Genomic DNA, 72,089 nt, shown 5'->3' with positions numbered 1-72,089 from the left:
ATCAATGAGAACTACCAGTTACAGTGCTTGAGGGTGATGGGTTTGGAAGTAGGAATCTGAAGCATAAGGTCTCAGTGAAATAATCTATTTAAATAATCTACAGAAATCTTCAGTTACAACAGGAACATTCACAAAAATTTTAGTCCAAATCTCCAGAGTTTTGAGGATTACCACTTGACTGATTTCTATAAAGCCTGAAATGGACTCATGAGAAACACTGTAAATAAGGCCATTTTTTGGTATTTTGCTTTTACAGTATTAGGTGAGATGATTCATTTCTCCCTATTTTACATTAAATAAACTGAAGAATATATTTTTGGCTTCCTTTACTTCTAAAAGAGTTTAAAAATTTTTAATAATAATCTCAGTCAACCCAATATTGGACCAAAGGATTTTGGACCAATCTGGGCCGTGAAAAAAATGTCCAGATTACAATTAATGCTATAACTTCTCAAGGTTCACTAATTATCTTCCTTATCAAATGCTCCTCCTATATTTGGTAAGAAAAAGTGCTAATCAGGGGTACCTGGGTGGCTCAGTGGGTTAAGTCTCTGCCTTCAGCTCAGGTCATAATCTCAGGGTCCTGGGATCAAGTCCTGCATCGGGCTCTCTGCTCGGCAGGAGCCTGCTTCCTTCTCTCTCTCCCTCTCTCTCTGCTTGCCTCTCTGCCTACTTGTGATCTCTCTCTGTTAAATAAATAAATAAAATATTTTTTAAAAAAGGAAAGAAAAAGCGCTAATCAGATTGGAAGTTATTAACTACAACATCACAATGAAATAAAATGACCTAACTTTAAAAATATATTACATAGCATATTTTAGTAATACCTGGAGAGTCATACATTTCAGAGAAAGAATAATTCTTATACTTTAAAAGGCCAATAATAGAACATTGGCATCTTCCAATAATATGATCAAATACTTCATTTTACCTTTCTCATGATACCACCCTCACTCTTATAGCCTGTCTAATAAAGGTTAACTCAGGTCTGGGGTACCTTCACATTCCAAAGAAAGGTCTAGCCTTTTACTGGCTCCTGGAAGAAAATATATAAGCCCCTGGAATATCTTGCCTTATTAAAATGTTTTGCCTAACTTCTGCAGAGAAGACATACAAATGGCTAACAGACAAATGAAAAAATGTTCGACATCGTTAGTCATCAGGGAGATTCAAATCAAAACCACACTGAGATACCACCTTACACCAGTTAGAATGGCAAAGATTAACAAGACAATAAGAAAGTGTTGGAGAGGATGTGGAGAGAGGAGAACCCTCTTACACTGTTGGTGAGAATGCAAGTTGGTGCCGCCACTTTGGAAAAGTGTGGAGATTCCTTAAATTAAAAATAGAGCTACATTATGACCCTGCAATTGCACTACAGGGTATTTACCCCAAAGATACAGATGTAGTGTTCAAAGCAGCAATGGCCACAGTTGCCAAACTGGAAAGAGCCAAGATGCCCTTCAACAGACTAATGGACAAATAAGATATGGATATGATATGAAGATACGATAAGAAGATATGGATAAAGAAGATAATACAACAGAGTATTATGCCTCCATCCAAAAGGATGAATACCCAACTTTTGTATCAACATGGGCTGGACTGAAGGAGATTATGCTGAGTGGAATAAGTCAAGCAGACAGAGTCAATTATCATATGGTTTCACTTACTTGTGGAGCATAAGGAATAATATGGAGGACACTAGAAGAAGGAAAGGAAAAATGAAATGGGGGAAATCAGAGGAGGAGACAAAGCATGAGAGACTGTGGACTCTGAGAAACAAACTGAGGGTTTTGGAGGGGAGGGTGGTGGGGGGATGGTAAGCCTGACGGTGGGTATTAAGGAGTGCACGTTTTGCACAGAGCACTGAGTATGGTACATAAATAATGAATCTTGGAACACTGAAAAAATAAAAATTAAATTAGTAAATTAAAAAAAATAATAAAGAAATAAAATGTTTTGTCTATGTTTTGGACTATCTCATAAACTGCCAGATTGTTTATGCTGATAATGTGATTTATGGTGTGGGTCTTAATCTACACTGAATCAATTTGACTTCTAAAGGGGCATCAGGGAAAAAAGGGGGGTGGCTCAGTCTGAGTAACTGAGAACAGCTACATGAGGTCTACATGTCTACCCATGGTTGTCTCTCACAGTAGAATTGCTAAACACCAAGGCTTGGGTGAGCTTTCCTGGTGGGGAATCTTCAGAAGATTCACACTGTGAATATTCTTGGCATCTAGATCCAAATGTATGAAAATATTAGACACACTCATAAAAGAATACTCAGGTGGTAGAGAAACAGACACACTTGCTTAAGCTGTGGAAGTCGGTAAATACAAAACCCATACCGTGATAATTGGGGATTTTTCAGAAGTGAATTCCTTTTCTCTTTGAGAAGCCCAAGAAGAACCGCTTGATAAAGGATTTAAAAAAGAAATCTGAGGAGTAAATAAAGAGATAAATCAACTGAAAAGAGACTGAGACAACTAAAAGCAATGAAAGCCGAGGGTTTCACAGTTCCTGATGCAGCTGGTAATGTGTTCACTATGAGATGACAAGGCTATATGGTATAGGGAAGAAAACTCTGAGCCCGTAAATCAAAGAGGCTTTTAGAACTTCTGTTAAGGAGATTACAAAATGAGGCTTCTTTCTGGTTTGGTAGCATAATGCTGTGGCTCACTTTTGAAATATATGTTATGCTTCCCTTATTCAATAAAAGTTTTAAAAATAAAAATATTTTCGAAAGAATATCAGAACCCGTAATCAGAAAACAAATTGCAAGTTTTTTGAAATAATTCACTTAAATAAATGGGAAACAAGTCAGAAGATGTAATGGAAGACAGACCAAGTTCGTATATCATTGAAACAAATAAAATACTATAGAATAAAATCAAGACATATATAATGTTATATGAAGAATTGTTCAAATATTGAGAGAGAAAAAAAGTTGTAAAAGAGGATTAGAAATTAAAATATCAATCTTTTGAGTTAATGTATACTTTTAATAGGATTCAAATGAATATGGCAAAAAGGATTTTTGGGAAGTAGAAAAACTTACCTTAAGGTATATATGTAAAAAGCAAAAGTAAGAATGCAATTCTGGGGGGAAATGTTTGTAAATGATGGGGGAAAGCGGACTCACTGTAATCATATGTTAAAACATCCCAACAATTTCTACACTGGTACTGACCCCTGAATATTTAAACATCAATAAGACAGTCTTGAAAGCTTAAAAATAGACTCATATTAATACTGAAAATCAACATATGGTGAATTTGGTGTTTTGCATTAATGAAATGATATGGATTTTTCAGTAAATGGTATTTGGACTATAGGGTAGCCATATGCAAAAAAGTTTGAGTTCCCTTATGCCTTTAACAAAATAAATTTCAGATGAATCAAGTTGAAACATGAAAAATTCAACTAAAATCCTAGGTAATATATTTGAGCTTTAAAAAATAATACTGTAGTGGCACCTGGGTGGCTCAGTCAGTTAAGCACCTGGCTCTTGATTTTGGCTCAGGTCATGATCTCAGCGTCGTGAGATCCAGTCCCGTGTTGGGCTCCAATCTGGGCTTGGAGCCTGCTTAAGATTCTCTCTTCCCTTCTCTCTGTCCCTCCCCTCCACTCACGTGCTCTCCCTCTCAAATTAAATAAATAAAAATTAATAAGTAAATATATTTAAAAAAATTTAAAAAGTACTATAATAAAGAGGTCCTTTCTATTTTTTCATATTTTTTTTGAGATTTACTTATTTATTTTACAGAGAGAGAGCTTGAGGCACCAGTGGGGGCAGGGGGGACAGAGGGAGAAGGAGAGAGAATCCTCAAACCAACTCCATACTGAGCACTGAGCACTGAGCCTGGCAAGGGGCTTGATTCCAAGACTCTGAGACCATGACCTGAGCCAGAACCAAAAGTCAGCCTCTTGACTGACATCCAGTTACCCCAAAGAGGTCCTTTTTAAATGTTACATGAAGGAAAGACATAAAATAAAAATTAATAAATTTACCTACATAAAAATAGTGAAATTATTTATTAAAAATATATAAGCAAAACAAAGACAACTGACAAGATGGAAGAAACTGCAATTTATAACAGATAAGGAGATCATTTCTTCACGCTCTAAGGACACCCTCATAAAACTAAGAAAAAGAACAATTGCATGAAAAACTGGGCTAAAATAGTAGAAGAAAATAAAGCTGCAGGGGTGATAAGGAGATGTGCAAATTAGAACTATAAGTTATCTGACTTCTAAAAGTAGCAAGATGGGGGGAATGGGGTAACTGGATGATGGACATTAAGGAAGGCGCGTGATGTAATGAGCACTGGGTGTTATATGCAACTGATGAATCACTGACTTTTACCTCTGAAACTAAGAATATACTATATGTTAATTAACTGAATTTAAATTAAAAAAAAAACATAAAATAAATAAAAGCAGCAAGAGATGACATGTTTGTTGGGACATCAGGTCAGCAAGGGTTTGGGGCTGCCACAATTATATATCAAAATTTTAAGTGCACAAAAACCTCTGACCCAGCAAGTTGACTTTAAGACTATCCTATAGATAACTTTGCCAGAGCGGAAAATGACAAACGTACTAGGATACGTTTTGCAGCATTGCGGTAATGGCAAAAGACTGAAACAACTCTGAAGTCCATCCATCAGGCACTGGTAATGTAAACCATGGGACAGATGTATAATGGACACTCTACAATCATTAAAATAAAAAAGAAAACACCATTTTAACTATCATGAGATAATCTCCAAGATGTATCATAAAGTTTAAAAAAATGATGCAGAAATTGCTCAATTTAAATTATCACATGGGAGGGAGACAAACCATAAGTGACTCTTAATCTCACAAAACAAACTGAGGGTTGCTGGGGGGACGGGGTTTGGGAGAAGGGGGTGGGATTATGGACATTGGGGAGGGTATGTGCTTTGGTGAGTGCTGTGAAGTGTGTAAACCTGGTGATTCACAGACCTGTACCCCTGGGGATAAAAATATATGTTTATAAAAAATAAAAAGTTAAATAAATAAATAAATAAATTATCACATGGATAACAGAGTAATAATTTCTTCCAGTTCCTACCTATTGTTATGAAGTTTTGTCTCCTTATTTGTTCACCAGGATAAAGTATCTTTTCTTTTGTCTCTGCAACTATATCAAATGTCCAGGTTCTGTCTAAACCATGGAGGCCACTACTATCTCTCATTCCGGGCAGCTTTTCCTTCTGAACTAACTTAAAACAAATAACTTCAATGAGCCCTGTTGAGCCCTCATGTGTGACAGTATGGGATGTAGTCAGTGCATATTAAATACTTCTCTAATAAATACATGACCAATACATGATCATCAGAATTACTCAGATAATATTACTTGAAAGAAATGACATAAATTTTTCAAAATGGAAACTCTTATTATATATGTGTACTTCTACGATAAAAATAACTCACATTCATTGATGATAAATTTATAAAGCACACAAGACTATAAAAATAACAAAAATAAACTTTAATCTTTTTGGTGACGTAGACTTACAAGTATTTTTTTTCTTTTTTTTTTCCAATTTATTTTATTTATTTCTTTTCAGTGTTTTTTTTAAATAGACTGCAACTGTATGTACCAAATTAAATTATTCTAAAATGAACTTTTCCAAATTCATTTGCACGCAGCAAATAACACGTTTATCTGGAAAGGGATCTGGAGGACGGGCAAGAAATTCAGTTTGCCAAGTTTGCAAAAACATTCAGTTGCTCCTAGAACTCTTTTGGGTTTCCTGACATGTAGACTTTTATTGGTTCCCAGAAAAAGCAGCCAATTTCTCAGCATTTGTCTGATTTCAAAGCAGCCTTGCCCTACTTTCACTTTCAGTCCCCTTTTATTAATAGAAAATAAAATGTTAGGTTCTGTCCTGAAGACAATACTAGAATTTTGCATCCATGAAGAAGGTAAGGGTAAACGTTAGACCTTATCCTTTACAAAATATGAAGCAGGCCAACAGAAAGTTAGGGAGGGTCAGAAGAGAAACAGGGAGAGTTGGTGAGTTCTCTGTTTCTCTCAGAGTTCCATAGAGTCCCCAACTCTACTGACATGCTGGTCACTTTCTCAGCCTATATTCCTGATAGCTTGGATAAGAATCTGAATTTTAGGTCAGGCATGAAATCGTTCATACTTACCACAAAAGTGTGGATTACATGTGTTTCCGGTGCCATAAAAGAGGCAACAGTGCTTTTCTTTTTCTTTTCTTCCGCCCTTCCTCACTCCCTCTACCCCCTTCTCCCTCTCTCTCTCTTTTCTCTTTTGTTTTTGAGGCAGAGCATTTACAATGAAATGTCCTAAGTAGCCTTTTTATTAGTGTGAGAACTTTAGCAGTAACTTTGAAGCCTTCAAATTAAAGCATAATGTAAAGACAGAAAAGTGCTCAGCTCAAAAGTATGTTGTAGGTGAAACACAAAATAAATCCATCCCTGTATTTACTATTTAGGTTAAAAATAGGGAATACTCCCAATACCCCAAAAACTTTCTTGTGATCCTTCCACTCAAGAACTCCTCCAGCCAGCTCAAAGATACCCACTCTCCTTACTTTTCACATCAGAGACTAAGTTTGTTCATTTGTGAATTTTATGTAAGTGGAATCAAACAATGTTTTTTGCTGTGTTGTTGGGTTTAACTGCAGTTTGATTATTTTCATTACTGTAAGACATTCTGTTGTAGAAGAGGCCAGTGTTTAGCTATTTTCTGTGGACAGACATTTGGGTTACATTCAGTTTGGAGTTACTACACATAGTGCTGCTATGATCATTCTATATATGTTCTTTATGCACGTGTACCCATGTATCTGCTGGACATACACTTAGAAGTGAAATGGCCAGGTCATAGGAACTTTTTGTCAGCTTCAGTAAATGGTTCCAGTTCTCTGAGTGCATTGTAAGTCATCCTGAATTTTACAATGGTTTCTGAAAAAGAAGCAGATTTTCAAGAAGAGAGTTCCAAGTCTGCAATAATTTGTATATATTTAATGATTCTACCTTTTCATGGTGGCAGATAAATTAAACAAATAGACTTTCTATTGGCTTGGAAGTAAGATACCTATGACAATGAGCAAAAAGGGTGGAATAAACTGTGCTGTAAATAGAAGTTTCTGATTCAACAGGCTCTGTGTACCGCTTCAAGAAGCAAGAGGAGGAAGATGGGGGGAAAGAAGAGAGGGGAAGAAGACAAGACAAAGGGAAGAAAAGAGATGGATTTTAAAACGAAAGAAAGAAAAGAAAGGATGCTGATCATGCAAAACTTTGGTGAAAAATACCAGATACACACCTTCAGCAAAAACTGGGCACCAGTGTAAAGATAAGAGCTCTCCTTAACCAAGGAGAAGGTGAAGGACTTGATGTCCTTCTTCAGGTTTGGTCACTGTTCCTACAGTTTGGAAAGGATATTTCCTGGGGAGCTGGGCCACACACTGACCTAACTCTGGTGTTCCAGTTGGGGCTGGAGCACTCCAAGTTACAGGGAGGAAGCCCACCTACACCCAGAACCCACAGTCCTGAGACCTTGGACCCTTCAAAGAGTGCTCAGGATAAGCCTATATTGGAGAATTCTGTGCACTTCTTCATGTGAGCCTTTTTCTTAGCTCAGGCTACCTCTACTGGGTGACTTTCATCAACACAGATGCTGATTTTGAAGCCCTTGGGGGGATAATGAGTGACAAGTAGTGCCAAAGTAAATTAACAAGTTTACTGCTTCCTAAAAAGAATGAGGCACCAACAAGTCAGCTGCAAGAGAAAGGGAGCAGGGGACAACAGTAGAAAAGACTGCTGCCCGGAGCAACTCCTCAGTCCCGTTTTCATTAGATACAGACAGTAATCAACAAAGCAGCCGAAGAAGGCTACACATTAATCATATGCCTTAGAGATAAACAAGAAGAAGGGCAAAATATTTCTGGTCAAGCAGTATAAAGCTTATAGTTGAGCAAGCACATTCAAAGGGCTCATCTAATTAGCCACAAGTGCTCTCCGGGGAAAGGGGAGATAACGGAAAAATAAAGCAGGTGGCGTTCTCCACCCCACCTCCCCGCCCCCCCAGCGAGCTGGGCATTCCCAGCTGCTCGGCTTCAAAGACATATATCGTCCTCTCCCCTAGAGGCCTGTTCCCAGTCTATGTTTTTTCTTAAGGCTGTATCTAAACATGCTTGGTAACTAGTATAATTTCTCATGGGTCATATTTTAAGTAACATTGTTATGAGGGACAGTGATGTAAGTTCAACCAGCAGAGTCTTGACTGATGTGATAAACCAAAATCACTCATTTTAAAAAAGGTTTTTTAAAATTTTAATTCCAGGGTAGTTAACATAGGGTGTTGCATTAGCTTCAGGTGAATAATATAGTGAGCCAACAATCCTGTCTATTATTCAGTGCTCATCAAGATAAGTGGATTCCCAATCCTCTTCACGCCTCTCACCCATCCCTCCACCACTGCCCCCTCTGGTAATTATCGGTTTGTTCTCTATAGTTACGAATCTTTTCTTAGTTTGTCTCTTTCTTAACTTTGCTTGCTTGTCTTGTTTCTTAAATTCTACATATAAGTAAGATTATATGGTATTTGTCTTTCTCACTGGCTTATTTCACTCAGTATTATACCTAGCTACATCCATGTCGTTGCAAATGGCAAGATTTCATTCTTTTTCATGGATGAGTAAAATTCCATTATAGATAGATCAATTGATCGATCTCCCATCTTCTTAATCCATTCATCTATCAATGGACATTTGGGCTGCTTCCATAATTTGGCTATTGTAAATAATGTTACTATAAACATAGGAGTGCATGTACCCCACTGAATTTTTGTTCTCATATATTTTGGGTAAATCCAGTAGTGTGATACTGGATCAGAGGGTAGTTCTATTTTTAGTTTTATGAGGAATATCCAAACTGTCTTTCGCAGTGGCTGGCCCAGTTTGCATTCCCACCAACAGTGCAAGTGGTTTCCTTTTTCTCCATATCCTTGCCAACACTTGTTGTTTCTTGTATTTTAAATTTTAGCCATTCTGACAGGTGTGAGGCGATATGTCATTGTAGTTTTGGTTTATATGTCCCTGATGATGAGTGATGTTGAGCATCTTCTCATGTTTGTGTTGGCCATCTGTGTGTCATCTTTAGAGAAATGACTGCTTATGTCTTCTGACCCCTCCTTTTTTTTTTTTTTTTTTTTTTTTTTTTTTTTTTTTTTTTTTTTTTTTTTTTTTTTTTTAAAGAGAGACAAAGAGAGAGAGAAAGAGCTAGGGTCTGCACAAGTGGGGAGGGGCAGAGGGAGAGAAGCGAAAATCTTTAGCAGGTTCTGTGTTCGTGCAGACCTGATGTGGGGCTCAATCTCACAATCCTGAGATCATGACCTGAGCTGAAACCAAGAGTCAGACATTTAACAGACTGAGTCACTTAGGTGCCCCTCTTCTGCCCATTTTCTAGCTGAATTATTTGCTTTTTTGGCATTGAGTTGTATCAGTTCTTTATACAATTTGGATGCTAGCCTTTTATCAGCTATGTCATTTGCAAATATATTCTCCCATTCAATAGGTTCTCTCTTAGTTTTGTTGGTTGTTTCCTTAGCTGTGCATCAGACTTTTATTTCGATGTAGTATCATTTTTATTTTGGCTTTTGTTTCCTTTGCCTCAGGAGGCATATCTAGAAAAATGTTACAGCCGATGTCAGAGAGACTCCTCCCTATGTGCTTTCTAGGACTTTCATGTTTTCAGGTCTCAAATTCAGATCCTTATTTCATTTTGAAACTCAGTTGATAAATTCAAATTGAGTTTATTTTTGTGTATCATATAAGAAAGTGATCCAGTGTGATTCCTTTCATGTAGCTGGACAGATTTCCCAAAACCGTTTGTGGAAGAGATCGTCTTTTTTCATTGTATTTTCTTGACTCCTTTGTCGAGGATTCATTAACCAAAAAACATGGGTTTATTTCTGGATTTTCTATTCTGTTCCATTGATCTTTGTGTTTTTTCTGTGCCAGCACCATATTGTTTTGATTACTGCACCTTTGTAGTATATCTCAAAATCTGGGATTGTGATACCTCTTCTTTTTATTTTTTTTTATTTTTTAAAGATTTTATTTATTTATTTGACAGAGAGAGATATCACAAGTATGCAGAGAGGCAGAGAGAGAGGGGAGGAAGCAGGCTCCCTGTGGAGCAGAGCCTGATGCGGGGCTCGATCTCAGGACCCTGAAGATCATGACCTGAGTCAAAGGCAGAGGCTTTAACCCACTGAGCCACCCAGGTGCCCCATACCTTTTGTTTTAAAAGATAGCTTTGGGGGCACCTGGGTGGCTCAGTTGGTTAAGTGTCTACCTTAGCTCAGGTCATGATCCACAGTCCTGGGATCGAACCCATACTGGGCTCCCTGCTTATCAGGAGGTCTGCTTTGCCCTCGCCCTCTGTCTACCACTTTCCCTGCTTGTGCTCTCTCTTTCTCTCTCTCTCTCAAATAAATTAAATAAATAAAATCTTTAAAACAATAAAGATAGCTTTGGATTTTTGAGGTCTTTTGGAGTTTTATACAAGTTTTAGGATTGTTTATTGCTAGGTCTGTGAAAAATCCTTTTGGTATTCTGATAGGGATTGCACTAAATGCGTAGGTTGCTTTGGGTAACATAGACATTTTAATGATATTTGTTATTCCAATCCATAAGCATGGAATTCTTTTCCATTTCTTTGTGTCAACTTCAATTTCTTTCATAAGGTATTGTTGCATTCAGTTTGCTAGTCTTAGGTTAAGGAGTTTTGAAGATATTGGCCTGTAGTTGCCTTTTTTTTTTTTTGGTAGTGTCTTTATTTCATTTTGGTATCAGGGTAATGCTGACAGCATAGGATAAACTGGGAAATTTCCCTTCCTTTTCTATTTTTCCAGAATAGTTTGAGAAGAATGGATATTAACTCCTCTTTAAATGTTTGACATAATCCACCTGTGAAGTCTTCTGATCCTGAACTTCTGTTTGTTGGGAGTTTTTTTAAATTATTGATTCAATTTCATTGTTGGTAACTGGTCTACTCAAATTTTCTATTTCTTGCTGATTTAGTTGTAGGATGTTATATGTTACTTAGCAGTAACCTTGGGAGGAAGTAAGCTTAGGGTTCTCCTACTCCACCATCTTCCCAGCAATCTATTAAAATTAATCTAAAATGAACTATCCTTGAAACATTTTGAACACATGTATTAAGGGGAAAATCCAGCAATGGAGATTAACATCAATCTGCTTGCATATATATTCACTGTCACCAACCAGATGTCACAGGTACTGGAAGGAGGCCAACCTAACTAACTGCTTTAATTTCACAGCCTGGAGCTTGAGATCAAGGGTGAAGATACTCATTCCAACTGGTCTCACTTGCAAGGCACCAAGTCTGTTTCCTGGGGAATAGGGTTACAGCAAGATGAGGAATGACCAAGAATCTGAGCTACACCCTGGATACCTGGTCACCGTCAATGAAATGCCCTAAAACGTATATGTTCAGTGAAGGGTAGAAGGAGGCAGAAGGCACAATTGGCTGAACCTAAAATAAAGGACATAAAATAGAGGGAACACCAGGACTTCTCAGGGAGTGGCACAAGAGGCCCTTTTCTCTTTTGTGAAGGTCATAAATACAAAATGCTAGGTCATAAATACAAAATCCACTACTCTGTTCTTAGAGGAAGCTGTTTTCTTCTTTCAAGTGTGTATTCTAAAAATATTAAATTCCCCTAAATTTTTGTTTCCAGTCTGCTCCTCAGGGCCTAGGCACAGTAACTGCTGAACCGACAACAGACTTTCAGTCACTCACAGTATCAATTCCTGTTCCTTTTTTCTATAGTTCTCCATGCCAGCAATACACACAGTGTTCATTCTATTGTTTTTGGCTTTCTGTCACAGGAGCTACTGCCTTTTTCCCCTATTTATGAATTCTAAAGCCTATAAATCTTGACTCTAAAGATATTTCTTTCCTTTATTGCCAGACTTCCTTAGCTGAGAAATTTCACTAAAAACATTCCTGACCTGAAACTGCTTAATGCCTGTGTTTGCAGGAAGCCCGCACAAATCTGAATGTCATCAGGTTTGTGCTCCTTCTTCTTATGTTTCATGATTCCTGTCTAGGATTGTCCGCTGAAGTCCCCACAACTGCAAACACTAGGTGCCAAACAACACTTCATTTCTAGGCAAGGTGCTCAAACAATTTTTCAGAGTTGGAAGCTCATTAATTCATGGAACATGAAAAAATATTATTCCAATTCAACTAAACTTACTATTTTTTAACCCGTATCAGTTTAGGACAAGCTTCTCATTCCGATTCCCTTACGAATGGATTCTTACCAAGACACTAATGCCCTCCTCTGTAATTAGATTTACTGAACAGCACATTACATAGATTCATGAGGAGAAGCTCCATATAGGTCAACAGTAATGATATTTTTGCTGTCTGATGTGAATTGAGCTATATGAATATGAATATTGCCCCACAATGTTCAGAAGCAGATATATGTGAGGGAGAAGTAGGGGAAAGACAAGGGTTTAAATGTGAAAAATCAGTCTCCCAAACAGCAGATATGAAAAATTTTAAGGAGAGTATTTGGCTGTCATCTTTGTTCATCTATGATTTCTGGTTGTTTTATAAAAACATTATTTATCTAACTGAATATTTTATTTTTTTTAAATATTTTATTCATTTGTCAGAGAGAGAGAGAGAGAGCATAAGTAGGGGGAGCCCAGGCAAAGCAGGCAAAGGGAGAAACAGGCTCCCTGCCGAGCAAGGAGTCCAATGTAGGACTCGATTCCGAGACCCTGGGATCATGACTTGAGCCGAAGGCAGATGTGTAATCAACTGAGTCAACCAGGCATCCCTAAACTGAATATTTTAAATGTTTTTTTTAAAGATTTTATTTATTTATTTGACAGACAGAGATCACAAATAGGCAGAGAGACAAGCAGAGAGAGAGGGGGAAGCAGGCTCCCTGCCGAGCAGAGAACCTGATGTGGAACTCACCCCAGGACCCTGGGATCATGAACTGAGCCGAAGGCAGAGGCTTTAACCCACTGAGCCACCCAGGTGCCCCTAAACTGAATATTTTAAAAACAACAAGTAAAACAATTGAAACTTCTCTGACTAAGGTATTATCTAAGAAATCCCTCCTAAGAAATAAGCTGTTGAAATCATTGGAATACATTCTTTATCATGTGTGGCAAGGACACTGAAGTTAGTGGGAAGAGGTGTGTGAAGAAATGTTTGTTTTTGTGAAACTCTTCCAGGATCAGAGTTGGAGGGAAAATAGGCAAGTAGATGGTCTTCGGATTCCGGAAGGCTGAGTAGGGAGAAAATGTGGATTTTCCAAGCCCCTTTCACTCATAGATATTCTGCAGTCCACTAACATCCACATGATGTTCTAGGTGGTTCAGAGCAGCTAGGTTTACTTTCACTTTTGACTCTGGTATCCTCCTTAGTTTTGCTGAGTATGTGACTATTGTATCCAGCTTTGATCCTGTTTCAAGAAGAACCTTGTGCCCCTGTTGACTTTGTTTAACAGAGCCTCAATACCAGTCCTGGATTACTTATCAAAGGACTTCCAAGTAAAAGGTAAGTAAATAAATAAATAAATGAAATGAAAATTTCATCTTCTTTAATCCTTGCTTTGCTGGATCTTTTCTATTACTCAAAGATGAGTAACAGTGAACCTAATTTTGAATGAATCTAACTTTAGCTGTTATAATTTCTAAGAAAGGTTGAAGGCAAGGACTATCTTGTTCATATTTTTGACTCCAGAATTGAGCATAATATCTGACCATAATAGGTGTTCATCAAATATCTGATGAGCAGTAGAATAAAAATAACAAGTTGGGCTGGGTGTCATAAAATGTGAGATGAACTGAATTCCTTGATGAGGTGTTAAAAAAATGAAGATTTGTCTAGAAACAGTTCAGAGGTTGTGGGATGAATGACAGACACTGCAGAAATAACATCTCCTTGGTTTATACTAGCATACTATAAACCTGCTATGTGATAATCAAAACAGTATACCCATACTTCATTTACAAGGGGCTTATAGGATTTAAAAAATGGTAAGAAAGTTAATTTTGGAACATCTGGATGTTTTTGGCTCAGATCATGACCCTAGTATCCTGGGATAGAGTCCTGCATCGGGCTCCTTGCTCAGCAGGGAGCCTGCTTCTCCCTCTCCCTTTGTCTGCTGCTCCTCCTGCGTATGTGCTCATGCTCACTCTCTCTCTCTGTCAAATAAATAGAATCTTAAAAAAAAAAGGAAAGAAAGAAAGAAAGAAACTTAATTTCAAGTAAGTTGTTGCATCACCAAGTCTAACGAGAGACAGAGACCAGTATTTACTTCTGGATTCTGTCTCTCACTACACAATTTTTGGCAAATCTGTCAGCCTTAATATACTATATTTATCTAAAAGGAAAAATAAATATCTTTAACCTTAAGGGTTCTTGCAAGAATCAGTAAGATCATGTTATTAAGACATCTGGACCAGGGCTGGACACAGTAAGGGATTCAATAAAGATTAAGCAGTACTAGAATGCTATTACAGAAGTAAATCCTTGGAGACTGGTTATACCCCATGAGTCATCACTAGCAAGTAAGGCCATGATAAAGAAAGAGTGGTGCCATCTGCTAATGTTAGTCTTCATAGTGAGAAGACACAAAGTGTCTCTTTCCCCACTGGGTCAACATGCAGGATAACTCTGAGTCAGGGGATGTCTTGTGGTCTAGTAGCCTCTTCGGAGACTCCTTTATTTACTGGAGCCTCCTTTATTTACTGGAGCCTGGCTCGCATGTATCCAGTGAAAAAACTCAGCAGTGGGCAGTGAATTAGGAAGCATTAAAGAATTTCTACCAGATTCTCAACTATCTCACAAAGACATTAATTTGCATTTTCTTCACTATAAATAAGAGTACATTTTCCTGTTCATCTGCTATTTTGTTTTCCCATGTAATCCCTGTAGATGTCTCTCGAGCAGTCTGTCTTTTTCATCTTGATTTTTGAGAATGTTTTTATATATTTCAGATATGAGTTTTTATTGCTTAGGTGATTGCAAATGTCATCTAGTCTGTGACTGCCTTTTAACACTTTTAAGAGTGCTTTCCACAAAAAATGTATCTAGTTTTGATATAGTCACACTTAATATTTTATTTTATGGAGGTGGTGGTAGGATGTATGTGTGTTCTGTAAGAAATATTTTTCTCATCTAAGATCATGGCTTTATTTATATATGTGAAATAGTATTTCCCCCATTATGATTAAATTGTATTGGAAAAAGTGTACCCACCTCTAAAAAAACACTTTAGATTACCTGAAAATATCAATTCTCAATGAATTAAAGATCTAAAAGTGAAAGGTAAAATAACAAATATTTTAGAAAATAATACAGGTAAATAACACAATGACTCTGGATGACAGAAATTCTTACAGAACACACGCACCACCACAATAATTTACAAATAATAACAGTTTTCTTTGATTATTTTCAATCCTTATACTTTTTTCCTCATTTTACTTGCACACTGGAATGGACAGACCATCCCATACTGTGACATGAGCTTCACTTTGAAGATGTCTTTATTTTGCATTTTTTTTTGAAAAATTTTTACTGGGTAGAGAATTCTGGTTGTACATTCTTTTTCATTCAGTACTTTAGACATGTTATTCCACTTTCTTCCTACTTGCATAGATTTTAGGAAGAAGTCTTCTGACATTAATATTTTTGGTCTTCTGTGGTAGTGCTGTTTTTTTCTCTAGCTGTCTTTAAGATTTTCTCTGAATAATTGGATTTCATGAATTAGATGATGGCGGGCATAGGTGTGCTTTTGCTTGTTATTTATTCTTCATGGGGTTGGTTCTCTAAACCTCTGAATACATTGTTTCTTGTTTTTTATTAATTTTGGGAAAATTACATATTCCTTTCTTATCCTCTTCTTCTTTTGCTATTCCAATTACATGTATATTAACATTCTATGATAACATTGATAACATTCTATGGGATGTCCTTTGAGTATCTCTAAGAGACAGTCTTCCCTCCCATACTCCCCTTCAAGTTTTTTTAAAGATTTATTTAATTTTTTTTGGAGAGAGAGAGAGAGCAAGAACAGGGGGAGGGGCAGCAGGAGAGGGAGAGAAAAATCCTTAAGCAGACTCCCCTCTGAGCATAGAGCCTGATAATGGGGACTAATCCCAGGATTCTGATGTCATGACCTGAGCTGAAATCCAGAGTCAGTCACTCAACTGGCCGAGCCACCCGAGCCCCTCCCTTTCCAATTTTAAAGTCTCCCCACTTTATGTGAATTCTCTAATACCAAAGAAACTGTAGAAAGGAAATACTGAGCCAGGAATAACGTTTTTCTCTTTATAAATGGGACTTTAGAGTGAGTCTAACAGTGAGATGTGAAACCTAAAGTCAAAAATTTGGACTATCTTTTTAATAACCTACATATAATTTAAATGGACCAGCCCTTACAAGTACTGCAAACGTGTAAAGGTGGTACTTCTTGAGGTGTGGCCCCAAAGCAGGCCACTCACATATGTTTTCACACCAAAACAGATGTGGTGGGACATGGACAGGCTACACCAGCTGACTGTTGTGAAGGTATTTTCTAATTGAGTCTCTGGGACAAGGACAAGATGCTTCTTCACATCAGGCCCATTTATAAGTCACTGAACTGTTGAAACCAGGGCAGTGTCTATGAAGGGTTTTCGCGGCCGGCGTGACAAATCGACCAGGAAATGTGAGGGTTAAGAGGATGGTGAAAAGAAATTAAGAGACAAAGAGATGGGGGCAGGAGGGACACTGAGGATGATGTCCAACAGTGTCAATTTTATTCCACATCTTACAAGCATTTATAAGGCAGACCACAATAGGAGGAGTAATACATCAGTATCTAGTCAGATGACTGCAAGTTTCTATAACAAGTTTACATTAACTACAAGCAAACCTTGTGATGCCAGGTAGTCTCGGCTAATGCCATTAGCAAGACAATCAACCAGGGAGTAGGTTATGGGAAGTACAGGAACAACAAGGACCAACTCAGAATTCATGACCCTGACCACATTGTTCCCTTCTGTAGGGAGAGGGTGTGGGAAGTCACGTAGGCGAGCACAGATCACATAGCATGGACCTTTCTCAGTGTGCTCAACTTTCCCGTCCTTAACCTTGTCAAGGTGTCCAGACTTTGAAGGAGACACAAGTCAGGGCCTGGTTTGGTCCTCGACTCCAACCGTGCTGTGGCCTCCAACAAAGGGTACTCCTGGAAGAAAGAATGACCAGGTGCCTAGAGCTGGGCTCCAGGAAGGGCTTGTGGCCATCATCAGTGATGTGGCACAAGGCTTAGTCTACCTCAGTTAAGAGTGGATGCACCCTTAAAGGCACCACGGGTTTTAAGAGACTAGAGAAGGGGCACAATGAGCCTGTCAGGGCCTCTCGTCACAGAAAGTGGCATGAGGGAAACTGGATTTTTATACGTTCATATGGAATTCTAGCATTCCAGTACCTAGGAGGTCTTACCAGAGGCTCATCTTCCACTATTCAACTTATAAATTAAAAACCTCTGTAATTTCAGTTTTCCTTTTAATTTGAAACTCCAAGTTCCAGGTACGGGAAGAACAGGGGGTGTACTCTGTCTCTTTAGTGAAGTAATCTTATTTCAGCTTGTCAGCAAAGCCATATATTTACACAGCCAATCCACCAAGCAATTTCCATGCCTTACATTTTGTGTAATTCTGAAAGCCTAGCCTTTTATTCTGTTTCTATGCCTAGCAATATCCAAGGTACTGTTTAGTTTTGCTTTGTTTTTACTGTTTTTCACAGCAGGCTTCTCCAATTTTAGGATTCCCAGGTCTATAAATCTTATCTCCAAAGGGCCATTATTCCTTTGTACCTATACTTCTTTTGGTTGAAAAACTGCACTCAACAGAATTCTAAACCAAAACCGCCTCAAGTTTGTGCTTGTCTGGAAGATCCAGCACACCTGCAGCTTTTTTGCTTTCTACCAAGCTTTGTGCACGAGATATTAAAATGAGACTCCTCCTGCTCGAGAGTTTCTACTAGGCCCCAAAGCAGAGTACACTTTGTGCCAAATAAGGACACGTTCAAAAACAAGATGACAGATCATTTTATCTGGAGTTAGCAAAATATGAAGAAATTTCATTTCAGTTAAATCAAGCCTCATTAACCTCCTTTAGTTTACAAAATCATGTTAATAATTCTTCATTTACTAGTATTATACTTTTGTGACTCAGACTTACAGAATATATTCTTAAAATATTTTTTTTCTTGCAACATTTCCCAACATGGAAGCAGAGTGAAAGACTTTGAATGTATTTTTCAATAATAACAACAACAATAAGTTAAAAATAATATTAAAAGTAAGTTAATGGTAAATGTTAAAATATGATTAAAATAACAATAATAAAACATTGATTGAAAGGTTAAAAGGACTAACTAGCCTTATATTCTTTATCTCTAGAGTCATATTTTTGTATTATAGTGTCATGGAACAAAATAAAAAGCAAAAATGAAAGGAAGAGTCAGCTAAGGGGCTATTTTGATCCAGTTGGTGAGGAAGGACCCTTCTCTGGGGCTTGGGGCAGTGCCCAATCCTCATTCTGTACCAATCTCTGCATCTCAGTAGGTACATGGTCACTATACTTAGCCCAGTGTAGATTCAAGTCTAGAAATTGCTCCGTTTGGTTTCAGGTCTTTTTAAAAAGCTGTCTCTGACATCATTGCGTACTTTTAGAGCTATGATGGAATTTTCAGCTCTGAATCTTATATGTTTCTATTTTATAAGATGAGCTCGTGGCAACTCAGGTAGAGGTCATATTTTCCTAGATGCTCTTGCACTAGAAAAAGGAAGGAAAAACTAAACTCAAAGCTAGCAGAAGGAAACCTGTAAGAAGAATTAGAAATAAATGAAATAGAGAATAGAACAACCATGGAGAAAATCAATTACCATCCTTCCCTTCTCCTTCACTAATAGAATACCTGCTTGTTTGCTATATATGTGTGTTCCCAGGATGCTCACAGCAATTTCAGCTTCCCCTGTGGTTCAATATGATAATGCAATTACTTAAGATGTATTGTTTTTAAGTAGAAGTGATGAGTTCTTAAAGGAGGGACCTATCCTTCTTTCCCTTCTCCAATCTGTTCTTACTAGAGATATGATGGTATACTTGCTTAGATGGCTAAGCATATGATAGGAGAGTCCTGGACCCCAATCTTGGGAAACACTTATCTAACCTGACAGTTATGGACTACTGATCCTAGAATTTACATAACACAGTAACATCTTTAATATATTTAGTAGCATATTTGTTTATGAAGCTTTTCTTTTTTTTTTTTTTCTGTTTCTCACAGCAAAACCTGATTCTAACTGATATGGTTACTCTAGTCTTACTTTGAGGGTGGAAGCCATGGTTCATAAATGATTTTGTCCCAGGAAACAAGTGGTTTCAGGTACATGATAGATGCTCATTCAATATATTTCAATAAGTAAAAACACAGTATTGATAGGACTGGATACCAAGGAATGAAAACACGACATATACCATTCAAAAAATACTAGGTGATCTGGAGCTCTTGATGAGACAGGGAAAGAGCTGGTCATGCAGGGAAAGAGCCTGGAATTGAAATTGCTGATGTATGGGATAAGAAGTATGAGGAACCCATCTCATCTTACTAAATTCATTAGACAATGCATTATTGGTATAGGAAAGCAATAGAAAGCCCCTGTATACGAAGTACATGGAGTAATCAGTGTTGCTGAGAAAGATGATTCTGCAGGATAAGTGGCTACAAAGCATGGCATAATGAAACAGACTTCACTGGTTTCAAATCCTGGCTCTGCCACTTATTCATATGTAAATCTGACCAAATTTCTCAGTCTTTCTGAACTCCACTTACTACATATGCAAAATGGGCATAATAAGCCCAAACTTGCAAGGTTCTTACAAGCACAAGTAGGTCAGGTTCTGTGGATGCACTTGTTACAGAGCTCAGTGCAAGGCAGATTCTCAATACATGATAAGCATTGCTTGAGTTTTATTTTTATTATGGAAATAAAACTTGGAGGGCTGACAATATCTGCTGTTTCTTCACTACCATCATCTGAGGTTATTGTGTGGGAAACTCTCTGTGGTCTGCTAATGCCATCCTCCATTTTATATCACAGAAAAATACAAAGGTCCCCAGCCCCAGGCTGATGCACACAAATTTTGATTAATCCTGAGGCAGAAAATCAACTTGTGATCTTATTTCTACAGAGAGCTTTGGGGTTTGCAGTTTGCCGTGGTATCTATATCCATCATTTTTGGTGGAAAACAAGAATAAGTAGCTGCTCATTCACAGTTCATGAAACGGAAAGCCTTAAAGATTCTTTACAAGATTTCTCAACTTGGCAGTGGTTGTGGCTAGCACTGGGTTGCATCATACAGGCCAATCTTACTTGATGTACTAATGTCTTGGAAGAGAATACCTTGGTGAGTGAAGTTCTGTGGCAGAAGCTGTTTGCTTAATTCCAAGTGAATCTCTGTTTCTCACCACTCCTCCAGAGTGAAGGGAGATTCCAGATTTCTTACGAAACACATCTAATTCTAATTCTCACCTGCAAAATTGCAACCCAAACTTTTTCTGTTCCAAATTTCTACTCCAGCTGTTCTGCTTCCTGTAAAAGAAAATTCCCTCATACTGGTGTTCTCAAAGCCATCTTTTCTGACCCGTCATGCATGGAGCTCTTGCAATTATGTCTCCCATATCATATTTTGTTTGCTCTACTGGAGTATTCTTATTAACTAATCAATGTGCTTCAATAACTATTATCTTAAAAATTCTCCCTGGACTCTATATCTCATTATGACTATCACCCCATATTGTGTTTTTACTCCTCTTCATGCAAAAATATATAGTCTCAATTTCCTTTTCTAACCTCTGTCTTCAATGAATTCTTCTCTGGTTTTTTTTTTTTTTTTTTTAAGATTTTATTTATTTATTTGACAGACAGAGATCACAAGTAAGCAGAGAGGCAGGCAGAGAGAGAGGAGGAAACAGGCTCCCTGCCGAGCAGAGAGCCCGATGCGGGACTCGATCCCAGGACCCTGAGATCATGACCTGAGCCAAAGGCAGAGGCTTAACCCACTGAGCCACCCAGGCGCCCCTCTTCTCTGGTTTTAACCCAACACTTCACTGAATGCTTTTTACCAATGACCTCCATTTTCTCTGAGTCAGTTGGTGTCTCTTTGCATCTATCTTACTCCCCTTCTTCTCCCTGCTCCCCCTGAAATTCTTTCCTTCCTTGCCTTCCAAGTCACCACACTACTCTGGCTTTCCTCCTATCCCTGTGTTTAGCTCCATTCAGTCTTCCTACCAGACTCTGATTTTCATCTGGTCATCTGAATTGTAGGTCTCTCCAGGATGTGGATTCTTTTCTCTCCTCCATTTATCCCCTCTCAAAATGACCTCATCCAGTCTCTGGACTTTCAATGTCATTTTTATTCTGATACCTCTCAAATTGATATTTCTTGCCTTGATATCTCTTCTGAAATTCACATGCATAGATCAAATAACAACCCAATTTCTTCACTTTTTTGCAAGCTGTCCATTTCAAGTTATCATGTTCACAATATAAGCCTTGATCACTCCTAAACCCAAATGAAATCAAGTAAGACAAAGCAAAATTAAAGCATATTTCTTGCTTTCTCATTCATCTTCTCAATAGTGTGCCACCAGCCTTAGGGTTAAAGCCCTAAACCCTATATCCCTCGCTTAGTTTATTTCCCACACCCAATACATCAGTCCTCTCGTTTTTATTTTACCATCCTAGGCTGGGTCACCCTCCTCTTTTGCCTGAAATACTTGTTTTTGTCACCCAGTGTCCTTCTTGGTTTCACTTTGACCCTCTCTAATAAATTCTCTTCAAAACAACCAGAGTGATCTTTAATTCAGTTGCTTTTAATACCCTCCTTAAGCTTGCATTATAACATAAGATCCATACTCCTCAAAAGCACACCATGACCCAGTCTTTCTTATTTCTCCAAGCTCATCTATTATATTTTCTCTGCCATGGTCACACCATAGCCACCCTAGCCTCCTTTTTAGCTTGCAAACTGCAATTCCTTTCCTATCTCCAGGTTTTTGCATGCATGGTTCCCTCTACCTACAATGCTTGCTGCTCCCTCACCCGGTGGCTCCTTTTTTTTTTTTTTTTTTTCAAGGCTGTGCATAAATGTCAGTTCTCAAAGAGGTCTTCCTTGTCCATCCTGCCTCAGGTTGCCCCTCCATGTGAACTTAACACAATATGAACATATTTACTTATAACTTTATTTATTCTTTTTCTTCTTCTTCTATTAACCTTAAAATCTATAGAGGAAGAAATCCTACCTTTGCTGATTCTTTGCTGCCAATTTCCAGCAACAAGGACAGTATGTAGAACATAGTAGGCACACAATAATTCCTTCCTTACCTGAATTTTAAAAACAAAAAGGCAAATCAGATTATTTATCTATGAACTCACTGGCTCTACCTAGCTTTCATGAAAATTCTAATTAGACCAAAGTATCTTGGTGTTGCAGAATAGCTTATAGACTAGCATATCCAGATCCTACAAAGTCAATGAGTCAGGTTTAATGTAGAGCATTCTGATGCTGGGCATGTACAAAATGTCATAAGAAAAAAAGGACACCTTACTTAATTTCAAAGGCAGAAAATGACAACATAGTATCAACCACCCATCCCCACTTCTACCTGATTCTTTGCAGGGATCTCAGAAATTGTGTTCCCCTTCAGCACAGGAAAAATAGGTGGGAATGCATGTGAGGTTAATGTTCCTCTTAGAAAATATTTCAACTGCTGCTGAGATCCCTTGAATTAGCTATGATTCATGGCATCTTCAAAACAAGCAAGAAGTGAGATGCAGTCACAAACTTTTTTTAAGATTTTATTTATTTATCTGACAGACAGAGATCATAAAAAGGCATGCAGAGATGGGGAGGGGGGAGGAGGAGGCTCCCCGCCAATCAGAGAGCTCGATTCAGGGCTTGATCCCAGAACCCTGGGATCATGACCTGAGCCAAAGGCAGAGACTTTAACCCACTGAGCCACCCAGGTGTCCCTAATGAAGGCTTCTAAAAGAATGTTTTGTTATGTTTTACCCATTCCTTTCTCCCAATACTTCTTCCATTAAGACCAAATTATGCCTGCCTGGCCATAGTTGGTTATACATTAGCAGTCTTAGCACTTCTCAGCTATATGACTCCAAAGGGCATCGTCTATTTTAGTCACTACTGTATCTTCTTAGCCTTGAACATAACCCCAATGCCGGGCACATAATAGGCACTTAATGATTATTGAATAAGTTATCTGTCTATTCCTCAGACTATTTTAAGGTCTTGACCTAATTACAATGCCGTCAACTAGCTTAATTTCTTTAGGGAGTTATGATCATTGAAAATCAAAAATCAAATCAAACCCATAATGAAATATCACCTCATATCTGTCAGAATGGCTAAAATCAAAAACACAAGAAATAAGTGTTGGTGAGGATGTAGAGAAAAGTGAACCCTCATGGATCACTGGTGGGAATGCAAGCTAGTGAAGCCACTGTGGAAAAAGGGATGAAGTTTCCTCAAAAAATTAAAAATAGAATTATCAGATGATCTAGTGCTTCCAGTACTGGGTATTTATTCAAAGAAAGTGAAAACACTAATTTGAAAAGATGCATGCACCCCTATGTTTACTGCAGCATTATTTACAATAGCCAAGATATGGAAGCAACCCAAGTGTCCACTGATAGATAAATGGATAAAGAAAATCTGGTGAATGGGATATTACTTGGCCATAAAAAAAAGAATGAGATCTTGCCATTTGCAACCACATAGATGGACCTAGAGGGTATAATACTAAGTAAAACAAGTCAGTCAGAGAAAGACAAATACTATGTGATTTCATTCCTATGTGTAATTTAAGGAACAAAACAAATGAACAAATTAGGAAGAAACAAACAAAATCCCCAGACTCTTAAATATAGAGAACAAATGTGGTTGCAAGAAGAGAGGTGGGGGGGCTGGTGAAATAGGTGAAGGAGATTAGGAATACAATTCCTGTAATGAGCACTAGTAATGTATAGGACTGTTGAATCATTACATTCTACGTTTGAAACTAATAGACACTGTACGTTAATTAGACTTGAATTAAAATTTTTTTCTAAATTCCTCTCCAGTGATATGTCACTCACATGAGTTTAATTTGCCATCTGTACAAATATGCCATCTGTACAAATACAAGAAGTTCTGAGTTTAGAAGACTCCAAAGATTGAAAATTCCCACTAATAAAAAGCTTTAGCTGCCTTATCCCAAGAGTGTGCTTAATGTAACTGCTTTCTCTCTTCCTCAGGTTAGAATCCTAAAGCTAAAAATTCCAACATACCCAGGGAATGTAAAGGCCCCATCAAATGTTAAAAGGTTTTCTTTCCCCAAACAGAGTTGTTTTGTCTTTGAGTAGCCAAAACATGAAAAGGACCTCCTGAATTCCAGTAACAATCAAATAGTTTCTGTTCTTATATCTGTACCCATTCAAGGGTTAGGGCTAGAACCCTTGGGAAAGAACTCAAGGTCACTGAGAATAGTGAGTCTCCTTGTCCAAAATCATATTTCTCTGTGGCCTGATATGTGCTAATTATGTGTTCTTCAATAGTTTTGTATCATTTTATATATACATGTGTACTTATAAATATTCATACCCAGAGAGAAATGTGTATGTGTGACCTATGTGGATGCCATCAATCAGGGAACAGTGTCTTGCTTGGAGAACGCAGTAACGACACTGAGCCAGTGTGAGATCTCAGTGCCCAAGCAGAAGGCAGCTGACCACTACAGCGAGCAGACGGCATGCTCCAGGAGGTGCTGGATGTCCATGCAGACTGTAAGAGGGAAGCCATTGCAGTGTTCATGGAGCACTCTTCCAAAGATGACCAACAGGAGTTCCAGAAGAAGATTGCGGTACTTTTTCTTAGTATTCAACCTTCCTCATTCTTGTCCTTCTAAAATTATGCTTGAAGTTTTACATATTCAATCTATAGCTCATCTCCTACTTAGGGTAAAGTAGTATGGATCCACACGATAGAGAGAATTCTAGAGGACTCTATTTCCATCTTTCCCCTCAAAGCCTGAGAAATTTATTTAGGATTTTTGTGATCTCTCAAGCAAAATCAGCAATAATTTCTCCTTTAGTGAACTATGGCATGGTTTCAAAACTCTCCCAAGTCACTCCTGAGCTAGAAGCTCTCTATGTACAGTCACTCTGATTCGCAGACACTTAATTTCCTGGGACAGACTCTCTAAGCAGGTTGTTCATTATATTTATTTTTGTTTCAGTTGTGTCATTTTATTATTGCAGGTAGAATCACAGGATCCTACAGCTTCTAGGAACTATAGAGAATAGATCATGCAACTTCAACATTTCATAGATGAAGAACCTGAGAAACCCAGGGAGGTTTGGAAGCTTTAGGAAGGTCTTGCAAGTTTTCAGAGTTGGCAGTAGATCTCTTGGTTCTAGTTGCATTGCTTATGCTGTTTCACTAAGATGCTTTTCTTAAAAGAACTGCAGTTAGACCACCCATCTAGTAGATTCTTGGGAATTTGATCTCCTCTGCTCCTTTCTTGTGGTGACATCCCTGTGCATTTCCCTTGCAGAAAATCAGAAAGGATAAGGAAGAGGATTTCTTGCTGTAGAACAAAGAGGCCTCTGTTAAATACTGCCAAGCTAAACTTGATCAGCTTTCAAAGGCCCGAACAGAAGGCATTTCAGCAGAAACCTTCTCTGTTCCTGAAGGGCTCAAGCTCTACAGCCAAGACTGACTGGAACTATTTGCAGGTACCCAGGAAAGGAATGAGGGAAGGAAGAAGGGGAGCATGGGAACCCTACAGAATAGAGTCACAGGGGTCTCCAGATAATCTGAGAGCACAACACCAGTTGTGGGTGATAAGACAGCATGGGGATGTCATGATAGCTTTACCTTTTAAGGCCCACTATTTGCTATTTACTCCTGAGGAAAGTAGAAATGCCTATTCCCAAATAAACAGTATGGATTTCTGAAATCCACGAGAGACAGAACAGAAATTATTTATTTCTTTACCCAACAATATGACAGTCATTGTGCCAAGGGCTGAGGATCTATGATGTAGTTAGAATCCTTGCACTCAAGGCTGATCAAAGTGAGAGAGTCAAATAAATAGACAACTGGACAGAGAGGGATAATATTTATTCCTGGACTGTGCTGGTGGTAGTAATAAACAAAACGATCATACACCACCGTAAACTAAACTGTTACTGCCTACAGTCATAGTGTTAAGCTCTTTCTCTAGATATTTTAACCTAACCCTCCGGAAAATGTTAGGAAGCATCAACTATTATTACCCACATTTTCTAGATATGAACTAAAAAGCATAGGCAGGTTACAGAATTTGCCAAAAGCTACACATCTAGCAGGTAGCAAGGGAGAACATCAGCATGGATTAGAATCTACATCTTATACTGGGCATATGATCTAGGAAAATATACCCAGAGAGGAGGGGGATGTAAATTTTGAAGTATTTGTACCTGTTTCCCAGGTTGAGATGCTACCCAAAGGGAAGAGCCGTAGCTAAACATACAAATACATGAAAGCACCAGAGACTGTGGGTTTGTACACCTGCATGGCATTCTGACTGGCTGAAGCCTGAGTGCGGGGAGGGAAGGAGACTGGATTCTTGTCCTTCTAATAAGGCAAGTTGGACACTTAGTAGGGGGCTCAAGGAGCATTTTAAGTAGAAAGTAAAAATGATCTAGATGGCCTTGTGTGTATAGAACAAATCACCTGAAAGGACATCTAGGTCCTTTGTTCCTTCTTGATTCCTCAGGCAAATGAGGTCCTTCAGGGCTTTTTGGAGTCATAGGCGGCAATAAAGAAATCCATCCTGTAGACAGATAAAGCTCTCACCTCTGGGAACAAGGCCATAGCAGGCAAGAGCAGGGCTCTGTTCTTGGGTGGGTTAGATCCTGCAGTGTCCAGAGGGGGCAAAGAACTTTCCAGAATGATGAGCTTCTCCTTCTTTTGTGGAATGCATACTCTTTTAAACCTGAAACTCACCAGCAGAGATGTAGCTGTATGTCAGCTGGATGGTCAGGGCCTTTCCCATCATATTTGCAGACTTGCTCTTGAAGATGGGGCTACCCTCTCTTTCAAATCTGATTTGGTCTCTGATTTCAAGAGGGTAAAGCTCAGGCCTGACCTTTGACTTTCTTCTCTTTCTCAAATCTGCATGGGGCAGTGGAGCAAGGCAGGAAGAAGGTGACTGAGAAGGAACAGGCATGGCTGAGACAAAAAATGGGAGCAGCAACAGCAGATGGAGGCTCCAGAAAGGAACCTCAAGGAAAACAACGTCCAACTAAGCAAGAAGCTGGAGAGAGAAACAGACAATGATCTGCGAGTGCGGACAAGGATACTGGAGCACCAGAACAATCAATGCAAACCTGGCAGGGACCGCAGTTCCTGGGAACCACCGCCCTGGCACATCAGGAAGGAATGGATGAAAGCTAAAGCAAAATGGCAAAGAGAAGCATTACTGCCATTCATTGCATTTGATCCACTGAAAGTATTGAATCCTGGCTTTTCATGAGGTCTTTGAGTTGTGCTCTGCACTGAGGCCCTGGGGATGACCTTGGCCCTTCCAAGTCCCTGGAGAAGATAAATAACCTCTCCAAGCTGCCATACTGGTGGGATTCTGGAATGGTCTCATGGAACCCAAATTAAACAGGGTTTCATGGATTATCAAGTAGATAATCCAACCAGGTGTTTTTTTTTTGTTTTGTTTTTTGTTTTTTAAGACAGAAAGAGAGAGCAGGAAAGTAGAGGTGTTGTGGCAGGGTGCAGAAGAGGGGGAAAGAGAGAATCTTAAGCAGTTCCATGCCCAGCATGGAGTCCAACGTGGGGCTTGAACTCACAACCCTGAGATCATGAACCTGAGTTGAAATCAGAGTCTGAGTCTGACGTTCAACTGATGGAGTTATCCAGGCACCCCAACCAGGTGTTTTTAATATAAGCAGCAACAGGGTGCTTTACCAAGATCACTGTCAATTATCAGAACCCCTTTTACCACCAAGATACTGACATGGATCCATGATGACTTAAAAGTATCAGATATGTCCAGGCTTAGAAATACAGGGGGAGCTGCTACCTTCAAAACTTGCTGCACAACTTGACTAAGTCACTGCATGGCTCCAGGGGAATTCTCTCTTTTCCGATTTAGAAGTATTCATTTCAGACATTGGCAAACCTTAGCCTACAAGCCAAATCTGCCTGTTTTTCGAAATAAAGTTTTATTGGAACAGTACCACACTTACTCAATTACGTACTATCTGTGGCTCCTTTAATGCCACAACAGCACACTTGAGTAGTTGCAACAAATACTCTATGTCTCACAAAACCTAAAATATTTCCTTTGCAACCCTTTACAGAAAAAGTTTGCCAACTGCTTGTTTAGGAGATGAACCAAATTTGCAATCGAGGTAAAAAAAAAAAAAAAAAAACCTTGAAACTTATCAAGAATGCTTCTGAAATCACAAAATAAGAAAATAATATATAAACATATTTCAAGTCAATTCTCCCCTAATAGATTTATAAATGTAATGTGTCCTGGGATTTAAAAAAAAAAAAATGTTTTCATGACGATAGGTAGGCTACTACCTTTATAGAAGTCTAAATGGAAATGCTTACACTGCTTTAAGAAATTGTCAGGGTAATACAGAAGAAGTGTAACAAAAAAGAACAGTATTTGCTCTGTATGAAAACCTCTTCTACAGCTGCAGTAATTAGACCAGTGTAGCACCAGGTCCTAACAAGACAGACAAAGCTGTAGAATACAGTCCAGAGATAGAAACAAATACTTTTAGGAACTGTTTATCGGAAAGGCTTTCAAGTCTGTGGGAAATAACAAACTGTCCAATAAATTGTCAAGGCAACTTGCTAACAACTTAGAGAACACAGAGATCAGATAGCAAAGTAAATTCCAGATGTACTATAGATTTAAACATGAAGATTGAAACCATAAAATTTGGAGATCCAAAATCTTTTTTAAAAATCTTAAAACGTGGAGTTCTTTCTAAGCATGACATAAAACCCAGAAGATAGAGACATATACAAAAGTACATAAAACTGGGGCGCCTGGGTGGCTCAGTGGGTTAAGCCACTGCCTTCGGCTCAGGTCATGATCTCAGGGTCCTGGGATTGAGTCCCGCATCGGGCTCTCTGCTCAGCAGGGAGCCTGCTTCCCTTCCTCTCTCTCTGCCTGCCTCTCTGACTACTTGTGATCTCTCTGTGTCAAATAAATAAATAAAATCTTAAAAAAAAAATTGTTTAAAAAAAAAAAAAAGTACATAAAACTGAAATAAATCTTTTTTTTAATATTTATTTTTTATAAACATATATTTTTATCCCCAGGGGTACAGGTCTGTGAATCACCAGGTTTACACACTTCACAGCACTCACCAAAGCACATACCCTCCCCAATGTCCATAATCCCACCCCCTTCCCCCCAGCAACCCTCAGTTTGTTTTGTGAGATTAAGAGTCACTTATGGTTTGTCTCCCTCCCAATCCCATCTTGTTTCATTTATTCTTCTCCTACCCACTTAAGCCCCCATGTTGCATCACCACTTCCTCAAAAGTCACTTATTTGTGGAGCTTGTGGAGCATAACAAATAGTATGGAGGACATGGGGAGATAGAGAGGAGAAGGGAGTTGGGGGAAATTGGAAGAGGAGGTGAACCATGAGAGATATGGACTCTGAAAAACAATCTGAGGGTTTTGAAGGGGCGGGGGGTAGAAGGTTGGGTAAACCAGGTGGTGGGTATTAGAGAGGGCACGGATTGCATGGAGCACTGGGTGTGGTGCAAAAACACTGAATACTGTTATGCTGAAAAGAAATTAAAAAAAAAGAATACAAAAAAAAGGTCAAAAGACAAACAGCACTCTGAAAATATATTTTCAACTGGTATGTTTCTATGCTACAATATAAAAGAAATAAAACTCAGCATGTGAGTAGTTAATAGAAAATAAAACAAACAGAAAAATACATGATATTCAGCTTTACTCACAATTACAGAAGTGAAACTGAAACCACTGGCTATAATCTTTCACTTCTCAGGAAAAGAGTCTCTCTCACATGGGAATGCAAACTGTATCACTTCTATTGAGAGGCTGTCCTAATATTTCTTATATTTTAATGCAGTTGTGCCTTGATATAGCATATTCATTTTTAGAAAAATACATGTGCAAAGTTACATACACACACAAACACAAATGAGATCCACTGTGGCACTGCTCTTAATGGAAAGACCGGTAATACAAACGTAAATTTTTATAAATATAAGTGGTAGTATAAAGTAATACATATATGGAGTAGAATTCTGCGTGGTTGTTAAATAATCTGACAACAGGGTTTACATACACTAACATAGAGCAATCTTCAAACTATACTTTAAGGCGAAAAAAATGAGATGCAATATCATATATACAGATAGTATGGTTTCTATGGAAAAAAACTCATGAGAAATAGTAACAGTGGTTCCTTCTGGGGAGAACTGCATGGGATTAAGAATGAGAGGAAAACATAAATTTTGTAAAGGAAGCTTACATTACCTATTCATAAACAAGAAAAGAAAAGTATACTGTAATACTACTTCTAAAAACTAATAGGAATGTGAAATTGACCACTAATGATAACTTGCTCATTGCTCCTACAAGTCACATCAGGCAATCCAATGAGGGGCTTCAGGCTAAGAATCACAGTAGTGGAAGACACCAACATTGCATCCTAATCTTGTTTTCACTTTGGCCTTGGTTTTTTAATCCCTATATTCACTTTAAAACAAAGTTATCAAGTTCCTGGTGACCCTCTGAAATCTCAGCTAGAGTGGCTTCTATTTTCCATCCCTGAATTACACCTTTAAAGTGTTATAAGCAGAATTACCAGAAAACGAGAACATGTGGGTGAAAAGGGTCCCCCCCCCTTAAAACATTCAGTAGTGGCATCTCTCCCATATTCAGGGCAGATGGGACAACCCTCTATCGAAGAACTGGAATTCCAGTAGTGCCGGGGATGAGGCACCCTGACACATGGAGGACAAGTGTTGGCACTTGAGCATCAGAAGTCAAGCTGATACAGGAAGAGCTGAGAAGCAAGGTTAGAGGGACAGCCTGATAGACCTGACCACGAAGAATTCAGATGATGAATTGAAGACAATGGTCAAGAGGGATAGAGAGAAAAAAATCAATGAAGTCAGTTTATGAGGAAGCTGTTGATTTATAGACCCATTCAAGTGTGACAACCCCCAGCTGTGATGTGAGCCAGTTTCATACCCTGAATTCATCACCTGGGGTAAACCCAGGTCCTCAGGAAAAAGGGCCCTGAAATTTCAGGTCAAGAATAATGAAAATGATTTCTTCTGCCCTCCCTCTAGCAGACCCTGGGCCATTTACTCAGGTAGACAAGCCTGGGGATATGGGGATACCGAAACATTTAAAAACTTTTGATTTGAGATCCAAATTGGCATGGATACCAAGATACTAGCTAGAATCATAATGTCAGTCCCCTGTTAAAGTGGGACACATGGGTCCTGGTAATAAAGAGAGTTCTTCCTCAGCACAACTAACTAGGATCTAGTATTTGCTTCCAATTAGACAATCAAGTTCATCTGAGTACAGGGAACATTTTTCTGTGCATTTTCTCAGAGTATGTTCAGAAGTCAAATGTGCTAAAATAGCTTTTAAAAGACCAAAGAATGATGCATAGTAAATTTCAGTTGTAAGAATTACAGTGTAATAGCTACTTTGCATTTTAGACTAAGAGACCAGACTAAGATCTCCAAAGCAATTTAAAGACTGGTGGAGGGACGCCTGGGTGGCTCAGTCGGTTAGGCCGCTTGCTGCCTTCGGCTCAGGTCGTGATCCCAGGATCCTGGGATTGAGTCCCATGTGGGGTTCCTTGCTCAGCAGGGAGCCTGTTTCTCTCTCTGCCTCTGCCTGCTTGTGCTTTCTCTCTCTCTCTGACAAATAAATAAATACATAAAATCTTTAAAAATAATAATAAAAAATAAAGACCGGTGGAACCAAAGAAATATTTCTGGTGAATTCTCCTCCCCTGTGACCTTAGATGTCACAGTAGCTGTGCCTCTATGAGGATGTTAACACATCTGCTCCAGAGATTTTCAACTGCTTTATCCAGCTATGACTTCAAGTGTTCAGAATGAAGAGTAAGAGATTTCTCTCTTAAAAGAGGCCACCATAATGAACATGAGGCCAATAAGTTGGAGACTTGGAAAAGCAAGCTATTCTATAGAATTTCCTGCCCCAGTGAGAGCGTGAATCAAAGAGATGTTCCAATCCCTTAGACTAGAGGCAGCCTATGTGGTGGGGCTGAATAATGACTCACCAACGATGTTATCATATAATTTCCAGAACTTATAAATAGGTTCCCACGGTAAAAGGACTTTGCAGATGTAATTAAATTAAGGATTTTGAGATGGGTCCATGATTCAGATGGACCCAGTGTAATCACAAGGTCCTTTAAGAGGGAGAGTAAAAGTCAGGAAAAAGTGAGATGACTATAGAGAGTTTGGGAGGGACTACCCCTTGTCTTTGAAAATGCAGGTTGAGCCAAAGAATAGAATGTACCTTCAGAGGCTTCAAAAGGTAAGGAGACACTCTCCCTGAGAGCTTCAAGAGGGAAAGCATCCCTATCAACCCACATTTGACTTCTGTTTCTCAGAACTGCAAAAGAATAAATTTGTGTTATTTTAAGCCACTAATTTTGTGGTAATTTTTACAGCAGCAATAGGAAACCAATACACCATGAATTAAAGAACAAAAAGAAAAAAATGCTTTGGGGATTCCTGCATGGTTCAGTAGGTTAAGTGTCTGACTTTGGCTCATGTCATGATCCCAGGGTCCTGAGACAGAACCCTGTGTCCTTGGGCTCCCTGCTCAGTGGGAAGCCTGCTTCGCCCTCTCCCTCTGCCCCTCCCCTTGCTCATGCTTGTGTGCTCTCTCTCTCTCTCTCTCTCAAATAAATAAATAAAATCTTTGAAAGAAAAAAATAAAAATGTTTTTAATATTTTTAATGAATAATTTTATACATGTAATTTTCATATGCTTTAACTATTCCTTTATTTGGACTGTCTGCTTAGCTCTCATTCTATACTTATCATTGTCTGATCCCTAGAAAGAAAGAAATATGATAGGTAAAGTTATTTTTTTCATGAAGCTTACACTATATAGGGACTTTATTTTTTTATTTTTTTTAATATAATTTTTTATTTTTTATAAACATGTATTTTTATCCCCAGGGGTACAGGTCTGTGAATCACCAGGTTTACACACTTCACAGCACTCACCAAAGCACATACCCTCCCCAATGTCCATAATACCACCTCCTTCTCCCAAACCCCCTCCCCCCAGCAACCCTCAGTTTGTTTTGTGAGATTAAGAGTAACTTATGGTTTGTCTATATAGGGACTTTAAAATAGAGGATGCTATCTAGCAATAAGAAGTGAATTTTTTTTTTTTCTTTTCTGGCTAGTGATTATCTGTTGGAATAGGAACCAAGTTTTTCCTTACATTTTGCTTCAATCTAATTTATATTTCCTGGAAATAAAATTACATGCTTCTTCAAGAGATATTCATTTTTGAGTCCTAAGAACCTAACACATTACCATGAAAGCATAGTAAAACCCAAGGTGCATGGTGATTGAAAAAATGAATAAAGAGATGAATGGTTGCTTGAACAAGTAAGGGTAATACTGTTTATCATTTCAAGGGGTAATAAATATCTCTCCTGTAACTCACTGCCAAGAAAGTAGACTTTTGCTGAAAATGTGTTCTTGGATCTGATGGGAAAAAACCACAGAGAGGTTCCCAAGTAGTAGGATGACATTGACTAGACATTGACTAGGATGCATCAGACTAGTCTGATGCAAGGCTCTATATGACTGGACTGGGGGAAGCAAGTACAATATGCATGTTCCCTCACAGAGCAGGGCTTGGGCCTGATAGTTCTGAATCCCAGAGTCCCATAGTAAGACTAGCACAACAGGTTTCTGACCTTAAGTAAACACTCTAAGCAGCTTTCCATCTTAAGTCTTAGTGATTATCTTGCTTGCTTCAGTTAATATCTGGAAGCAGTATAAACAATGGCAATATAAATTTAAAAAACCCAATCTTTTCTGATGATAATTTTCTGTAAACTCCTAGATGAACTGTTGTTGTTCTGTATGTCCAGAAACAGCCATCTGTTGAAGGGAGGATGGTACTTGATCTGAGAGGCCATCAGAGAAATGAACCTCCCTTTTTGAAAATCTGTTTGCATATGGGCATGAAAACATTTTAAAAGATTTTGCTTGAGAACTGTGAGTTTAAACCGACCTCACACATCATCATTCTAGCATATGTGTCCAAGGGATGTAGTTAGATATCAGTATATTTTAAGTGCACTGAGATATAGGCTTTTTCATTGGGAGACAGCCATTCTGGTTTTGCCTAGTGTTTCCTATAACAGGCTAAACATTATGGTCACCTGGCAGGAGTGTGGGTTGTTTAGAAAATACTGCCACTTGGGCACTCTTTAGATTAATTAAATCAGATGAGGGCAGGAGAGGGAATTATTGGTACTTCCTCTACAGCTAGGTTGAGAACCAGTGGTCTATCATAATATACATTACAGAGATGACTTGAGGTCATGGAGGAAAACTGTCTCCCTGCACCTTTTTAAAGGACCAGACATGCAGTGTTCATTCCATCCCACTTGCTGCTGCTCAGGGTTATGTGATATGATGGGAGGCTGTCACCTCCCAGCACCCTCTAGTTCAAGTGGAGAAGCTGAAATCCCGCAGAACTGAAACCAATAACTGGTCCCTCCTGGCTAGACTATCAGGCCACCTTCTTCCTTATCTCTCCATTCTTCCAGCGCTATTTTGAATTAGAGATGGAGAACTTTAGGCTTATGGGTAAGTTGCATGTAGCAGAAGGCTTAAGAATAAGCATTTCTCATTCTCATCACTGCAGGGCAGTGAGTTCAAGAGCAAGCTCTCAGCTGCCTCTCTCAGCCTCAATCCCTGACTCTCCTCCTACCCTGCTGTCTCCCTTATGGAAGCTGAAAGAAACTAAGGACATCAACACTGCCACAAAGGAAATGAGCAGATGATAAAACCTGGGACACCAAGGAAAAGGCCAGAGAGGCCAAACAAATATGAGACAAAGTTAGATTTCACAGCACTTAATACCATGAAGAAAGAGAAGGTCCTTTCACCATGAGAAGCTGTCTGTTCATCAGGAGTACATCAAAATAAAAAATGCTTATGTATCAAAAACAGAGCTTCAAGATGGAGGAAGCAAAATCTGACAGAACGTCCAGGAGAAATAGACAAATTGGTAATTATAGATGGAAATTTCCATACCTCTATCTCAATAACTGCTAGGAGAAGCAGATGGAAAATCAGCATATAGAAGACCTGAAGAACTTTATTGACTAACCTGTCCTGATTGATACTTATGAAAGATTTCACCCAACAATGGCAAAATACATATTCTCTTCAAATGAACATAGAACATTTCCCAAGGTAGAATACATAATGGGAGGAAATAAAACATGTTTTAATAATTTATTTTTTTAATAATTTGGCTAGATTATTTTAGTGAAGTTTCTTTCCCCCTCACTGTGAAGTGTCTGGTATCAGGCCTCAGACAGCCCATCCTTGGCCATGCACACAGTCACCCTGGGACGGCAGAGATTTTATCAGGCTTTTCTTTGTCTCTTTCCCTAATCTCTCTGTCTTCCATTACTGGTATCACAACCAGCTGGCAAAGCTCCACTAATTTCCAGCTGATGGCTCTATGGTTTTTGACAGTGCCTTGGGAAATAATTGCTCCAGTCCGATCTAATCAAACTCAGGGAAGTATCATTTTTGAGGCCAGTTTTTGGGGTTCTGAATGCAGAAAGGCTCTTAACTCCCTTTTTTCTGGTTCTCTCTGATGAATTAGCTGGCCTATGCTGCTTTTATTTAAGAGGAGTATATAATTTCTTAATTGATTACTACCCAAATTGCCATTGGTTTTGACAGTGTTCTTAGGCTTGGACTCCCCTAAAATTGGTTCCAAACAAAGTCAGTTCCTCTGGAGAGAGTTTCAGAGTCTCCCCCCCGACTTAATTTTTTATTTTTATTTTATTTTTTTCCACCAAACTTAATCACTAAGTTGTACAGACTTTCTCCTTTTGATGTAAGCCTTCTCACATTTGTGGCTAGGCTCAACTAGTTTCCCAGAGAGATATATATCAAAAAAGATTGAGCAAAAATCTGGCTCTTTTTTTATATCAGTTTTTTGCATGAAGGCTCCAAGTAAGATGCTCTTCAGTGTGGCCAAATCAATTCAAGATTGTTCTGTCAAGATTTAAAGTTCCTGTGTATATTAACTCCAACAGTTTCTGAAATCCATCAGCCTTCACCCGACTCTGATCAAGGAAGGCATTATTCTCAGAAGTGCTTCTGTAGATCACACCAAAATACTCACTAAATGAAGCAAACATATTCCTATGAGCTTTACTGGAATTCCCTAATCACTACGGTGCAGTCACAAAGAAAACCTGCTTCCTGTTGTTTGTTCATTCTCTCTAAAAGGTGCTCACAGTGGTGTGAAAACTGTGTTTTGATATCAGTGTTCTACTTTTGTTCTAGAGCAATTTTACTTTTGTTCTAGAGCAACCCATAATCTAGAGGGTTATGGACCCTCCCCTCTCTCCACACAAAATCTCTGAGCTGTGGTCCAGGGAGGGTAGAAGTGGTGAGATAGTGGCCCACTTCCCTCTGAGTTACACTTCTGCTTTAAAGCAGGGTGCTGGGCAAGGCCAGTAGCCAATTGTTTTCTCTCCTTGTTCTCCTGAAGTGGAACCTCTGCCCCGTGAGTGAACCATGAAATTGTGATCAGGATTCCAGTATTCTCCACCTGCTGCATGGGCCATAGCTCTTCTACCCAATCAGTGGAGAATGGGTAGAGGGAAGAAGCCCCTCACTTCTTAGCTGCACTCATTAGGAAATTAACCTCTGCCACTCAGAGCTGAGGGTGATGAAGAATGGTGGTGGTCTACCCCTCTCCATGCGATATGTTGTCCCTTGACTGGAAGCTGAGGGTAGGGAGATCCTTGTTTTCTTGGTCACACCTACCCAAAATGGATGTTGAGCTGGGAGTGGTTGGCGGGGGATGGTGTGGGTAATGGCTTGAGTGCCATGGACTCTCATTGTTTTTTCCAAAATTTGGTAAAATTTCTTAAATAATTATTTATTTGCTCTATGTCCCTAGGGCAGCATCCAGAGGCTTTAAATGGTTGCTATTGTGAACATCACTGCTATGAACTTTGGGGTGCATGTGCCCCTTCTTTTCACTACATGTGTATCTTTGGGGTAAATATCCAGTAGTGCAATTTCTGGGTCATAGGGTAGCTCTATTTTTAATGTCTTATGGAACCTCCATACTGTTTTCCAGGGTGGCTGTATCAGCTTGCATTCCTACCAACAATTCCTTTCTCCACATCCTTTCCAACATTTATTGTGCCCTGTCTTATTAATTTTGGCCATTCTAACTGGTGTAAGATGGTATCTCATTGTGGTTTTGAATTGCACTTCCCTGATAACGAGTGATGTGGAGCATTTTTTCATGTGTTTGTTTTGGCCATTTGTATGTCTTCTTTGAAGAGTGTCTGTTCATGTCTTCTGCCCATTTCTCAACTGGATCTTTTTTGGGTGGGGTGTTGAGTTGAGAAGTTTTTTTTTAGATCTTGGGTATCAGCCCTTTATCTGCTATGTCATTTGCAAATATTTTCTCCCATTCTATAGGTTGCTTTTTAGTTTTGTTGATTGTTTCCTTCACTGTGCAGAAGTTTTTTAACCTGATGAAGTCCAAATAGTTCATTTTTGCTTTTGCTTCTTTTGTCTTTAGAGACATGTCTTGAAAGAAGCTGCTGTGACTAAGAAGAGGTTACTGCCTATGTATGGTGTAAGCAAATGGTCCAGTTTCATTCTTCTGCATGTAACTGTCTAGTTTTCCCAGCAACATTTATTGAAGAGACTGTGTTTTCTCCATTGGCTATTCTTTCCTGCTTTGTCAAAGATTAGTTGACCGTAGAGTTGAGGGTCCATTTCTGGGCTCTCTCTTCTGTTCTATTGATCTATATGTCTGCTTTTGTGCCAGTACAATACTGTCTTGATGATTACAGCTTTGTAACAGAGCTTGAAGTCAGGCATTGCAATGCCCCCAGTTTGGTTTTCTTTTTCAACACGATTCAGGGTTTTTCTGGTTCCATACAAATTTTAGGATTGTTTGCTCCAGCTCTGTGAAAAATATCAATGGTATTTTGGTAGGGATTGCACTGAATGTGTAGATTGCTCTGGGAAACACAGACATTTTAACAATGTTTATTCTTCCAAACCATGAGCATGGAATGCTTTTCCATCTCTTTGTGTCTTCCTCCATTTCTTTCATAAGTGTTCTGTAGTTTACAGAGTACAGATTATTGAACCTCTTTGGTTAGGTTGATTTCTAGGCATCTTGGGAGTTTTGATGCAATCGTAACTGGGAGGGATTCCTTAATTTCTCTTTCTTCAGACACATTGTTAATGTATACAAATGCAACTGATTTCTGTGCATTGATTTGGCATCCTTCCACATTGCTGAATCACTGTGTGAGTTCTAGCAATTTGGGGATGGAGTCTTTTAGGTTTTCTTTTCTTTCTTTTTAATTATTTATTTTTTTGACAGAGAGAAAGAATACGCAGGAGGAGCAGCAGAGGGAGAGAGAAAAGTGAGCCCACTATTGAGCAAGGATCCTGCTGTGGGGCTCCATCCTAGGACCCCAGGATCATGACCTGAGCCAAGGCAGATGCTTAACTGACAGACCCAACCCAGGCATCCCACTGGATTTTCCACAAAGTATCATACCATCTGCAAAGAGAGAAAGTTTGACTTCTTTGTCAGTTTGAATGTCTTTTATTTCCTTTTGTTGTCTGATTTCTGAGGCCAGGACTTCTAGTACTTATTCTGAACAACAGTGGTGAGAGTGGGCATCCCTGTCATGTTCCTGACCTTAAGGGGAAAGTTCTCAATTGTCCCCCACTGAGAATGATACTTGCTGTGGGCTTTTCATAGATAGCTTTTATGACATTGAGGCATGTTCCCTCTATCCCTCTACTCTGAAAAGTTTCAATCAAGAAAGGGTATTGTATTTTTGTCAAATGCTTTTTCTGCATCTATTGAGAGGATCATATGATTCTTGTCTTTTATTAACTGCTCTATTACATTGATTGATTTGCTAATGTTTAACCACCCTTGCATTCCAGGAATAAATCCCACCTGGTCATGGTGAATAATCCTTTTAATGTACTGTTGGATCTTATTGGCTAGTATCCTGGTGAGTATTTTTGTGTCCACCTTCATCAGGGATATTGGTCTGTAATTCTTTTTGATGGAGTCTTTGTTTGGTTTTGGGATCAAGGTAATACTGGCCTTATAGAAGGAGTTTGGAAGTTTTCCTTCCATTTCTATTTTTTGAAACAGCTTCAGTAGAATAGGTATTATTTCTTCTTTAAATGTTTGGTAGAATTCCTCTGGGAAGTCATCTGGCCCTGGACTCTTGTTTTTTGGGAGGTTTTGATTTCTGCTTCAATTTCCTTGCTGGTTATTTGTTTGTTCAGATGTTCCACCTCTTCCTGTTTCAGTCTTGGAACTTTGTAAGTTTCCAGGAATGCATCCATTTCTTCTAGATTGCCTAATTTGCTGGCATATAGTTCTAACAATTACCTGTATTTCCTTGGTATTGGTTTTGATCTCTCCCCTTTCATTCATGATTTTATTAATTTGCATCCTTTCTCTTTTCTCTTTCATAAGTCTGGCCAGAGATTTGTCAATCTTATTAATCCTTTCAAAGAATCAGCTTCTAGTTTCCTTGATCTACTCTACTGTTCTTCTGGTTTCTATTTTATTGATTTCTGCTCTAATCTTTATTATTTCTCTTGTCCTGCTTGGCGTAGGCTTTATTTGCTGTTCTTTCTCCTGTTCCTTTAGGTGTAAGATCAGCTTGTGTATTGGGGATTTTTCCAATTTTTTGAGATTAGCTTGGACTGCTATGTACTTCCTCTTAGGACTGCCTTTGCAGTATTCATAAGTTTTGAATTGACATGTTTTCATTTTCATTAGTTCACATGAATTGTTTAAGTTCTTCTTTAATTTCCTAGTTGACCCATTCATTGTTTAGCAGGATATTCTTTAATCTCCAAGTGTTTGAGTTCCTTCTATATTTCTTCTATTGTGGTCTGAAAATATGCAGGGAATCTCAATCTTTTGGTATCAGTTGAGACCTAATTTGGGACCCAGTATGTGATCTATTCTGGAGAAAGTTTCATCGGCACTCAAGAAGACTGAGTATTCTGTTGTTTTAGGATGGAATGTTCTATATATATCTATGAAGTCCATCTGGTCTAGTGTGTCATTCAAAGTTTTGTTTCTTTATTGACCTTTTGCTTAGATAATCTGTCTACTGCTGTGAATGGGGTGTTGGAAGTCCCCTACTATTAATGTATTATTATCAATGGTTTCTTTACTTTGGATATTAATTGGTTTATGTAATTGGCTCCTCCCACATTGGGGGCATAGATATGTACAATTGTTAGATCTTCTTGGTAAGAAGTGGATAGACCCATTGAGTATTACATAGTGTCCTTCTACATTTCTTACCACAGTCTTTGGTTTAAAATCTAATTTGTCTGATATGAGGATTGCTACCCCAGCTTTCTTTTGAGGTCCACTAGCATGAACAATGGTTCTCTATCCCCTCAACTTCAATCTGGAAACATCTTTCAGTTCAAAATGAGTCTCCTGTAGACTCTATTGCTTATACTTAATGAGCCTTGAGGTGAATCCTCCACAGGTCTCTATGTAGCAATGAACTGAATCCTTACATAATTGACTTCTATCAGTTAAAAATAACACCTCAGTCAAAAATGAGTTTTGATCATTGTCATTTTTCCTATAGAAACATCTGACTCACCAGTGGTACTTACATGTATAAATTCTGGGCCATAAGAGTCTAGGTTGTTTTTTAATATTTTTTAAAAAGATTTTATTTATTTATTTGAAGAGAGAGAGTGTGCATGAGAGAGCACAAGCAGAGGGAGTGCCAGAGGGAGAGGGAGAAGCAGGTTCCCCACTGAGCAGGGTTCCTGACATAATCTAGGTTGGTCTTTAACAATCACCTCAGGTGATTCTCTTATACATAAAATTTTGAAAACTACTTCTGAAGAGGCTTGAACTTCTCTACTTTTTTTTATTGGGAGTTAAATGTCCCATGGTCCATTCAGAACTTTGACACCACAGGCCAGGTTTTTAATTTCAAAAATGCATTAAAATTCACATCTTCCCACAGCTCCCTTTAATTCACACTCTGCAGGGGAGACTACACAAACCAGTGATTATTATTTGGCTATTTGTGGCTCATATTTTCCTTTTTTTTTCTTTTTGTTGAGGAGTTTATTAGGGAAATATAAGAGGCAAAGATACCCCAAGTGACAGAAAGAAAATTCTGAAAATGTCCCTTCAAGCCAAGTGGGGGCCTGACCTTTACCTCCCCCAAAGGACAAGAAACTGGTTGGTTAGCAACAACATTCTCTGGTGACCACCTTGGCAGGGCATAAGTGTCTCAGCCAGGACTGCCTCCCAACCCCCACCACAGGTGAAAAGGAGACAAAGACTTCTTCTAGAATCAATGCAGAGGCAATGAGAGCTGTAAGGAAAGTCTGAGAGAAAGAGAGGTTGGGGAGGACCTTAAATTAACAAAGAGTGCCAGGCATCTGGCTCTGAGTGCCTCATACACTGACAGATAGTTCTACAAAATGCTACTTAAAAGATAAAACACCTAATGTTGGTTCCAAGAGCTTCCCTGGATGACTTCTCACATGCCACATCAACTCCAATGTACATGGCAGAAGCCAAAGTCCACGCTTTTGGAAGAAAAAAAAAAAAAGACAAGAAAAAGCCCTGTTGCTCTTTAAGGAAAAAAGAAGGAGCTGAGGCTGCTGGGGCCTTTCCCACATCAGCCTATGTTCCATGAAGCAACTTCCCAGCAGCAGCATGGCGTAGCTCTAGGTGAGGGTCTCACCTTTTGTCACCGGCACTTCAATGTACTCTATTCTCCATTCCAGGGCTGTCAATTTCTCATTTAGTGTTGTAAGTCTTGAACAACAAGACATATCAAATGAGCTGAGAAAGTCTGCAATTTTCTTAATGCTGCTGGTGATGACCTCAATGTATTCTTGGTTCGCCCAGTCCTAGTGAATCTTCTGCTGCACCAGATCCTCTTGACCTGCCATGGCTGCCACTTGAAGATGAACCTCATATTTTACTTTTATTTAACATTATTTTCCAAAGCCTGGAGAATATAACATAGAGAAATTGAATATAACAGTGTTTTCAACATATCATTGTTCCATTCTAACAAAAAATCTGTGTCCTATGTGTTTTTGTAATTTAAAGTTTAAAGAATGCATTTAAATACATTACCTAACAGACCAATTTGTTCATTGTGATTACCATAGTTTATTCTTCATCTAATGCAACAGATAAACTTGGCTGGCCCCTCATAGTTGGCTGAGCATATGAAAGAAGGGTCCTGTGCCTCTTGGAAAAAGGAGTATAAAGTAAATTTTGTCGTATTTGCACCTATTACTCAAGTTGAGCTCTTACCTGTGGAAAAGAGCTCCAGGCAGAAAATTAGAATATGCAAGAATGTGAAAACATCAAAGGCTACATGTTTTAAATAACATCCCTTTGGTATATGCTGCTATATTAGAAGATTCTAACAGAGCCAAAATTAAATGGGGCTTCCAGGGTATTAAGTACAAATTCTTTTTTAAAAAGATTTTATTTATTTATTTTAGAGAGAGAGCATGTAAATGGAGAGGGGCAGGTGAGAGAAAGAGAACTTCAAGCAGACTGTGCTGAGCACAGAGCCCCACATTGGGCTCTATCCCATGACCCTGAGATTATGACCTGAGCTGAAATCAAGAGTTGAATACTTAGCCAACTGAGCCATTCTGGTGCCTCTCAAGTAGAAATTCTAATTGATCATATCTAATGTAAGCAGAAAATGGGTTGCTTTACCAAGGTCATTGCCAGTTAGCAGGAATCTTACAACCATCAAGGGCTGACATAGACACATGCTGGTCTAAAGCCAGTAGATAAGCACAGACATAGGAATGCTGCAGTTATTTCCAAGTGAGGAGAATCTGCCTGAATCAGCACACAGCATAGGAAGAATTCTCTTATTTTCCTACCTGGAAGTGTTTCTATCAGATTTCTATATCAGTTTAGAAGCTCCCATTTTTTCTTTTAACATATGGGTGAAAATTAATGTCATTCAGACCTTGAACTCTCTCCCGTCAGAATAATTGTGGTTAGAGAACCTCACGGAAATGTACTCTAACCTTAAATAACACCCAAGTATTACATTCATATTGGGTAAATATCAGAAAAGGTGTGATATCCTTCCTGTTTTCTAGACTAAATCAAGCATCCTCTTGCAAGTATCCTCTTATGATCTAATGGGAGTAAGTACTTTTGAAAGAAAAATACAATTTTATAAATTGTTGATATAAAATCTTATTCATGAAAGGATGAGGTTGTTTAACAGTTCAACTTTTAGTAGCCAATCTCCTTGCTTTTAGATCCAAGTTAACAGACTTACATCTAACAATATCTAGAATTCTGAGTATGCCTCTGGGGTCCACATTTGGAAATAAAGCAACAGAATACACGCGAAAATAGAATCAAATGCATATGGGAATGCAGTCTACGTTAACCTCATTCATTATGGTTAGTCAATGTTAAACACTATTTAGACTCCTATCACCAAGCAAAAAATTTAATCTGTTTCTGAATTTCATATAAAATAACTTCATGTACTCTTTTCTGGTTTTTTTTTTCATGTACTCTTTTCTGAATAACTTCCTTACTCAACAATCCATTTGTTACAGTTATTCTTTTTTATTTTTATTTTATTTTATTTATTTTTTTGAGGAGAGAGAGCATGAGCAGGGCAGAGGGGCAGAGGGAAAGAGAGAATTTCAAGCAGGCCCCACACCCACCGTGGAGTCTGACTCAGGGCTCAATCTCACAGCCCTAAAATCATGACCTGAGCCAAAATCAAGGGTCAGATACTTAACCAACAGAGCCACCCAGGTGACCCTGTGACCAGTAATTCTTTCCTGGCCAGCAGTTTATTCTTTCATTGCACTACAAAATGTTTCTCAGCCTTGGCACTCTTGATTTGCGGCTGGATTATTGTAGGAGCTGCACTTGATTATAAGAAGCTTAGCAACAACCCTGTCCTCTAATCCCCTGAGGCCAGTAGTACCTGTTCTACTAACCAATCCACTTGTGACAATCAAATATGGCTCCAACAGCTTCTCGGCCTTTTGGCTAAGATCAAGTGCAAACATGGCTCCAGACATTTTGAAAAATCACCACTGGTGCAAAATCACCACAGTTGGGTACTACTGAACTGGAATAAATAAAACTATCTCCATTTAATCACATTCTACTCTCATAATAGGTATTCCAGGGTCTAAGCAGCCATAAGGGCTGGGTGAAAGCATGGAAGGAGGGGCCACTTGACAAAAGAAAGAGGTCTTCTTTGCTTCAAAATGTGTTTAAACTAACTCTCTATGGAGAAAACAGTAACACGAGCCAACTTACCAACTCATAACATAAATCCTCCCAGTCTCTCTTTTTTTGTTGATTTACCAATCGGTAAGAATTTTTACCAAATTTTATCAATTTTTTTAACATTTTGATGTGAAACATATTAATATTTAAATATTTTAATATTTAATAACCTTCAAATTTAATATTTAATAACCTTACCCATTAGTTTATCAAGGGGTAAGAATTTTTACCAAATTTTATCAAATTTTTTTAACATTTTGATGTGAAGCATTTTAATATTTAATACTTAAATATTAAACTGTTATACCAACAAATGAGACTTCGAACATCTGACAAGCATTGCAAAAAAGTAGTACAGGGTACAAAGAGTAAATGTAGAAGGAACCCCAATTTAGATTACTCAGTTCAGTGATCCTTCCCTGAGGAAGAAAAAGTATGATGAATTTGTAAGAGCACAACTAGGAAAGATATGAGAGAAGTGAGTTTCAGGCAGAGGACTGTGCCTGTTTGCTTACTGAGGAAAGGAGACTGTATTTACCTGAATGACAATCCACGTAGCGAAGGAGAGAGACAGCAAGCATGACTTTAGAGAACAGCAGTCAGGAGCTAGATTGTGTAGGATCTTACAGGCCTTGTATGGAAACTAACTTTCTCCTAACTGCAAATAGAAGCTTTTAAGATTTTGTGCAGAGAAGTGACATGACTTAATTGGTAGTTATTTTAAAAATCGTGGAATCTTGCATCAAAAACTAGTGATATGCTGGACGGTGATTAACATAATAATAAAAAAATCCACTGTGATGACTGAATGGAGAATGAATTGGATGAGGCCCAGTGATGATCCTCGGTACATCAGCAGCCCCGACAGTAGATCAGCTCGCAGCTTCCTAAAATGACCAGACGGTGTGTACAAAGATTTAAAACCCCAAGGGCTACCCATATTCTTGCTGCTGACAAACAATAAACTTTTTCCTTCCCAACTGCACATACGTGCAGTCATCATTGTTTCTTGGGTATTTTTTTTAAAATTTGTAACTATACAGTTCAGTAGTGTTAACTATATACACAGTATTATGTTACAAATCTCCAGAACTTTTTCTATACCCATTAAAAAGCAACATTTTCCCCTCCCCCAAACCTCTGGGAATCACCATTCTACCTTCTCTTCCTGAATTTAACATCATTTTTTTTAATGTTTATTATTGAAGTGTAATTGATAGTATCTTTTTTTTTCCTCCAAATTCAAACATTTGAAATTTTATTTTTGTTAGCTTGGTACTTTTTTATTTAAGAGAATTTTGTTCTGTACCTTTCCCGTCTCTTCCCCCAAAACAAGCTAAACTTTTCCCACCCTCTCTTTTCTCATCCACATACTTCTACTACATATGCCTGTATTCAGACCTAGACATAGCATGCTTATTTGTCTCTGTTTCAGTGAGAACAACATAAAATCCCCAAGGGGTTAGACAGAAAGCTGACACAATGGAAGGCATCTGCTTGTTCCTGTTACTGGGAGCTGCACCCAAACTCTGCCCCTGTTATCAGCTTCTGCTCCACAAACTTTCCTGTCTGTTGCAATCCCTTCTATCTTTTGAACCAGATAGTCACATGTTTTAAAATAAACTCACATAAAGATTTCAAGCCAGAATAACAATCTCTGAGGTCATTCAAGTCCACATGAAACAAACAGTGCTTCCTGCTATTTTAATTCAGATCGTAACTGAAAACAATGAAGACCTACTTTCATAACAGGCTCATTTTCAGGAAATTGGTTCCTTTTTCATTGGGGAAAAATACGCACATGATTTTTAAATCTCTTGTATAGAATCTTACAGGCCTTGTATGGAGACTGAACTTTCTTCTAACTGCAATCAGAAGCTTTTAAGATCTTGTGCAGAAAAGTGACATGACTTAATTGGTCTTAGCAGACTGCATCAGGGTGTTCAAGGAGAGCTAAACCACTGTCCCTAAGGGGACACCTGTCACCTCTGTCTCGAGAGAAGGTGCAGACTCTCTCGAGACACCTCCTTCCGCTGCACCCTCCACCCCCGTGTTTCATGAACTAGAAAAACGTGATGGCACGGGTAGCTACTACTTGTTTCAAAGTGTCACCAAAGCTCCAGAGCCCTCATTTCAGCTCCATGCCTCTGTCCACCTGTGGAACTTGTGCCCCAGGGTTTCCCAAGGGTGTTGGTGCCCCATTTATAAAACTCATAGTTTACATACGGTCTCCTCCTCTCTCACAGCAGAGTAACTACTGGGATAACATGATATTGTCTAAAACAAAGGTTATTTTTCTAACAGGTTATTATTCTTGACATAGAAGAAAATGCATATGTTTATAAAAAATAGGTTGAAGTGCTTCCTGGAACAAAGGAGGAAACTACCAGGTTGCAAGTCTCAACAGAAAGCTAAATAATGAAAAGGGACTGCTAACTTGCCTTACTAGACCATTTTATTTTCTCCTAAATCAGATCCTGGCCAGAGAAAAGAAAACAGAAAAGATAGAGGAGAGAGAGAGCACCCACAGGGTCAAAAGGGTTTGGGCTTCTGAGGACTGGAAGACATCATTCTCCCCAAAACTGATAGGCAAAGATGGTTGCAAAAATATCCCTGAATTAGGGGAGCTTGCAGGGGGACTCAGGAACAGGAGAATACTGAGATCAACCCCACCCAAGATTTCTTGATGGAGTCAAGAAACCAGAGAGCAATCCGAAGACTGGCAGAACAGACTCTACAACACAGTACAGAGAAGAAGCTGAGTCTGAAAGGTTAAGAAGGTCAGGAAGGCAGAGAGAGGCTCCCTTCAGGAGGGAGGGAGCTGTGTGCAATGAGAGGGGAGAGAAATGAGCCCTTGTACCTGGGAGATCACAAGGGGAAGACTAATCCCCATAATTTATTGCTTTAAAAACTAGAGGGGCTAAATTCCGTGAGTTTGTAAAACCAGTGGGCCTGGAGCCTGGAGTTTTTAAGGTCAGCTAACTCAGTTCGGGAGGAGTCTGGAGGGGGGACTAATAACCAGGTTGCTGCGGCCCTAAAAAGAACAGCGTCTTGTACAGGGAGGCAACCTAAGATCAGCAATTTACACAACCCTACTGCAAACGGGAAACGGTCTGTTCTAATTTTAGAACCTGTTGGGGGACTGCTCAGAAAATGAGAGAGCCCGCAGATACCATTTTCCTCCCCTGTCTTCCAAATTAAACACAGCCATTTGCCAGAGGCAGGGCTGCACCAACACCTTGAGCCTCCACCCAGCGCTCAGGGCAAATTCTGTTAAAGCGGCATCTCTGCCCAGCTACTGCATGCTCAGCTGCCCCCACCTACAGTGCCCAACCATGTACCCCATCCACTGTTGCAGACTATGTCCAAACTTGCACAGCTGCCACACCACCCCCAGCTGGGGGGTGGGCAGCCATGGTTGTGTGCTGCACCCAACCTCCTCCCGGGACCCTGGAAGGCAGTCCCCAGCCAAGGCAGTGCTTCTGGGAATCCAGCACTGGACTAGACACCCAATGCAAATTTTGCTAACACCATTTTCCCAAAATATATAAAGAACTTATAAAACTCAGCATCCCCCAAAAAACTAACCCAATTTAAAAAGACGTGAACAGAACATTTCTCCAAAGAAGACATTCCAATGGACAACAGACACATGAAAAGATGTTCATCATCACTGACCATCAGGAAAATAAAAATCAAAACTACAATGAGAGGGGTGGCTCAGATGGTTAAGCCTCCAACTCTTGATTTTGGCTCAGGTCACGATCTTGGAGTCTTGGGATGGAGCCCCCAGTAGTCTCTGCACTCACAGGGGAAGACTCCCCTTGCTCCCTCTCCTTCTGTCCCTCCCCCTGCTCTTGCTCTCTCTCTCAAATACATAAATAAATAAATAAAACTGTGGAAAGAGCCAAGATGCCCTTCAACAGAAGAATGGATAAAAAAGATATGGTCCATATATACAATGGAATATTACGCCTCCATCAGAAAGGATGAATACCCAACTTTTGTATCAACATGGACAGGTCTGGAGAAGATTATGCTGAGTGAAATAAGTCAAGCAGAAAGTCAATTATCATATGGTTTCACTTACTTGTGGAGCATAAAGAATAATAAAGAGGACATTGGGAGATGGAGAGGAGAAATGAGTTACGAAAAATCGGAGGAGGGGCATGAAGCATGAGAGACTGTGGACTCAGAAACAAACTGAAGGTTTTGCAGGGCAGGGAGGTGGGGGTTTGGGTGAGCCTGGTGGTGGGTACTAAGGAGGGCACGTACTGCCTGGAGCACTGGGTGTGGTGCATAAACAATGAATCTTAGAACACTGAAAAACTAAAATAAAATTTTATAAATAAATAAATAAATAGATAAATCTTTGTAAAAAATACTACAATGAGATATCAGAATGGCTAAAATTAAAAACACACAAGAAACAACAGTTGCTGGCCAGGATGTGGAGAAAAAGGAACCCTCTTGTACTGTTGATGGGAATGCAAATTGGTGTAGTCACTCAGGAAAACAGTATGAAGATTCCTCAAAAAATTAAAAATAGAACTACCTTATGATCCAGCACTCAAGCTACTGATATTTATCCCCAAAATACAAAACCACTAATCCAAAAGGACATGTACCCCTATGCTTATTGCAGCATTATTTACAATAGCCAACATATAGAAGGAACCCAAGTTTCCACTGATTGATGAATGGATAAAAAAGATGTGGTATACATATACACAATCGAATGTTATTCAGCAATAAAAAAGAATGAAATCTTGCCATTTGCAGTGACGTGGATGGAACTAGAGAATGTTACGCTAAACAAAGTAAGTCAGTCAGGGAAAGACAAATATCATGATTTTGCTCATATGTGGAATATAGGAAACAAAACAAATAATCAAAGGGAAAAAAGGGAGAGACAAACCAAGAAACAGACTTTGGACTAGAGAGAACAAACTAATGGTTACTAGAAGGGAGGCAGGTGGGAGGCTGGGTTAAGTGAGGGGGATTAAGGAGTTGTACTTATCATGATGAGCATTGGTGATGTACAGAAGTGTTGAATCACTATATTGTATACCTGAGACGAATATAACACTGTATGTGAACTAGGTGGAATTAAGACAAAATCATTAAAAAATGATATCCCCTACCCCTATTCAGTAAAGCCCATTACACTTATACCTGCTTTGGGGATAGTCTTGCATTTGGGAGTGAGAATTATAAGAGAAGCTATATCCAGCTTTTTCTCTGATGTGCTAAACTCCAAAGGTAAAAGATTACCTCCACAATAACCGCAAAAATTATGCCATAAGGAAACAGAAAGTGATTGAACGCGGTCTCAGATAGCCCTGGAAAACCACTCAAATATTACAAGTATTACATTAATGCAGTGAGAATCAGTCTCTGATCTTCTTCCCTTTTGGGAGAGCATGCACCTTGAGATATGTTTAAGTGATAAATGAGATTCTGGCATAATAGGTGTCCTTACTAGAGTAAATAAGTCTGTCACAACCTAGTTTGTGAAGGAGAGCTCTGAAAGTGTGGTCTCAGGAAGAGGAAGGGAGGTCCTTTCATAATCTCAGACAGATTCATGTTTGTTATTTTGTCTCATGTGTCAAAAGAGTGTCTTGCACACAAGTTCCTTGCATGAGATTGAAACTGAGATATTCCCTGGATGATGAGATAGAGATAATTATGCTACCAAACCTAGAAAACAGTCCCAGAAAAAAACCAAAGAATTCTAAACTGCCTAAAGTGTTTCAGTTGTGAAATACAAATATTATATCTACTCTAAGTAGCTATTCAAGAATACAACACACACACAGTGACACAAAGATCAAATAGAAACACAAACAATTGAAAACATGCATAATATTTTAAAAAGGCAATGTTTTTTGTTACAAAAAATAACAAAAGTGACTATCCCAAAAGCTAAAAACATAAGAAAAGATACCGTTATTAAAACCACAATGCAAACCACTATTACTCATCTACCAGATGAAGCAGAGGCAGACCTTACTGAGGTCTGATGAGCTTGAACAGCACCTAGAAGCGGGGAGCCTGCTTCTCCCTCTGCCTCTGCCTGCCATTCTGTCTGCCTGTGCTCGCTCTCTCCCCCTCTCTCTCTCTGATAAATAGATAAAATCTTAGAAAAAAAAAAAGAATGTTTATAGCAGCCCTTTTCATAACAACCAAGAAATGAGAAACTGTCAAATAGTCTGTCAATAAATGATTGGATAAACAAGTTCTAGAGTTCTAGAATGTCCTTACTATTGACTACTATGCATCATATAAAATAAACAATCTATAGCTATACCCAGAAATATGGACAAATCTCACATGCATAGTATTGAGTACAAGACATCAAATATTACAGAATACACACTTTAGGGATCCAGCTGTATCAAGGGCCAAAGCAGGGCAGCGGTTACCTTGATGTGGCCAAGGGAGACATGGTGGTGACAAAGGGAGCATGAGGAAGGAGAGGTATCTTGCAATCCTAGCAGTCTTAGCAGAGCTATTATTGTCTCAGGACAAGGTCAAAGCTTTTGCATCAGAAGGTTACTCACTATTTGTAAAGCTACTTTGGGGTTGTTGTTGAGACTGAGCTTCTGACTTCAATATATCAAGTCATTACAAGAGTAGAACTTTTCATCATGAGCTACACATGGTTAGACCATCCAAATCTCAAGTTTATTTGGGTGGCTACAGGACAAAACAAAGTTACATAAGCAGGTGGCTTAGGTCCTTTATCACCAACCTCTATTACACTGACGGCTCTCCCTTCATCAGACACATTGTGCAGTGAGGCATTCTCTAATACTCCTTGAATTCCATTCACAGTACTTTGGCAGGACTGAGCCCCAGGGACTCAGAGTGGCTCCATAACATGTCCTCAGATCTGTTTACTTACTTTCCTTGCTTCACTCTTTCCTACATTCACCTAGCTAAATGTGAATGAGGCCTTGCATATGCAGGAATAATGCCTTCTGAAACCAGGTGTCGACAAAGGATATGTATCTATTGACTCAAGGTAAGAAGTATGACATAAAACATGAAAAAATAACCAGAAACATGCATTATTTGTGAAAAATATTAATCGACTCATTCAAGAAGCTCCATGAATTCGAAGACATAAAAATACAACAGAATGCATACCTTACTTACATCATAGTCCTGAAAGAGGACCCAGTTTGGGGAATTACCAAAACTACCTACATTTGGACACCAGTCTGTACTTTCTAACTGATTAAGTTCCCTTAAGACCAGCAAGACCCTGCGTGATTGACCCCAAGACAATGACCTGACCTTGACTGCCCACCTGCATGTACCCACTGACCTCTGTCCCACCCTCTCCGTATTTATACAAACCTAGAAGTTTTCTAGACTTTGGAGACAGACTTCGGACACTAGTCCTCTGCCTCCCCTTGGCTTCCCTGGAATAAATCTCTTTCTTGTTGCACCATCACTGGTCTCTCTGTTTTTGGGTTTTGTCAATGGCAAGTGGCCGAACCTGCTCTGCTCAGGAATCCTGGAGCTAGACTCACTTATGCCCTTGGCCTCTGGTAATAGTCCATTTGTGGATAGGTAAGTTGGGGACAAAACAAAGAAAGCTGGTTAGGGTGACATTTAGTAAGGCCTAAGTACAGAGTGACTAATATTCTCTGAGTTCCCTCCCTCCTCTACTTCCTCAAGCTCTGGTGACTCAGTTCTGGCATGCCTTCTCTCAATATGTAACCAATAGTTAAAGTAGTTTTACTTTCAGGTTCCATTTCATTTTCCTTTTCCTTTCTCAACTTTCTCAGTCTGTTCTCTGCTTCTGCGGGAGGAGGAAACAGAACAAGGGTGAGTTCAGAGACAGCTGAAAGCTCATTCGTGAACAGACCAGCAGTGCTAAGATGCAGGTATGTTCATTTCTAAACATTCTTTTAGAGGCACTTTAGGTTTGGGCTTAAAACTTTAATTTCTGGGGCGCCTGGGTGGCTCAGTGGGTTAAAGCCTTTGCCTTCGGCTCAGGTCATGATCCCAGGGTTCTGGGATCGAGCCCTGCATCAGGGCTCTGCTCAGCAGAGAGCCTGCTTCCCCTCCTTCTCCCTCTGCCTGCTTGTGATCTCTGTCTGTCAAATAAATAAATAAATAAATAAATAAATAAATAAATCAATCTTTAAAAAAAAAAAACCTTATATTTGAGATTTCTACTTAATGTTGTTTACATATTCTTGCTCTAAAATCTACGTATTCAAAAAGTCTACATATTAAAAACAAATTTGAATTACAGTGGAAGCTTAAGAAATCTGACATACCTTTCACTTAAATTTAACCTGTGGTGATATTTTGTGATATTTGCATTCTTTTTCTAAACAGATATGTAAGTTTTTCTACTTACATTCTTATTCTGATTATTATTTGGGGGAATAAGTAACAGAGGCCATAACTCTTCTCCACTAAATACTCACACCTCCATCTTGGGATCCAGAAATAATTCTTCTTCCTTTCTTTGGATCCACTTCATTCCCCCATGGCTGCTCCTTCCTCTCCCCTATTTCCATCACTCCAGTAAGTCTGTGCTCAGTGAGGACATCCCTGGCCATCCTACTAATACTTGTGGGGAATACTCTGGGTATGTAATGTAGCTAACCTCTCCCTGCTTCTGGATGCTCACTCTGTCTGCATTGCCTTGGAAACCCCATCTCCCAGGCCTCCCACCTTTTAAGGTTCCCCCAGACTTTTCTTCTTCTGTATTCGTAAGTTGAATTAAGTCATCTCTACACGTAATTCAATTAACTCCCATCACTCACCTATATCTCTTTCCTCAGGATTATTTCAGTTTCACAAATCTACTGTGTGCCCAACATGGGGACCAAGAAGAGAACAGAACAGATATGACACATTTCTCCTCAAGCTTAAATTTAGTGGAGATAATTACAATGATGAGAAACAGTAGAGTATCATCATTGTCTTCTCTGCCGTCTTCCTAGTTTGAGAAGGTTACCAGGAAACACTATTAACTCTCTCCTTAATCTCCATTATTCCTTTCTCCAGTACTAATAGGGCTCCTGCTAATTTGCCATGCACATAGTTTCCCAGAATAATGATGCCAATTCCAGCCTCTCCTATGTTTGCGTATGGGAATACAGATGAATCTAAGAAGCAATTTGGTTTATGTAGACATGGAGAGTCAGGAGAGCGGAGGCCTATCTTCCCCTTGTCCGTTCCCGGCTTAAAATACAAATATGACAGCTCATCGTCTCACACCATGGGCCACCCCTTATAGATGACCGAGCATATGACAAAAAGGTTCTGAAGCCTCAAACCTTATAACAAAACAAAAAGCACATATCTCTACACTACGGACCCTGAAATTCATGAGGGAGAAATCAATGTAAATTGTTCAGGAGATTTTTTTTTTTCTAATTATCACAGCTGAACCTAATCCTAAGCAATACATTTACCTTAATATCACTCAGAGGACAGGAGCCACAGCTTCTCTTTTTCTCCAAGCACACAAGCACAATGTGTAGCACAACACCAATGTGTTGAGGGGGAAAAAAAATAGCTACAACAAATGGGACTGGAGATCAAGGAATAAAAGTATGGAAAGATATCTTCCCTAAACTGGAGGAGAGCTGCAGCCCCTGGCAAGCACTAGCTGTGACAGAAAAGATTCAGGTCTGGAAACACTGAGTCGTTTGTGGGATGACAGCCTGATGCTACAGAAACAAGAGGAGCCAGGTAGATCAGAATAATAATACACTAGAGACGGTGTTTTGGGGATAGGAGAGTCAACAGAAATCCTCTAGAGGTTATGGTCATCAAGCATGTGTAACCAACATTTTTGAGGAAAACTGTCTTGTCAGGTAATTAAGTGCAAAACATGGAATAGTAAAATAGACCCTCCAGGTTTCTGATCATGGATCTACCATTTATTCACATGTGCTTTGGAAAAATACCTTCCTTAGACTTTCTGAGCCCCACTGAGCTCATTTGCAAAGTGGGTATCATAAGCCTACTCTGCAGGTTCTTGTAAATATCAATGAGGGCAAAACATTGCAGACTGGTGATACCCAGGGTTTCATCCCTAGCTTCATCAGGAATTTGGAGAATAATGAAGGCAGCAGTCGGCATTCTGGGCTATAGAGAAGTACAGAAGTGCTAATGTATGCATCCTTTGAATAACTCTGAGGCAAGAGAATGATTTTGCGGTCTTATTTTACTGTGAGACTCACTCTTCTGGGTTTGCAAGTTTCCACTGCAACTGAGGAAACATCCTGTATGATAAACACTCCTCTCATTCATATATATATATCAGAGAAAACAAAATTTCAAACAATTGATTCCTTAAAGTATGTTGAACTTTTTTTTTTAATTTTTTTTTTTGAGAGAAAGAGGGTACATGCACAAGTGGGGTGGGTTAGAGGGAGAAGAAAGGAGAGAGTCTTAAGCAGGCTCCATGCCCACTGCAGAGCCTGACATGAGGGCTTGATCCCACAACCCTGTAATCATCTTGGATCCAAAACCAAGGGTCAGATGCTTAACCAGCTGAGCTACCTACGCCTTCAATAGGTGGAATTTTAATAGGAATAAATATAATCTCATTTACCTGCCTCAACTATTCACCTCTTATCTATTTTTATTTTTATTGATAGAACACCATGTAAGTTTTAGGGTGTAAAACATGTTGCTTTGGTACATTTACATATGACAATATGATTACCACCTTAGCCTTAGCTAACATCTCTATCATGTCACTTAATTATCATATTTGTGTGTATGTGTGTGTATGTGTTGACAATAAGATCTAGTTTAATAATATCTAGTCTTTTAACAATTTTGAAGTTTATAATGTGGTATTGTTGTCTTTAATCATTATGCCATGCACCTCCAGCCTTATTTATTTACTGGTTGCAAGCTTATACCCTTATAAACGACTAACCTTCAAATTCCCCAACTCCTAGCCCCCCATAACCACCATTCTACTATTTTTATGGAGTTCATTTTTTTAAAAAGACCTTATTTATTTATTTGTTGGAGAGAGGGAGAGAGGGGGAGAGAGATAATGGCAGGCAGAGGAAGGAGCAGTCTCCCCACTGAGCAAAGAGCCAGATGTGGGACTCAATCCCAGGACCCTGGGATCATGACCTAAGCCAAAGGCAGATGTTTAACCAACTGAGCCACCCAGGTGCCCCCAGTGTTTTCTTTTTTATATTCCACATATAAGTAATATCATATAGTATTTGACTTATCTCACTTGACATTATGGCCTCAAGGTCCATACATATTGTCACAAAAAGCAGCATTTCCTTATTTCTCATGCCTGAACAATATTCCATTGTATATATGTACACAACTTCTTTATCCATTCATCTATTGATGGACACTTGGTTTGTTTCCTATTGTCAGTTATGTGGCAATAACACAAGAGTGCAGATATCTCCTTGAGATCCTGATTCCAATTCTTTTGGATAAATACCATCAAGTGGGATTGCTAGATTATATGGTAGTCCTATTTTTGATTTTATGCAGCCTCCATACTGTTTTCCATGGTAGCTGGATCAATTTATGATGTATATTCCTATCATCCGTATACAAGGGTTCTCTTATCTCCACATCCTTGCTAATAATTATCTCTTCTCTTCTTGATAATAGCCGTTTGAACAGGTATGAGGTGATCTCCCATTGTGGTTTTAAGATATCCCTGATTTTCTTGATGATTAGTGATGTTAAATATCTTTGCATATACTGTTGGTCATTTGGTGTCCTCTTCGGGAAAATGTCTGTTTAGTTCCTCTACTGATTTTCTAATCAATTGTTTTTGTTGTTGTTGTTATTGAGTTGTATGATTTTCAATTGTGTTCTTAATATGCTTCGTTGGGGGAGATATCAAAGATATCCAAAAGATACCAGAGCATGATAACTGAAGGAAGATACTTAGCATTTTTAACTGCAGTGATTGGAAAGAAAACTGATTTAGTAGGATGAGAGTGACTGATGAAAAGTTTCAAACTGATTAGGGTCTTTAAAAAATCATTTTAGAATTATAGTTTCTGATTTTGGATCTCACTGGTCCCCTCAATTTCTTGCCTCATTCAGGGCTGGGGATTCTGACGGTGACCTTTACGGATGCCTTCCACAGTGGAGCAGTTCCTTGTCTGGACGACGTGGGATACCCCTTTCCTAGTGTGAGAACTCAGTGATTCCCACAGAAATGGTCCTGGCACTCCCGCACCTGGATGGGGAGGCAGGCCCACCACTGCAGCCCTCCCAGGATAACGAGCTACAGAACCAGTACCTGGTACTTGGTCTTAATACTTGATTCTCCATGTTACCCCCTCTACCTAGAAGCTAACTGACTGGCCATAAATTAGCTAGCCTTCATGATGGAAGGATTCTGATTCTTCTGAGTGAGAGAGTTATAAAGGACACTATTACTCTATTTTATCTGCTTCTCCTCCAAACTCAGACACTTCGTCCAAAGTAAAGTCAGTATAGACACACAGATGGCCTCCTTGACTGAATATTGGCAGCTTTCCTACGTGCTTGGAACACGCTTACATTATTTTGAGCTTGCTGCTTTTTCTGTGTACTCTCTCCCATTTACAGCAACCCAAGTTTCACTGAGAAGATTCTGTTACCAGATCATTCTTTATTTTTATTTTGCTTCCTGTTGTATTACTGTTAACCATGCCTTGTAGGTCATAGGACATTACAGCTGCAAGGAACCATCAAGATTATATAATGCAGATTCAACATGTCACAAGGAAGGCTCAGGGAGTTCAGAAACTTACCAATGGTCTTAATGGAGTATTTCTCTCTGAGATGATAGGAACTCAAGTTTAACAGTAATTCAATGAGTGTAATATGCAACTAATGAATCATTGAACACTACATCAAAAACTAATGAGGTACTTAGATGTTGGCTAACTGAATTTAAGTTAAAAAAAAACAGTAATTTACATACCGTAAATTTCATGCATTTATTGGCAAAAGTAAACAAATGAAAATATACAATGGCTTCTTTTATATGGGTTAGGTGGTCTAGGAAATCTTCCTGGAAGAGGAGTGTAACATAAATTTCAAAAGACTTGTACACACTATCCGGGGTGGGAGGTTACTAGAGAAGCCACAAACAGAAAAAAAAAAAAAAAAAGAGCAGGATTCTGAATACCGAAAACTGTCAGCATTCAGTCAAGGAGTGTCTACTGACATTGCTTCAGATAAGGTATCTGAGTTTGGAGGAGAAGGAAAGCACCCAAGATTGTGTTTATAAAACTGCACATTCTTCTGGAGGCTGGAGGGGTTAGTGAGATAACCAGAATCTTAGAACATTCTATTCGTTGGAGAAGCAAATAAGGAATGTAACTTGGTTTTTTTTCTCAGAATATTTCAATGGAAGTTCAGGTTTGACCTGCCTGACATATCTTTGCCATTTGTGGTCCCCAGGAATTGCTACAGATGAAGATAGAACTAGAGGAAAGCTGTAAGAAGAAAGATGAGCTTCTCCGTGACATACAAAGAGCCTTAGCAGGTAGGGGGAGAGCTTAGCTCATGATGGGGCGGGGACTCCCATGTGCCCTTGGAGCACTGCCCAACAGGAAGATCTTCCTGAAGGAAGGCATTTCCTCGCCTTCTGTGGAATGCATGCTCCTCAAATCTGAAAATAACAAGGCAGGGTGTGGTTGCTCAACAGCCAGGTGGTCAGGGTCTTTCCCACCACCTTCTCCAACCTACCCTCCAGGTGTGGTCACCAGGCGATTTCGGACATTGCCCTCTGCACTTTAAAGACAGTTTGGTGTCTGAGAGAGTGGGGTGTTGTGGGACAGGGGGCTGTAGCTCTCAGGCTTAACCTCTGTCATCTTTCCTCTCGGAATGAAAAATCTTCCTGGAGCAGAGGAGCAGGCCAAAAGAGAGACAGCAGAGCGGGAAAAGCAGCTTCTTGAGGAAAGGTGTAAAGAGATGCAGCAAAAGATAAAGCTTCTAGAAATAATGTTCAATAAATCCATAATCCAACTGAAAGCAGAAATGATGATTGAGACAGAAAACCTTCTGAGAAAGCGGGATGAGAAGATTCAGAGGCTTGAGGTAAGCCTGGCCTGGGACCCAGCAGGGACTGCAGAACAAAGCCTGGAAGCCCCAAGAAGGTAGCGGTGAAAGTCACAGAGAAGTCAGAGAGAGAAGCACCACTGTCATTTATAGCATCTGATTCACTACACGCCCTGAACTTGTCATGGCTTGTGTCCAGGCACTTGACTTGGGTTCACATTGAGTTTCCAGAGAATCCAGTAAGAACTTGGCAGCTCCAAGCATTTACAGAAGATGCTGCTATTCTAAGAAATTCCTGGATGAGCTCATGGAGCAATATTAAATGGGGTCTCCAGGTTTATTGCATAGATGTCCTAACTGGGTGTGTGTAATAGAAGCAGCAATTGGTTCACTTTCCCAAGATTACTGCCGGTTTTCAGGCACCCTACTCACCCAGTGACACTAAGATAGATCCTTGCTGACCTAAAACTATCAGCTATATACAGACTTAGGGGGACCGACAGCTCCTAACCTAGAGCTGTCTCCAGGTGAGGATGGCCTGCCCAAGTCAGCACACAGCACAGAGGGAATTATTCCCTCTTCTCCTCTCTGGAAGTGTTTGTATCAGATTTCTAAACCAGCTTAGAAGGTCCCATCATTTCTAAGATGTGGGTGAGCATTTGTGACATTCTGGTCAAAGGCTCTCTCCTAAACAGCTTAATTTTAGCTAGAAAATCTCACAACAATTGTCCTTATGCCTGTTTTGCACCTTGTAAAACCCTAGTGATGGATGACTATAAACAAGGTTTTACTATGCTTCTTCTCATTTCCCACCCCTAAACCAGGAGATATCCCTGTTGTAAATTATCTAATAAGAGAGACTACATTCAAAAGGGAAATGCAGATAATTTTGTAAATTATTAATATAAGACATTATTCCTGAAAGTTTGGAGTTTTTGAGTGCTTTCCTTTTATGACTAAATCACGTGCTTTTTAGGCCCAAATTGAAGTGCTGACTGAAAAGAAGCAAAACGATAAAAATGACTGCACTTCAGAGAAAACGGCAAATGATAAGGAAGAAAACAGGTCAGAGAGCTCATGGTGGTCTAAAATTTGTGACCTGATAAAAAAGTTGACTAAACTACTTGCCAAGTTTTTCTCTAGTGGATAATTTCAGGTAATTTTTACAAGTTTTCATAACAGCTTTTTGATATGGCTTATTTATACATATATGTACCTTTCTGTTTCTTAGCAAAATTTTAATAGAAAAATACAAAATACCTACTACAGGGCATCAATGCTTAGTCAATGTGGTTGGATAGTTAATTCATTCATATTCCATGGACATGGAAATAACAGATTTGAAGACAAAGAGAAGGTCAAATCTGTAATATCCTGAAAAAGAAACATATTAGACTATATTTATCAAAAAATGCTTCTGAAAGTCGCACACGAATCACTACACAAAAAACAACCCATTCTGTGTTCATGAGTAGGACAGGCTGGTTCCATAGGCAGATCAGTTCTCCCTCAGGACTTATAAATCGCGTGTGTTCTGAATTAAAATTTCAGAAAGGCTAATTGTAAAATTTAAATGGAGCTGATCAAAAAATAATTTAAAAAGTCAAGGCAAATTTGTGATGACGTGGATGGAACTAGAGCGTATCATGCTTAGCGAAATAAGTCAAGCAGAGAAAGACAACTATCATATGATCTCCCTGATATGAGGAAGTGGTGATGCAACATGGGGGCTTAAGTGGGTAGGAGAAGAATCAATAAAACAAGATGGGATTGGGAGGGAGATAAACCATAAGTGACTCTTAATCTCACAAAACAAACTGAGGGTTGCTGGGGGGAGGGGTTTGGGAGAAGAAGGGTGGGGTTATGGACATTGGGGAGGGTATGTGCTTTGGTGAGTGCTGTGAAGTGTGTAAACCTGGTGATTCACAGACCTGTACCCCTGGGGATAAAAATACATTATATGTTTATAAAAAATAAATAAATAAATAAAAAGTCAAGGCAATTCAGAAGAGGTATGATAAAATTTATAGAACTGTGGTAATTAGCACAGTGTGTCAACTGGGCATAAAGGCATAACAGCAGAACACATTGTGTAGTCCAAAAATAGAATCCCACCACATATAGGAATTACATACATGTGAAAAGCATTACTTCAAATTAGTGGGAAAGTATGAACTATATACAATGCCTCTTTTCAAATAACCGGACAGCAGTGCAGAATGACAACATGATTAGAACTATTGTAAATTTTGCACGAAGTAAATTTCATCTTGACCTCAGAGTGAACATTGGAAAACTGCATAAGATCAGTAAATGTCAAATAATTTATAAAATTGTCTTGGAACATCAAATTTATTTTTAAATGTCATAAAACCTGAAGACATAAAAGTACTGACAAAACTACATAAAAAATAAATTTGTTGTGGTGAAAAAGAACCTAAAGATAATTCAGAAGCCAAAATGTTCTGAAGACAGCCTTGATTTATATCAGAGGAAAGAGCTGATTTTATAAGTTGTATATCATTAAGAGCCACAAGTCAATAAAAATAGGCAAACTCTGATTAGATAGCTTATAGAAAAGATGTTCAAGTAACTCAAAATAAGTGAAATGAAACTAAAACTATGAAATGTAGTATCTCACCTCATATACTATCAAATTGTGTTTCCGGTGTTTCAGAAAACATGTCCTTGCATGGGAGCCCAAATTGTTTAATATCTATTGCGAACTGTGTCTAACAGTTCTGAAGTTTTAACTGATGTCCATTCGGCCCCACAAATTCAGTTTTTAAGGCATACACACACCCTCTCTCTCATACACACAGTCAGAAAAATTATGTATTTATAAGATGTCCACTGCAGCCCTGATTGTAACTTTCAAGACTGGACCTACTTACACATCCATCCATATAGGAGTGGTAATATAAGTTTTAGCACCCTTACACAATGGAATATCATATAGCCAGAAAATTGAGAAACAGAGCACTATTTGTAATGACACAGAACAATTTACTAGATAGACTGTAATGTGGGAAAAGTAGGGTGCAAACCAATAGGAATACTGTACTATTTTTACCAAAAATTGACACTTACATATACTTTATATGTACACTTAGATGATCTCTTTATGTATAAAGTATACATAAAGTGTAAAATGTATCTCTTTATGATACACTTAGACGAGCTGGCAATGTTGGTTCCTTCTAGGGGAAGCTAGGTTTCTGAGATCAGGAGTGAGAGGAATACTTATTTTATTTTGTATAAAACTTTATATGTTTGGAAATTTTATAAGGAGTATGCAATTCTTGTTCAGAAGGATAAGAAAGGAAAAAACAAGGGTGATGGTTATGGTGATGATGTGGTGGTAACAGGGAATTTTGCATTCTTAGGAAAGCATCAGTCAGTTCAAGAGAGAGGTCTGATGGTGAGGTCTGATACCGGGGGGAAAAAAAACACATATATTCTAATCCTGTTTGTATTATGGAGTTGACTTATACTTCTTCCAATTCTTTGAAAAATAAGATATAAAGTATTATGTGATTCTGAAATTCCAACTGGTATCTTTTACTTTCCAGCTGCAATTTACAGGTTAAGGTGTTAGAGAGTGGGACTTCAGTGTATCTTTGGTGTTTTGGGGACTTCCCTTTCAGCTAATATTTGCACACTATGCTATTGGTATAATGAACTACTTCCAGTTGCACACGTTACCCCTTTTTTCTAGATACCTGCGTACAGTACTCGACTTCTTCAAACAACCTCTCTTACTGATCTTCACCTTTATTTTGCAGACTGGATTCTCCTTGAAGTCTTGGATTTCCTGAACCCCCAAAACTGAGTAGGGTAGCTCTCCTTTGCACTCTCATTGCACCTGCAGCATGATTTTGGAAATTTCAGTTACCCATTGATTCTGTCTTTCTGATGATGCCTCACCACCAAGGACCAGTTGATCTTTACCATTGTAATCTTAGCTCCTATTTCCATGTCTGGCACTTGATCCATAACTGGAAAATGTTGGTTGAATAAAGTTTCCCACTTTCTATATCCTCATTAGGGCAAATGCTTCAAAGGAGTCTTGTTAAAACAAAGGGTGTAGTTTTTGATATGGAGAACAAAGGCAAAAGGAAATGTGGATGAAATTAAATTTCCTTATAACTTGCAGCCCACTGACAAACACTTGAGACCTCCAGGAACTCCTAATGGTCTTAATGCAATGCTTTGCTAGTGGCAAAACTCAACCTTAGCTTGACAATAGTCAGACCTCCAGGATCCTGTAATGTTAGGAGTTAGTTGCAGTTATGTGGTCAGGGTCCAGATCCCCAACAAGAAAATAGTCGGGACAGCTAAAATAAAACAGCACTAGCATCCTGTTTTGTAGCTTAGACAGGGCTGTACTGACATTCTGTTTTTGCAGCCTTTGCAGAAATGACTTCTGCAAAACACCCTAAAATAAAACAATGAACCACAAAGCATAGCCCACAGATGTCAACCAAAAAAAGACCATCATCACGTACACATTAACCTATAGGTGCCCAGATACATGACCAAAGTCCTAATTGGCACAACCAGCACACCTTGATGGCTTAAGAGGGTTCTGCAGATGCGCTCATAAAGCCCCTTAAACTTAGAAACTCAGGTCCCCTCTCTCTCCAGGAGCTTTGCACTCTTGCTCAATAAACTTTGCTTCACTGTCCACCATTCTTCTTCTGGTCTGCCTCTTCATTCTTCATAGTGGCATGACCAAGAATTGTGGTCACTAAAGGCAGAGAATTCCTGCCACAATAAGTCTTCTTTAACATATTAAAATCCCTTTGGAAACCTCCTTTGTCTTTACCCCTCCCAACTTAAAATTATATAATCAATCACTCCTCACATTCCTAGTACAGCTCTTTCTGCCCATGGATCCTATCCCCATGCTTTAATAAAACCATCTTTTTTGCACCACAAATGTCTTAAGAATTCTTTCTTGACCATTCGCTCCTGAATCCCACATCAAATCACATCAGTTTTAAGACCCCAATATAAAGTGGGCAGAATGAATTAGAATGGCAATTCCTAGAAAATAGGGCTGTTATGATGTGCTAATTGAGACTTGCCACAGTGTTCTTCCTGAGAAAAGGACTGATTCACTATGTCTCCAGTTCGAGCCTCCTATTGTTATAAGATTTTGTGTCCCCTTAATGCCCACGGTACAGGCATGAGAGATTTTTAACACACTTTTCAGTACCTCAGAAAAAAATGCAGACTAAACATATCAATAAAGTTAGAAAATATTTGAAAAAATGACTAACCAATGTGGCTTATCATATTAATATAGGGATCTAAACCCAGAGAAGTAGAATAAGCATTACCTCAAAGTACACTTGGAGCTTTCACATTGAATTTACCTGTACTCAGATAGCAGGTTTCAAGAAATCTGAAAATACAACACCATGCAAAATAATGCATATAAACTGGGAATTACTAATATTAGAAGAACTAGAAGAAACTCATATTTGAAAATTGAAAAATACATTTCTAAATAGATAAAAGAGGTAGAAATGTTTGAAAGTAAGGGCACCTGGTTAGCTCAGTCCGTTAGGCATCTGCCTTCAGCTCAGGTCATGATCCCAGGGTTTGAGGATCAAGCCCTGCATCAGGCTCCCTGCTCAGTGGGGCATCTGCATCTCCCTCTCCCTCTGCCTACCGCCCCCCTGCTTGTATGCACATGCTCTCTCACTCTCTCAAATAAATAAATAAAATCTAAAAAAAAAAAAAAGAAAAGAGAAAAAAGAAAGGTTTGAAAATAGAAACTTTGAACTTTGAACAGTGATGAAAATGTCACCTATATAACCTAGGGTGCTGCTAAAGCAATCCCTTTAAAGAAATTTATAGCCTACAAATCTACATGTTAGGAAAACTGAAAGTTAAAATATGGTTGAGCAGGCCATCTATCTTAGGAAATTAATTAAATATAATTAAAATTAAAACAAAATAAATCAAATCTTCTGGAAGAAGTTTAACTGCCATAAGAGCAGAAACGAACAACAACAAAAAAGTACCATAGAGAGGATAAACCATACCAGAATTTTGCTACTGAGAAAAACTAAGAAAAGTAACAAAATTCTATCAAGTTTGATAAAGGAACAAAGAAAAGGAACAAATGTCCAATATCTAATATAAAAGAGGAGAAATCAATAAAGTTGTTGTTGATATCTTTTTATGCTTATTTACAAACACTGTATTTGAATTACTCACCATCAGGGGATTTTCCCTATACAAACATTCCTTTTTAACTGATAAAACTATGTATACTTTTGATGTTTTGAAATTGTAGTTGTTTTCTTAATTCCCACACAGATACATTCTTTTTCATTTTGACGCTTTCCAAATTTGCTCTCTAGTGACTTGAGCATGTTGCAAAAATGTGTAACATTTTTTGTGTATGACTTTAGGAAGTGTTTTGACCAGGGCTTCAAGGATCTCCAATTAATTGCAGATACTCTGAGCTTCAATTAAGGGTTTTAATCAGCTTGACCATTAAAAAAATCAAGTATATTCATATTGTAGGGTTTTTCAACTGTGCTATTATTCCTAGGGATAATTTAATGTAACAAGAAGCAGACTTGAACTTTAATTAAAACAGTAATGATAAATTATTGAATGATTAGGATTACATATAAATTCCAGAAACTCAGCATTTAGGATATTGTGAGACATAGCTGATTATTAAATTTTATCAAGGTACCAATGAAATTCCAGAATACAATTGTTTCATTACTTTGGTTTTTATGTTAGTTTGTGGTGAAGAAGCCTGCAGTTGTCAGTTTATAAAGTATTTTATTTCAGTGCCTTTTTGTTACTTATCATTGCTTGTCATGGCCTCATCATTTAAAGGAGATGTACCACAGTTCTCTAGTCTTCAAAACAGACATGAAGGACTACTTTGGAATGTTTTAAATGGATATGGAGTAATAAGTGTGACATGACCTTATGCATTCTCATCTTTAACTATCTTTATGGAGAAGAAGGGACTCGCATGTAATAATGCAAATTTCTGTTAGCCAATACTTCACTGCACAGATATTTGCAGTTGATCCAAGGTCTTAGAAAACACAAATGAAAACAAACCATTGTATTCACCTTGGGAACTGAGATGTTATATAAGAAATACACATTAGGTCACTCACTGTCCCAGATTCCTGACACTAAAGTTTCTAAAACTTCTAAAACTTTTGGAATTTCCTGAGAGATTGGAATGAGAGGAGTGTTCTTTGTTATTCATAATAAGACTCTTTCAATGACACTGGCGATTATGTTAATGAGTGAGTCTAGGAAGAAGAAGGCTGGTTACCCTGGGAACTAGCCATATGATTATAGAGTTAGAATTATCAGCACCTCTCCCCAAGGTACAGCAAGAGGTGAAAGGTTGTAGATTGACTTAATTACTAATCATATCTATGTAATAAAGCCCCATAAAAACCCTAAGCTCCCTGGGGAGCTTCTGGGTGAGTGAACACACGGGAGATCCTGGGATAGTAGCATGACCTGAGAGGGTGTGGAAGATGCATGCTCCTTTATACATTGTCCTCTGTGGCTCTTCTTCTGGAGCTTTTTATTTGTATCCATTTTGACAAGCCAGTAAACAAAGATGTTTCCCTGAGTTATGTAAACCATTCTGCAAATTATCAAACCCAAGGAGGGGTATGGGAAACCTCAAATTGTAGTCAAGTTGGTCAGAAGTACCAACGGCCTTGACTCATCATTGATGTATAAAATGGGACTTGGTGTGGGACACAAAGGCAAAAGAAAAATTACATTTCCTTACTACTTCCAGCCCATTGACAACTCCTTGAAACAGACAGTGATATTTCTCTAGGAACTCGGCTGCCTCCACACACTATGCAAGGGTAAAATGCAATAGCTTAATATTATCCTTATTCTCCAGGATCCTGTAAGTCTGCTTTAACATATAAAGATTCCCTTGGAAACTTCCTTGATCTCTACCCCCCAAGATATATGTTAGCAATCAACCTCCAAGCATATAACCCACTGATATATATCTGAAGGGTCTCATGACAGAGAGGTCTTATTAAACAGTAATAAATGACTTTGTCTTAGCAAGAGTTAGCTCCTACAAGGTCCTGAAAACCTTGTTTCCAAAATACCTTGGAGGCTTGTGCTGTTCCTGACCAACTCTCAACTTAAAAGTATATAATCTGTCACCTGTCATGACCCCAGTGTAGCTCTTTCTGCCCATGTGTCCTATCCCAGTGCTTTAGTAAAACCACCTTTTTGCACCAAAAACATCTCAAGAATTCCTTCGTGGCCCTTGACTCCAAACCCCACTATTTCAAACCACATCTGAACTGGGCCTTTAACCTGTGGGTTCTGATACTAACGCCAGGAACACAGTGTCAAATTGATTTGATTTGAATTGTGGGATATCCAGGCAGTATAGGAAGAGTTGGAGAAGTGGTTGCTGGTACAGAAAAACCTACACATTTACTGTCATCGGTGTTCTAATTAGAGAGAACAGTTTCTTTTAGAAACCAAGTTAATCTAGTACATCTGTGGTTAAACTAGTACATCTGTGGCTAAAGAACCAGGGATGTGTTAGGAATGCTAGTACCCTCTGTTTGCTTTAGATGGTGGTAGATGAGTTAACCACAGTACTCTTTGGAAAAAATAAAGACACTGAAACCCTTCCTTGCTTGTATCTATTCACCCTTCAATTCAGAAAACAGAAACCATTAGAGTCCTTGCCAAATGAAGACAGTCCCAATTCTGTTTACTGCAGTTCATACGACTGACTTCAAAAGGTCGTGTAAAGAAAGAGTAACTATACTCTGTCCTCTAAGAAAAAGTACACAATGTGATCATCTGCATGAGAATAATAAACATCTTAATAGCAGCTATTATTCATCTTGCCATGTAATATGTCTATAGACCTAAACAGCAACAGTAAAAGTTAAGCATCATCAGATTTAGAAAATATGAGTACAGAAAGTACATTTGAGAAGATCAGATATTTGTTTCTATCTTGCAAAATGTGAGCCTGTTGTTTCAAATTCCATAGATTTCAGAGTCTATGGTCATAAAAACAGCAGACCTGTCTAAAGTCATATTTCTGAGTCAGGAGGTAAACAATGATATCAATAAAAAGACAAAATACACATACACACACACACACGCACACACACAAGGTGAGACTTATTTCAGATGTATTCTTCCAACATATAGATCCCTGTTAACTCCCACCAGATCAAAAAGGAGAACATTACTAATATCCCATAAGTTTCCTTCATTGTGGCCAACCCAAGGTTAAGCACAATTCTGACTTTTATCACCCCAGAATAGTTTTGCCTGTTTCTGTACTTAATATAATTTCATATTGTCTTTTCTAACTGACTTCCTTCACTCAACATTATGTTTGTGAAGCTCATCCTTGTTTTATACCACACGAGTTCCTCTCTTCCATTGCCCTATAGAAGATTTCTCAGCCTCAGCACTCTTGGCATATGAACTGGAGAATTCTTTGAGTGGGGGCTGTCCTGTGCACCGTAAGACGTTTAGCAGTATCCGTGACACTACCAATTTGATGCCAATAGCACCTGTTGTGCTACCCAACCCAGCTGTCACTACCAAAAATGTGGGCAGACATTGCTACATATCCTCCAGAGCACAAATCACCCCCCATTGGGAACCATGGAGCTAGAAAGAATTAAAATGGTTCTATTCAAACATATCCCAGTCTAAACAGCTATGAGAGCTAAAGAAATGTGAGGAAGGAGAGGTCACTTAACGACGTCTAAGAAGAAATCTTCTTTATCTCAAATATATTTAAGTTATCTGACTCTGCACAGAACACGATGTAACATGATCCAACCTGTGGGCTCATGCTTTCCCAGATCTCTGAGGGTTTTTTTTGTTTTTTGTTTTGTTTGGGGTTTTTTTGTGTGTGTGGCTATATGCCACATTTTGGTAATTTTTTTTCAATGTTTTTCGATGAAAGAATTTTCATGTTACCTAGTTCAAATGCTGCTAGGTTCGGAAGTCTTTTCTAATTCTCCCTTTTATTTTTCATGCAGAATAATATTAAGTAACTCAGAGTGAAATCCAAAACAAAACATATCTAAATAAAACTTCTAGGGGCATCTGGGTGGCTCAGTGGGTTGGGCCACTGCCTTCGGCTCAGGTCAGGATCCCAGGGTTCTGGGAATCGAGCCCCGAATCAGGCTCTCTGCTCAGCAGGGAGCCTGCTTCCTCCTCTCTCTCTGCCTGCCTCTGCCTGCTTGTGATCTCTGTCTGTCAAATAAATGAATAAAATCTTTAAAAAAAAAAAAAAAACTTCTAAACATACTGCCTTTTGTACAATATATTTATCTCATACAGAGAGGGGTTTCTTTGGGTCACAGAACCATCATGGCCCAACCCAGTAAGATGAGGGGTGGGGGAAAGACAATGACAATGATAAAAACAACAAATACCTTAGTATGAAGCTTAGCTCACATTCACAGAATCACGTTTGAGCACTGTAGGACAGACTTTCCAAATTTTGTTTTACTAGATCAAACAACCAGGGAGCTGTGAGTGCAACTCAAGTATGGACCTTCCTGACACCAAAGCAGGTGTTTTTTATTTTATTTTTAGTTTTTTAAAAGATTTTATTTATTTATTTGAGAGCAAGACAGTGAGAAAGAGCATGAGCGGGGTAGAGAGACAGATGGAGAGGGAGAGCCAGACTTCCCCACTGAGCAGGGATTCTGATGCGGGGCTCGATCCCAGGACTCTGGGATCATAACCTAAGATGAAGGCAGATGCTTAAACAACTGAGCCACCCAGGGAGCCCCAAAGTAGTTGTTTTAAAATGTGACTGCGTTTAGTCATTCGCTGGGTAGTTACTGACCCCTGATCATGTACTGGGCACTAAGGAAGCCACCCAGAGGCACTGAGGATCCTGTGATTAGCAAAGTAGTCAGAGTTCCTTGTGCTCATCTTTTTTTTTTTTTTAAATTGAAGTTAGACATTAACAAATAGTCATATCAACAAATGTAAAAACTTCAATTTCTGACAAGCATTGTAAAGAATGAGTGCAGGGGGACAGAGTCAGTGTAGAACGGAAACCCAAGTTAAATAACCTATCAGAAATGTCTCCCTAAGAAAGTGAGCATTAAAATAATTTCTAGTAAGAGTATAATTAGGAAATAAATGAAGAAGATGAATTCTGGGCAGAAGGTGAGTTTATGCAGAACTCTTGAATTGGGAACAGCTTGGCATGGTTAATCCTGAACACAGGTCCATGTGGCAATGAGGAGAATATAAGATGCTCACTGGATGATGTATGGAATTGTCATATCACTATATTGTATGCCAGAAACTATTGTAACACTGTATGTTAACTACCCTGGAATTAAAATAGGAGCTTTAAGAAAAGGTTAAAAAAAAGGGGCTCCTCGGTGGCTCAGTGGGTTAAAGCCTCTGCCTTCGGCTTAGGTCATGATCCCAGGGTCCTGGGATCAAGTCCTGCATCAGGCTATCTGCTCAGCAGGGACCCTGCTTCCTCCTCCCTCTCTCTCTGCCTCATTGTGATCTCTGTCTGTCAAATAAAAAAATAAAATCTTTAAAAAAAAAAAAAAGAAAGAAAGAAAGAAAGAAATGATTGTAAGTCATGACACCAGCCCTGGCAGTAGAGTCCTGCCTGAAGCTTCCTACATTGAACCAGCCTGTTTGTAGGAAGACTTAGAGCTGAATGCCTGATACTTGCTCATGTAGAACAAGGGAAGTGCTCTCTCTTTAGACCCTCCAAACTGCATGCACTTCCAGAAATTAGGTTTTAAAATAGCCTAGCGTCAAGGATTCCTGCCAAGAAAACAATCTCTTAGGTCAACTCAAGGCTACGTGAAATGGCACTTCCTGGAATGTATTTCAGATCGAAACTGAAAGCCTACCTGGTAGGCTTAATTCTGGGAAATCAGCTGCTTTCCCATTCTAGCAAAACAAGAACATGATTTTTAAACTATTTAAACCTGTGGAAGACTGCAGAAAAAGTGTTTAAAGGACAACTAAACCACTGTCCTGAAGGGACCTTTGCAAACTCTCTCGAGACACCTCCTTCTTCTACCCAGGGACACCATGTTTCCAGGACTAGAAAAATTGGATCGCATGTGCAGCTCCTGCTTGGCTTAAAACTTCGCCAAAGACCCAAAGCCCTCAAAACATGTAATTCAATTTAAGCTGAATGCCTCTGCCCTCCTGTAGGAATATTTTTCCACACAGTTTCCAAAGCAAAGATTTCTGTGCACAAATCACAACTCTCCCTATTTTTAATACAGCCTCTTCTCTTTTGCAGGGGGAGAGCTACTGGGATAATATTATGAAAAGATAAAATGTTTACTATGTGAACATCTGACATATCACCCCAAAATTCTTGAGAGGAAATGTGCATGCTTGTAAAAATTCATTGGCATGCCAGCTGGAGCAGAGTTGGCATGTAAGTTGGCAGAAAACCAAACAATGAAAAATGACTTCTCCATTACTTTGTTAAGCATAATTTTGTTTATTCCAAAGAGCAAGGTTGTAGGTGGAGGGAAGTAGTTAGAGTTAGGAAGAAGAGAGTGGGATCATCAAAGTAGGAGATGATCTTCAGTGGAGTGGAAGGCTTTGTTCACCTCCAAGTTATGATGGGCAAAGAATCTTAGGAAAAAGATGCTCATGCCCCACATTTTCAATGACATCTACTACACTCACACACACTTTTTAGAGAGCCTGCATTTGAGAATGGGCTCCATAGGAGCTGCTATATCCAACTCTATCTCAGATAAATTACCCTCTAAAACCTGAGAAGTCACCTTCACCATGATGGCAAAAGTCATACTACAGGTAGTCAGACCATGACCCAGCATGATCTCAGCTAGCCCTGGAAAACTACCAAATGTCAAATCATAGGCATATAATGGTGTCACTCCTTGATCTTATTTTCCCTCTGGAGGGTATATTAAGGTTCTCCAGAGAAAGAGAACCAATAAGAGGTTTCATATACATATATATTTGTATGTATGTACATACATATATACAGTTACAAAGTACTATATGTTAGTACTTTGTAACTGTATATATGTAATATATGTTACATATATACAGCATGTATATATACATATATAATATATAATATTATTAATAAAATTATATATGTATTTTATTACATAAAAGTTATTTTATGTAATAAAATATAAATTCTATT

General features: G+C 38.8%; 1 protein-coding gene, 1 long non-coding RNA gene and 1 pseudogene across 5 annotated transcripts; 2 read left to right on the top strand and 1 right to left on the bottom strand.

Annotated features, from left to right (window-relative positions):
• Positions 1-13,388: 13,388 nt before the first annotated feature.
• On the top strand, positions 13,389-29,311 carry LOC123387359. Of its 4 annotated transcripts, XR_006601810.1 has the most exons (5): positions 13,389-13,623; positions 24,833-25,044; positions 25,738-25,918; positions 26,656-26,725; positions 27,355-29,311. It is a non-coding gene; the product is annotated as an uncharacterized LOC123387359 (long non-coding RNA). The 4 variants fall into 4 exon arrangements; XR_006601809.1 differs by lacking the exon at positions 26,656-26,725 and having other exon boundaries at positions 13,400-13,623; positions 24,790-25,044; XR_006601808.1 differs by lacking the exon at positions 27,355-29,311 and having other exon boundaries at positions 13,408-13,623; positions 26,656-27,346.
• Positions 29,312-41,265: 11,954 nt separating this feature from the next.
• Positions 41,266-42,486, bottom strand: LOC106005793 (annotated as a pseudogene).
• Positions 42,487-52,585: 10,099 nt separating this feature from the next.
• On the top strand, positions 52,586-63,815 carry LOC101672598 (guanylate-binding protein 6). The gene is made up of 6 exons (XM_004752639.3): positions 52,586-52,737; positions 56,924-57,125; positions 58,274-58,358; positions 58,722-58,912; positions 59,850-60,029; positions 62,659-63,815. The coding sequence occupies exons 2-5, from the start codon at positions 57,039-57,041 to the stop codon at positions 60,021-60,023; spliced, it is 537 nt and encodes a 178-aa protein (XP_004752696.1). The 5' UTR covers positions 52,586-52,737; positions 56,924-57,038; the 3' UTR covers positions 60,024-60,029; positions 62,659-63,815.
• The last annotated feature ends 8,274 nt before the right edge of the window (positions 63,816-72,089 follow it).

Source organism: Mustela putorius, unplaced genomic scaffold (genome assembly GCF_011764305.1).
Source record: "Mustela putorius furo isolate JIRA1106 unplaced genomic scaffold, ASM1176430v1.1 tig00003853_pilon_pilon_pilon, whole genome shotgun sequence".
NCBI classification, from domain to species: domain Eukaryota; kingdom Metazoa; phylum Chordata; class Mammalia; order Carnivora; family Mustelidae; genus Mustela; species Mustela putorius.
This window is presented reverse-complemented; position numbering and strand designations above follow the sequence as displayed.

Coding starts and splice junctions, on each gene's coding strand:
- LOC101672598 (XM_004752639.3), top strand. CDS start 57,039: ATGGTCCTGGCACTCCCGCACCTGGATGGGGAGGCAGGCCCACCACTG. Junction 58,359..58,721: donor CATACAAAGAGCCTTAGCAG/GTAGGGGGAGAG, acceptor TTCCTGGAGCAG/AGGAGCAGGCCAAAAGAGAG. Junction 58,913..59,849: donor AGAAGATTCAGAGGCTTGAG/GTAAGCCTGGCC, acceptor CGTGCTTTTTAG/GCCCAAATTGAAGTGCTGAC.